Source organism: Momordica charantia, assembly GCF_013281855.1.
Source record: "Momordica charantia cultivar OHB3-1 chromosome 9 unlocalized genomic scaffold, Mcharantia_2.0 BLBB01000009.1, whole genome shotgun sequence".
Lineage (NCBI taxonomy): Eukaryota > Viridiplantae > Streptophyta > Magnoliopsida > Cucurbitales > Cucurbitaceae > Momordica > Momordica charantia.
In genome coordinates, this window is record NW_028275167.1 from 25,195,593 (window position 1) to 25,267,312 (window position 71,720).

Below are 71,720 nucleotides of genomic sequence, written 5' to 3' on the forward strand. Positions count from 1 at the left end.
GCATGCATTAAAAATGTTTCAGTAAACTTCTTATTGTGTAGGATCTTAAATCTGATGTTAGTACCATTTCTCAATGCATGAAAAACTGTTAAAACGGTGTAAGAACCAACATTCAGTTATAAAGAAATTGCTCACACAGTATATCTGCAGGTGTTTGTTTTATTCAGCGATGGTTCAATTTACATCCTCTGCCCTGTTATTCCATTTAAAAGGTACTCAATTTCCCACATCTCTCCCTTCTTTAATTGACTTTTGGGAATCGTGGACTATAAATGAATTATAATTACTAAAGACAGATACTTTATTCCTTTGGTTTTCATTCTTCAAATATTTAGTACTGTGAAAATAAGTGCGAGGTGAGACTCAGAGGACAATTTACCCTCATCATCTATCTATTACGAAGTCATGGAAAATGGGTCGAACATACCCTTTTAAACTCCAAATCTTCCCTGTAGCTTACTAAAAGTAACTGACAAGGACCTTATAGTTTCCTAGTAGTATAAGGCCTACAATTAATGAATAGAAATATATATACTATCTGTAACTGGTGCTTTGTCCTTGACAGCACTTACAAGTGGGAATCTATATTGGAGATTTATAACGATGCTCAGTCTTTTGGGCTAAAATCAGCCAATTCAAAAGCTATCAGTAATTCCAGTCTTCCAATCTCTTGGTTGGAAGAAACTTTTCCAAATTTAGTTCAAGCAACAGATGGAGGAGGCATGCCTGTGATTATGGCCCATCCTTGTGCTTTATTTGATGCGTCACTTGCATTGCAGGTACGAGACATTTTCAATGAATGCATTTGGTAGTTGGCAATGACCTATACATATTAGAATGTGTTAGGCTGAATATATGTTTCAGTTGCTAATGTTTGAGTAATTTTCTTTTTAAGTTCATAATGTTTAAAAATGTTCAATTTAGTCTCTAGTATTTTAACATTTTTCAATTTTACCATTCTTGTTAGTGATGTCAAAATTGACTGATGATAAACTTAAATGACATGATATTTAGTGGGTTGGCAGAAATTTAGAGGGAAAATTAAGCCGCAAGAGGAAAGTTTCAAATTTCTCATCCAAATTTTTAAGTTGACCCAATTTTGATTTTCCATCTCTTAGATGACCCAATTTCTTATCTAAATTTACGCCAACTCACTGTCATGTAAGTTTATCATTAGTCAATTTTGACATTCATCAATGAGAAGAGTATAATTGAAAAATGTTAAAACATAGGGGATTGAATTAGGGCTTTTTAATATTAGGGATTAAGTGAAAAACGCTCGAACATTAGGAACTAAAGCACATATTTAGTCAGTGTGCTGTTATCAAATTTTTAGTGGTGTGGCATATGCATAGGTTGCAATATAAATATACTCTCTGTACTCAGTGTTATAATCCTTAATCTTCGTACCACATGGTCTACCAGGGGCCTTTGAGGAGAGCGTGCAATAATGGAGATGAAGGAGATACATCAATTAAAGGTGCAGAATGTGAAGGCCGTGCAGTAAGTTTACTATATAATCTAATCAGCAAAGACTCAGTTCTAGTGACAGCGTGGAGTGGTGGGCAACTGCAGATAGACGCCCTTGCTGATGAAATTCAGCCTGTCTGGAATCTTGGTAGTCCCCCACGTGTACGTGTTGATGCTGATGACAACATCCTTGGTCTTGCTATGATATGTGAATTGATCACAGGGAAGCTCTCCAAGGTGAAGCTTGATCAACCACTTGATCATACAGTTTGGTCGGGGCACCCTCCCCCTTTGTTGAGGCTGGCTATTGTCGATCTGGCCCTTCCGAAGAAAATGGAGAGAGATTCTCTTGTCACGATGTTCGTCGATAAACTCATGGACGAAAGAATTTATGCTCTTCACAGTGGAGGCATAGACTCGATTATACTGCATTTTCTCCCATTCACAAGTCAAAGCCGAGGACAGGACCAGACCATGAGAACTCCCTCTGTGCACCCTGTACTGAATACCTGCCAGGGAGACACTTCCGACCCATTTCCGCTTTGTGGTTTTGCCTCATTGTCCGATTCATTCGGATATTCCTGGATTGTGGGAGTCACCATTTCTCAAGAATGCGTTGTTCTAGAGATGAAGACTTGGAACCTTCAAGTCCCAATTCAGGTTAACAATTTCCTAAACGGTGGAAAATCAGTCATGACTGAAGAAAAAAATGAAAGTGAGAGATCTAAAATCATAAGCAAAGATCTTCTCAGCGGACCTAAGGTGGTTCTCCTTCCTCAGTCCTCATCAAATATGCGTTCCGTGACTGCTGATTCCATCGAAGGTCGGTCCATGCTTCATCAATACTTCAAGCTCTTCCATGAAAATTATGTGGAGTATGCACATACGGTAATTGAAAACTAGTAGTTAAAAGTTTGGCAGCTAATTTAGACAATTTAGTTAGTCTAAACTCACCCCTCCTTCCTCCCTTCCTCCCTTCCTCTCCCCCCTCTAGGTGTACTACGGGCTAAAGCATCAGGGGCCCAAGTTGAAGAGGTTAATTGACGATCAGCATGCTCATTTAAAAGAGGCACAGAAAAAGCTCTTAAAAGTAGAGGGGAAACAGCAATTATTGGAGGACAGGATAGAACGTGCAATCAAACTGCACAATGATCTGGAAGAGCGCTTACATCGGTTGAAGAACTTGCCAGGAGCTCACAAAAGGCCATTGTCCAAAGCAGAAAGAGAGTTCAAATCTACACTTGGTAATAAATTCTCAGATAAAGTTCTTAAATTTATTTGCTTCATCGACTGCTTGAGTAGTTAAAAGTAAATTTGGCATGACTTTTAGAATGTTGAAAAGTGCTTTTAGCCGATTAAAACTACTTTCCAAAGTTTTCACCGTATTTGGTTACATAGCTAAAAATTTTTCAGGAAACACTTGTTTCCAATAGCAATGTTTCACTCATTTATGCCACTTCTAAAAGTCATACCGGATTTTACAGATTGAGGCTGGGCTAAATATAAAACCAGAATAATTGAATTCTTCATTTAACTTGTATTATCTATAGTATTTTCTTGGTACATGCGATCTCTCGTATGCTGTGTCTTAGAAATCACACCTTCGGAGGCCACCTCTTTGGATATTTTTCAATGTCCACATGGTTGTCTCGTAGGCTTGGTTAATTTGTGCACGAGGGAGTTCACACAGACACATGTTTTTTTGTAGAAGTAGATCCGAGTTAACTGATTTCCATTAATTTTAAAACCAAGTTATTGCTCTTCTTTTAATATTTTGCAACCCTGTCAAATATAACCCTTCATCTTAGTCCTTGTGTACTATGAAGTTAGTTTAGTAAATTGTTATTTTATGTGGATTGTAAATTATGTTCAAGTCATGTAGTCAAAGAAATTCCCAAACGTTAAGTTCAAAAGTTCATATTACAACTGCTCTGTTTAACTATGTGATACTCTGTTGCCATACAGACCACTTTGCGGGTGTTGAGTTGGATGCTTTACATACTTCGATCGACACGCTAACTGCAAGACTAAGGAGGTACCCAAATTCTTCTAAGAACAACAATCTAGTAAACAACCAACAACAGAAAATGTACAGGAGAAACACTTATGTCCAAGGCTCTCAGATCTCTCAACTCAAATCATCGCTCAAGAAACTCTCCCTCCTCAATGCTGAGAACACTAAGAAGGTTAAGCTAGTTGAATCTACGATAAAAAGCAAGGAAAGGAACAGATGCTGAAATCTCTTCTAGTGCTTCTTTTATTTGAATATGTGCAATTGGACTGACATTACTGTTGCCTATTTCTGTAAAGAAGTCTGTCTCAACCACCAAATATTGCTGAATCGACTCTGAATTTTGAAGCCTGGAGAACAACTGACCAGAAGATTTGTAAATGTAGGTAGAGAAGACTGTTTTTGCTTTGGCTAGAACTAGAAAATTGGTGCTCTTGGGGAGGGAGGGGGCTGAGAGAAGTGATAATTTTTGTATTGGTAATTCATTGACTGTACTATTGAGTAGCTGCATATTCTGTGTACTAAAACTCATTAATTTAGCATATAATCTTATTCATACAAGATCAAGAGAAAGATTACAACTCCCCTCTACATATCGAACCCCGATACTTCTCCCTTCATGTGTCACAATGACCGACTGTCTTTACACTGCCTATTCTCGTTCTTACGCTTCACGACGATAGGATAGCGCTTCTGCGTTCTTGTTGTAGGGAAAAATACCAACTTATCATCTTCTGCCGGAACCCAGCTGAAATCCAATCGATCACAGGAACCATCTCAGTCATACAGAGACACAGAAACAGAGAGAGAGATGGGGAGAGAGATGGATACCTGAATTGTGTGACAATGTGGTGAAGGAAAACAGAGAGTTCTACTCTGGCAAGCTCGTAACCAGGACATAACCTTGGACCCCCACCAAACGGTGTAAATGCATTGACCGTTGATCCTGAGCCATTCTATTGAGTTGAAGCAAGGAGTTAGCAACGACATGGAGATAGGATTGAGATAGTTGATTAGATTGAAGATTGTACCTGCTGCCATCTCCATGGGTTAAAGGAACGAGCATCTTTGAAATGGTCATGGTCTAAATGTACTGCACGAAATGATGCAAAAACCTTCCATCCCTTTGGAATTGTATAACCTGCAGACAAATTTCCAATCACTTTCTTTTCTTTTTAGTCAAATTATTTGTAGTAATGAAGAACAAATTTAAGTACCTTTGATGTTAATGTCTGTCATTGCCCTCCTAAAAACCCCACTGATTATGTTGGCAACTCTTAATGTTTCATTCACAACCTAAATCCACCCAAAAAAAAAAGCATTAAAAAAGAAATGATATATATTTTTCTTTTTTGTTATTGGTCTTTGAGTACACTCACACATTGAGTGAAAGGCATGGACTTGTAATCATTCCATTGTAGGTGTTGTTGGTCTGATTCCTTCTTCCTTGCTTTGATTTGCTCATGCTCTTCCTGTCCACCACCAAATCCCAAATATACTTTTAGTCCTATACTTTTAAATGTTTCAATTCCGTCTCTATAATTTTGTCAAACAGACAATGATCCGATCTTCCACCCTACAACCGTTGAACTAAAGAAAAACAAATATTCCCTAAATCATCTTTTACCTACCTATTTTCTCCCTTTTATTTAACCCTGAACTAAGATTTAATATAACTAGCTAACAAAACTAGTCGAATAATATACAAGAATCGATCTGATCATCATTAAAATTCTGACAAGTAAGAGAGAGAAATATAGAAAGAACGTATTTGTTTACTATTGTTTTTGAAAAACAATACCAAAACACTTTTCGAACCGAATTGAATTGAAACTACGCGCAAACTATAGAGACGGGAGAGGAGCACGTGAGGCGCAGAAAGGGGGAATGAGAGGGCAATCCGAGGTATCAAAAGAAATGAAGAAAGTGGTAGGGGCGTGGGGCGTAGGGTAGGGCGTGGGGGACGGTGACCTTTGCAGCAGGGGCAGTACAGCTCATACCATCCCCACACAAAATAAATAATAATAATAAAAAGGGCATTTCCGTAATTTAGGACGACAGCACAGAGTTGTCAAACTTCAAAGCGTGCCCTCACACAAACAACTGCAACCATTATTGTTTTTTTGCTCTCTTCTTTTTTAATAATAATATATAAAACGAAAAAAGGTAAATTAGAATTTAGAACAAGATTTGATGGGCCGGACAGGGCAGTTATGTGTTTCTATTTTTTTATTTTTAATAATAGAAAATAGAATTATATTATCCACCATCAAGGATAACGGTAAACGTTTTGGTATAACCTCAAGACTCTGTTTTTGATTTCACCCAAAAGGTCTCACAGCGATGGAGATAATTGTCCCTCTTATATATCCATGATCATTCCCTTCCATAACTAATGTGGTATTTTGTTTGAAATCACCTTACAAATCCAATAGTCCACCCTCCATGAATTTGATAGAACCATATTTGGAACAAATTAAAAACTAAAACAAAAAAAAAGATATTTTTATTGTTTTTAAAATCTTTATAAATTTTGAGAATGTTTTTTTGACAAATCGAGAAACAAGAAATATAAATAATCAGCGAAATGGTTAGATTTTGTTTTTAATATTAAAATTGAAAAGGAGAAAGGAATTTTACCAAAAAGAAATGATATTGTCCATTGGATAAAGGGGACAGGGTCTGTAATGTTTCTTACTTTTTGACTTTTACCAATGCTTTGCTTATTATGTCTATTCCTCTGCTCTTTTATGTACTTTCTTCCTCCTCTCTCACTTTCACTTTTTTTTTTCTTTTCTTTTGACCCTTTAAAAATTTAAGGAAAAAAAATTAAAACTTTTATCATAATATATTACTATCTCAAATTTCCTATTGTTTGGTAGCATTACTACCACTCCCAAAAAAAAAAAAAAAAATTCTCTCTCGAAATTATCAGTATAAAAGTGCCTTTTTTTATGAATTTAAAAAAAAATGTCAAAAATGTTTTTTTAGTGCTTTTTAAAAGAGTACTTGTAATGTACTTTTTCCTTCTTCTCACATGCTTGGCTAGAAAAATATTAAGTAGGGTCAAATTTTTGAAAAATACTTTTTAATTGGTTAAAATTTCGTTTTGTGTTTTAAACTTGTTTGTATAAAGGGTAAAAACATACACTCTTTACAGACGAGAATGTGAATTTTTTATTGTTTTGGATTTTTGAATTTTCCAAAAATAACAAATGTGGCTTTCTATTTAAAGCATAAAACTTTAAAAAAAAATTGCTTTCTATATTTGAAATATGAGAGATGCAAGATTTTGGAGATAAAAAAAGTAGAAAAAGGGACACAGTAAATTAATTTCGATTTCAGGAAAATAGAAATAAAAAGATATAAAAGTAGAATCCAATCAAGTATGTATGTCGAGGTCTACTTTCTTCCTTCCACAAGGAGAACGAAAAAAGAGTAAAAAAAAAAAAATCAAAAAAGCATATTTAGCCAACATAACCTCTGTTTATCTGCTAAAGCAACTAAAATAAGTATATTTAAATAATATTAATTAAAAAGCTCATTGAAAAAGTAAAAGTTTAAATTATTATAAGAATGGCACGTGTATAGCATTCAAGAAATACTAAAAAACTATGACATGATCCATAAAAAAAATGGCAATATCCAAGTAGGATCTACGGTTTGAGAATTTTAGGGAATTAGGGTGGAATCTAGACTTAAATTTTTGTTTTTTCCCATCCACGTTTAAAGTACAAAATGAATTTCGATCATAAGTAGAGTAAAATGAACGAAAAATTAAAAAAATGCATAGATTAAAATAGATGTTTTAAAAAATACAACCACCAAAATAATTAAAATTGAAAGTACATCATCAAAAAAGTATTTAAATTTAATTTTTAATTATGTTGAAAAACAAATTATTCTTTTTTTCTCTTAAAAAGATGGAATTTGTGATAATGGATATGAGGTTGAGAGGAAGAGGAAAAAAAAATAAGGCCCTTTGATTTTGCAATTTTCAGGCCCACTATTCAAAATCATTACTTTCTCTTAAGAATTAAAAAAAAAAAGAATTAATTAAAGGTGGCCGGAAGTGACCTGTAGTTGGGCGAGAGCGCGCGGCGTCTCCGTCAGAAACTTAACGGCGAGCGTCATCGTCGTCGACGTCGTTTCATATCCGGCCACCAGAAGCGCCAATAAAAAATCCACAATTTGGTCGTCGGAGAGCGCTTCTTCTCCGGCGAGCAGAGCTCCGAGCATGTCCTTTTTTCTCTCTCCGGCGTCGCTCTCTTTCCTCCGCCGCCGCACCACCATCCCCAATTCCTCCGCCACCTTCCTCCGGGCCTAAAATAATTTTTTGTTTTAAAATCGTATCTATTTAGTCTCTACTTAAAAAAATTTAATTAATTAATTACCTGAATGGCCCGACGGTAAGTGGCGGAGAAGAGGGGCAGAGGGACGGTAAAAAAACCTTCAATAACGAGAAGATATTCCTTCATCAGATTCTGAGTCCATTCGCACCGATCAAAACTCATCAGTTGCTTCACGGCTAACTCAAACGTTATCTGAAAATTAAAATAATAATAATAATAATAAATTTATTTTAATATACAACAGAATAATTATTAAACCCACGAGTTATAATTTATTATAAAAAAGAAGAAAAAAGTTTGCATGATCTGTACTGGAAACAGAATTATAGGCTTTTTTTTCATCACTTTTGTGTGTCTAACGTGCGCGTGGGAATCTGGGGGAGGCCCCGGAGGATGAGAAGCCCAGAAGGAGTAGTTGCTAACGTGCGCCGACCTGGTCGGGTATCCGAGTTGCCCGGGTCAACTCGGGTCACTTTAATATTATATTAATTAAGAAAAAAGAAGGAAGGAAGAGAAGATTAGAGAAGAGAGTGGTAGTAAGTAGAGTTACCTTTTTGGCTTCCTCCATGAGGAGGATCCGGCCGGTCCAGGAGTCAAGATTGAGCCGGATCAAGCGGTCCACGTCGACCAGGAGATGATCGCGGATGATCGATGAGTTGGCGAAGCTCATGGTGAGGGAGTGCATTTTCTTATGGAGGGTTCCTTTCATGAGGAGGAGAGAATGTTTGCCGAGCAGATTGGAGATCGAACCGGGGTAGCTGCACTCGAAAAGCTTCTCCTCGTTCTGGAGAATGAACCGGTTCGTGTCCAGATCGGCCGAGAAAACCGTCGGCTCGCCGAAGAGGTGGGTCGTGAAGACCGGGCCGAACCGGCGCACCCGGTCGTCGATGAACGGCTCCGGGTTCTCCGACTTGTAGGCGGAGATCAGCTGGAGGGTCTCGCCGACGAGGGGGAGGCCGAGAGTCCCCGGCGGGAGGCGGAGGCGCCGGAATCTGGCCGGCCGGCGGAGGAGGAGGAGGAGGAAAACGGAGGCCAGGAGGAAGAGGAAGAAGATGGCCATGAGGGATTGGGATTGGGATTGGAATTGGGGAAATGGGTTTCAGAGAAAATTAGATTATGGTTTTGAAATGGATCATTTGGGATATAAATAAAAAAGGAAAAATTAGAAAAATTTGGAAAAATGGGAAAATGGGGGGAGAGAGAGAGAGAGGGAATTGTTGTTTTCAAGGAGAGAGAGTGACGTTAATGAAGCACACGGGTGGTATCTCTGCTCTGCTCTGATAGAGAGAGAAGTAAAAAAAGAAGAAAGAAGAGAGATGAAAGAAAGAAGAGAGAGAAAATAAATGTCGGATATTTTTGTAATCTGACAGCTTTTTCTTTTTTCCTCTTTTTAATTTCTCTTCTTATACAACTTTTCCCAAGATAAAAACTCTTTTTCGAATGGGGAAAGGTTGAACCGATTTTGACTCGTGGATGTATTAATCGTTGAGTTATGTTGGTATCAAAAAAAATTATATCTTTGATGAGACTTTCATAGTTTTGATTGAGGTTAGTTTTAGTTTCGGTATTGTGATTTTAATAGCTTTTATTTAATTTGTGTGATTTGATTAAACTTCATAAATTATACATATTTTTTATTCACCGAGAGATTTACTTGGGGTATGTTAAAGGAATGGTTTTAGAATGAATGATTTTAGCGAAAGAGATTTTATGATAATTTATTTTTATTTCGTGAAAGTGAAGAGAAAATTTGACAAAATTTTTAAAAAGAGAAACAAAAATCCCAAAGAGAGAAATTTAAGAGAGTGATGGACAAAAATTTTAAATAGAAAAATAAATCTAGAGGAAAAAAATAGAGATAGTAAACAAAATTAGAGATAAACAAAGTAAAAAAGTGACAAAAATATTCTAAAAATTTAAGGTGAAAATAAGGCGAATATAAAAACAATTTTGAAAATTAAAAGAATAACCGTTTAAAACTAATTTTCTATTAATTTTTGGTAAAAATTACTTGGAGAATCATCATTGATAAGAAATCACTTATGAATTGATCAATGGAAGTAATTTTGGTACGAGTAAAAATAATTTTAACTATGCCAGAATCACTCTCAAGCTACCTTTACTAGTATTATTGTTTGCTCTGTCATAATTTTCTAGTACAGTCAAAATACTAGAATAAAAAAACATCAACTCGTTGTCACGTTAATTAAATAATGTATCACTTACTCAATATGGTAATTACAATAATAATTTGTTAGGGAGGACTAAGGGTGATCTTGGTGTTATTTTTTGAAATCACTTGTATATTATTGTCAAAAACATAAAAATACGTTTGATAGTGATTTTGACATGACCTATTTCCAATATCACTTTTATTTAAAAATAGTAATGTTTAACGATGATATGAGTGATAGCAAATTACATAGTTGATTTTGTATGTCAAAATTACTCTCAAACGTATTCCAAACCGTAAAATCTAAATTGAAACCTTAAAATCATCCGAACTAAATCGAAACTAAGTTAAAATTATAGGGACCGAAATTCTAATAATTTAACCCATAGTTGTTTCAATTTCAATTTTAGTAATTATAAGGTTAAAGTTACCCATTTGATCTTATAATTTATACTTAGTTTCAATTTTGGTCTCTTTTTAAAAATTTCAATTGAGTCGTTATCATCAAGTAAAACCTCACAAATAATTTATTTGAATACGTGGAACATCTTTTTTTATTTGATGTGACAATGAGTACGGTGAAGTTTGGCTAATTGTGTTAGTCATCTATACTAAGTCTAAGCTGAATAAAAAGTAGGAACAAATTGGTAGGTTCTTGAAATGGGTGACAAATGTCTAAGAACGATAGGTGAGATTTCAAAATCGTATAGATTAAACCGAAACTTTTAAAACTACAGAGATTAAATTAAAACTATGCCCAAACCATGTATTCAGTTGAAAACTAAACCTAGTTTTATATATTCTACTTATATCTCAAAACTTTATATAATTGGTTATTAGCCTAAAAGTTATATAATACATTTAATAAAAGTTTTACCTCAGCTCATATAAGCTTATGTTTTAAGTTAGACGTATCAAATCTTATATCAAATTTTAAAATGAATGGCTCAAATATGAAAGTTTGAAAAAAAATGATTTTTTTATAGGAAACTAGAGTATTAATTTGATTTCCAAATATATATCGATTTTTATTTCCATTTCTAGCTCTTATTTTTTTGGTAATATGATCTTCATCTATCCATTTCCAGACTATGATTTTACACTAATGGGTGTGATGGTAAATATCATCTGATAAGTAGAATTTATTTTTTATTTTTATTTTTTGGGTAGAAAGTTAATTTTAACATCTTTACAAATATATAATTTATCAGCTACATAAAAAAAATATTTTTTTTTCTATTTTTAAAGACAAGAAAACATGTTTGGTAGCATAGTTTTATAAAATAGTTTTTAGGCAAAGAATAGAAACAATATTTCATCATTTTTTAAAAATTTTCTTTTAAGCTATATTTTTTTAGAAAAAAAAATAAGAAAAATTGACTTAAATGTATTACTTTTAAATAATAATAATAATGATGATGATAGGAAATTAATTAAAGCATAAAAAACATCTTCCAAAACAACCTTTTTTTTTCTTTCAAAAGGATTATATAAAAGAATAAATTCCAAGAAACACATTGAAAGAGTCCCTTCAAGTGTATTTTTGTAACATTGCAAATCTAAAACCAAACCCAAACAATAAATTAAAAGAAAATGAAAAGAGTAGTGTGATGCAATGATAGGACTTGATTTTAGGCATAGGGAATTTGATCGTGCCATGTTCAATCACATGGTTTCCCACAATAGGAAATTTTTCATAACTTTCTTAGAACAAAACTTTGGTTGAAATCATTTTGGTCCCAAAAATTTTATGTTGGTTTAGGGTGAGAGTCTGAGCAGAAAATGCGCGAGGCTTAAGTGGTGACAGCGGTTAGTGGGGACCAACCTCTCTGCAAACGTACAATCGATGGAAGCAGTTGCAACACTGGAATCTGCAGAGATACGCACCGAAGATGTGGCGTATCTTGCTGTAGTACCCTCTGCAGCAGGAAAAGGTGACGGATGACGGGGTTGCTACCACGGGCTGAGAATGTCCCCTAATGGCCTGTTAGAATCTCTACGTTGGTGAGTCCCATCACACCATACACCAAGCGTCCTCCTTGGTTGGCTCCAAGTGAAAAGGGATGCAATGCTACGACCACATGGTAAGTGAAAAATTTGTCACTCATATATTAAGGTGTTTTTCGTTCCTCTTCTCTTACAATTACTAATTTGATTGTCGACGAATATTAGGTGGGACACCGTACCAAGACTTGTTGTTGCAAGCTCGTTTATTCGACAGCCACTAGTTTCGAAAGACACGTAGACCTCTCCAAATCTCGACATCAACAATGTTTATTATATATATTTTCGTTCTTGAGTTTTTCAATGTTCTATTTTAGTTTATATGTGTGTTAATCTTCATGATTAAGTTTTCTTAAATTAATTAATCGGTGTGACATATATTTTTACTAAAAAGTGGGTCCATTCATTGACAAGTAGGTAAAGCCCATGTGTAAGAACTAATAGGTTAGGTGTCAAATTTTTAAAAGATTTAGATCTTATCAATATGTTAAATTTCCATATAACATATTGACATGTCTACATTTCCATTCACATATATCTATATATCTATAAATTTGGCATCGACACAATTAAGAAGTAAGAAGGTGAATCAATATTTTCATAGTATAACACAAAATTTGATAAAATATAAAAATATGACTAATATAAATATAATATTAATATTAATAAATTTTAACTTATTTAAAACAAAGAAATATTTATTTGTTATTTTAAATATTAGTTATAATTTTTTTTATATCTTTTAGAAATGTCCGATGTTAACGATATTTCTATCAATAAAACTTTGACTTATATTCCTCCCTCCAAAAACCCACATACTAAACATTCTTAAATACACCAATAATTGAATATAATATATGTTTAATTATGAATCCAACTCCTTCTCTCCCATCTCTCTCTCTCAAAATCAAAAGAATATGTTAGTAGTGGAAGATTCTATATTTTAATGGAGGAAAAAAGGGGTGATTATATTATCCATTCCTCAAAAAGGGAATAATTAATTAAAAAAAATCACATGTTTATGCATGTATCAGTAGTAGGTGATGGTGTATGATCCATCAGGCAGGTCAGTTGTTTTGAGACACTTTTTTTTTTTAATTATCCAATTTTTAATTTTGACACAAATTTTCTACTTTTACTTTTATTATTATTTTTAAATATAGCTTTTTTTTTTCTGTTGGGTTTTATGAGAGAATCTGCAGGCCTAAGTGGGGAAAGCTATGTTATGAAGCTATAAATTTCACTAATGGCAGCCCTATAGCCTTCTGCTGCCCTATTTTGACAGACACTAATCACCATTGGAGGGTTGTTTTGGCATTTTTGGTTTTTACTTCTTCATATGGGTTTCTTCAAAAACCTTCTAAAAAAACTCACTTGTATATTCAATGTATTGAATTGAATTTTACGATAGTATTAGATTTCCATTGACATGTCAGATATTTTTACCTGTCTATGAATTTAACACCGTCATAAGAGGTGAATCGACATTTCATATCATTGCACAAAAATCGACATTAGTTTTCTCGAAATCTTTCTTAAAAAACTTACTTATAAGGCTAGTATTTAAATTTGTTAACCAAACTTTTTAGGTTGTACCTAATAGTTTTTTAGCCTTAAGAAATATCTAATGTCTTTGGATTTTAGAAGTGTTTCTAATAGGTTCATGAACTTTCAATTTTGTTGTTTAATAGGTCTTTAATCTGCTCTACATTTTTTAAAATTTATGGGCCGTTATACATAAAACTGAATTTGGGGTATAATATGACTGAAACTTTTAAATTTGTATCTAACCCAACTCATAAATTTAAGAAAATGTCTAATAGTTGGGAGACCTATTAGACACAATATTGAAAGTTAATAAACTTAACTTTGGATTGTTTCTAAAATTTTTCTATAATTTTGGAAATGTTACTTAAAAACGAGAAATGAGAAATAAGAATCACTGTTATCAAAACGCTTATAACTGAAATTAAATGAGTAACAAGAAACAATAAAATGGAAATGTTATTAAACGAACTCCCGGATCAAGGAGCACGTATAGAAAGAGGTCTTTTATGATGCGGCGACAGAGTCTTTTGATGATGTCATGACCTATAAGAGATTTTTAAAGTTCGGGGACCTGTTAAATACAAATAAAAAATTTACACACTAAACTTGTAATTTAACCTTCTAAAATTTGTACTTATTTTATTTTTTCTAAAATTTTAAAATTATTTTATTGTTTAAAAATTATATATGACATAGTTGAACAAATCTACTGATTTCATGTGTTGATCAGAAGTTGCAAATTCGAAACCACTTTTCTTTTCTTTTAATCTTTTTTTTTTCTAACTTACAAAATTGGGGAAATTTTCCCCAATGCATGGAGAGATCTAGAAAATAAAATTTGGAATTGAATATTATTCTAATTAATGTACCACAAAGGATGAGAATGGAGCTGAGAAGAACACATCTGGCCCTTGCATGCAAAGTAGGGAGGTAATGAAGAGAGGATTTTTCAAAATTACCCCTTTGTTTGTTTGTTTGTTTTTTTTTTCCTTTTGTTTTTTTTAGAATAAAATCTAGAGGGGAGATATGCATTAAAAAAAAGACCAATGAGGTCATTAATGCTCAAAGTCATAGCATCTCCACACATGTAAACATGTAAATAGATGTCATTAATTTGTTTCATCCTAGTTTTTTTCTCTTTTGTGTGTATAGAGTAGTTTTTTTTAATACTTATATTAGACGGAGATTCGAACTAATGATCCTATAGAAGGGTTAGACATATATATTGGTTATATATGTAATATGATTTAGTTAGTTAATTATATGTAATAATAGATAGTCATTAAGATTTTCTTAAGAAAAGAAAAATAGTCATTAACAGGAATATTGTTGAAAATTGAAAGAATAATTAGATAAAAATGATTATTGCACCGTGGAAGAACCATTGCTTTGAAAGCAATTTCGACATGACCATGGTGCTACATCGTATGTTGTCGGTTGCTCCCCAAGATTAACACAATTTCGAACTCAAGCGTGTACTCGTCGGAGCGAGATGAAATTGAAAAATGCGTCCAAAATTTTTACAGAAATTTTTTAACATTTCAAGAACCCCTCAATTTCGTTTAAAGTGAAAGTAAGTAATAACATTTTAACTCAATTAATTAATTAAAACATTACCAAATATAATGAATGAATTAATTAAAATGTTAAATAATTAATTAGTAATGTTTAAATAATTAATTCAAACATAAATAAAATTTTATTAAAACTTTAAAAATATAAGCAATAATAAAAATTATTGCTTACTTTTTTCTATGAATAAATTCATGGTTATTCCCAACAAATATATATAACACTCTTCAGCCACTAACTACTTTACTAACTATATTACAACAATATAATTAACTGACAAACTAATCTAATGTTACATACATAACCAATAATATGTACTTCTTCCCCCTTTTTTTTCAATTTTTTTAATCAGAGTTGGAATAATCACTTCTTCATTTTTTATATAATCATCTTAAAAAAAAAATGTACAATGAATAAAACAAACATCATAGTTTTTTCAGTAAATATGTGGTGGTTGGTCGGGATTCCAACTTACGACTTTTTGATTGAAGTTAAATGTCTTAATTGAACTATGTTCAAGTTGACCTTACAAATATTATAAATTTAAATCCTATTTTGGTTGATGTATTTTTAAATTTTGTTTATTTTGATTCATATATTTTTTTAAAACAGATATTTTAGTCTTTCTATTTTCAAATTTTTGTCGTGCTAATCTTATTTTGCAAATTTTATTAACTAAGATTTCTAATGCGCTCCTATCTTGAACTTATAAATTCTAAGAACATTGGTGAGGAGGGGGGAGAGAGCTCAAGATAAAACCTTCAAATTTCTAGAACTTATTTATCGAAAGAAAAGGATCATATTTCATATTTTTTCAATACAATAAATGAGGAGTTGAAGGATTGAACTTCTAACCTTTAAAAAGGAAAAGCAAGATAACATAACTGCAACAGTTATACTTACGTTGGCTACAACTTTATATTGGCGAACATTTTTAAACTTTTCATTCACTCAAAAGCAATTAATTTTTTCAACTAAAAGTCAATAAAGGCTAGTCGGGTCCTATAAAACCAATCTTAATGTTGAATCATCGATTCGGATATAAACAAATGAATATATATCATTTTACATCAATAATCAAAGAGTGAAATAGATTGATTAGGTCTCTTGAAGTCAATTAGATGTCACCATTGAAATAGAAATTGGTGAAATATCTCAAGTAGTTTAATTTGAGTAAGCATCACATATGAGGAAAAGTCAAGTCTTTTAAATCGAGTCATCAATTTGGATAAGTAAATAAAAGTACTTATTTTTACACCACTGATCGTAGCAAATAAATAGCAAAATAGTTTGATTATATATTTCTCAATATTAGATGTCACCATTAGTATATAGAAAATTACTAAAAATATCTCTAAAAATTTGGCTAAGGATCATCGAATACCAATCAAAATTTTACATCATTGGTTGAAAATAAGCAATCCTAATGTCAAATCATCGATTTGGATATAAGCAAATGGATTTTTTTAAAAATAATTATATCATAAATTGATGTTAATGAAGAGTTAAATTAAGACATTGAAATACGAATTGTTAATAGTAGAAAATTATACTGGTTGAATAAACTTCCGAAAACAGTTTATCTTATTTATTTACTTTCTTTTTAAACACACAAAAATATAGTCGCTACCATTAATATTATTTTCATTATTATATTTTGTAATTTATTCTATTTGAGTCTTCCTACTTTTAATTAATGCTCATCGTCTAAAAGTAGTCTCCATATTAGTTTGTGGTTAATTTTTATTTGATTTGACTAAAGGAAAAATTATAGCTTCTATTAAAAAAGAAATGACACAATGTATATATATGTTTTCCAAATTTTCAAAGGGAATGCCTATAGGACTACTATTTTTTTTTTCTTTTGAAAATTAATTTCAAATTCACGGTGTGACTACTTTTGAGATATATTGACGGTTTAGGGACCAAATTTAAATATTTAAAAGTACATTGACTAAAATAGAATATGCCTCAAAATATAGGGACCAAAATGGTATTTTAAGAAACAGTATATATTCTATATATTTTTTTGCTCAAATGTATAACTATAAAGGTACAATATCAAACTTTAGAAGTAACTAGTAACAAACAGGTGCCTTGCACGTAGAATCTTGTAGTTCTAAATTAAAGTAAAATAAATAGTGTTTTTTAAGTTTATAATATTATCATTTTAAAGAAAGAAAGTGATTATATATAAATATAAATTCAAGGTATGATATTGTTATAATAAAAGAAGATGATGAAAGATTAGCATGGAAAGTAAGTACAAATTTGAAGTGTAAAGAAAGATGAAAAAGCACCAACGTGGTTTTTTTTTTTAATGAATGAACGTTCTTAATTTACCTCTAATTTTCTTGATTATAAATTATTATATTACATTTTATTTTTGTTAAATTGTGTGACGTTGAATCATTAAGTTTGTTCATTCTAGAATGAAAAAGAAAGGTAAGAATGAGAGAAAGAGTAAACCCTAAAAGGTCAAACCTTATGATATTGAGAGGGATAAAAATTGTTTGTTTGCCCTAACTTTGTAAAAATAATTACAACATTTCACATATATAAATCAAAAGCATCATTTTAAAAAAATAAATAAATAAAAATCAAACTCATAAGCATTCTTATTATCCAAATTATGAGAATGATCGAATTTTGCTTGATCTCGATTCCATTGACCACCATCTCGACACATCGTACTCTAGAATTTCTTTCAATCTGAACAATGATAAATTTGGAGAAAGCGAAATAATGTCATCAACTCAGCTTTAATTTGGCTTCTCTTCACTATCAATTATCCTCTCGATCACCCATATGTGCATTGTTGTTATCGTTGCTAAAGCAAGAGAGTAATCTTCATACCTTCACACCACTTAGAAAATTTTCTACTTTGTTCCATCCACCACCTCTTCATTTTTGGTTGGCATGAGAAAGAGAGGACACATATTTATATACGGATTGGAAGGAGGTTAGGAAGATGAAAGGATTGGGAGAGGGTATGTGATAATTGGAAGGGGGTTAGGAAGATGAAAGGATTGAGGGAGGGTATGTGGTAGATGAAAGGAGTTAAAAAAAATAAAGATAAAAATAATGAAAGAATAATTAAGAGAGAGAAGATTAATAAGAGAAAATAGGAGAATTTAGAGGGGTGAGATCCTGACGGAGAGAAGAGATAAATTGAGAGAGTGAAAGTTTGTATTTAAATGACACAATTGTCATCAAAAGAAAAATGAAAAGACTTACAGTGAGAGGGCAAAAATAGTATATAGAGTTAATTATATAGAAGAGGGAGAGGAGAGAAAAACACTATAAAAATTAAATTAAATAGATGATAAAACTTTTCATATTCTAAACCAGATTAAGTGAAATTATAATTTTAAAAGAAAAAAAAAGATAAATGGTTATTTGGGTAGGTTAATTTGAGTAATGCATTTGGATGGTGGAGAAAAAATGAATGGAGAGTAAATGTGAAAAAAATATAATGAGAGAATTAAGATAAATGAATGCAAGAAAAGGAATTTGTATAGGTGGAGATAAAATATTTTCAAAGAAAAAAAAAAGAGATAAATGATGGAGTGGGCGTGGGAATGAGAGAGGAAGAAAGTAGGAGAGGTAAATGACAAATTTGCCATCAAACTTTTATAAAAATGAGTTATTGAAGAAGGGTAAAATTGACCTAAAAAGTTTCTCCTCATCCCACCTTTTATATATACTATAGATAAGAAAGTCGATTATCCTCGTTTATAGGGTATAATTAAGATTTGTGTTAGGTTTAAGTCTTATTTGGTCTATGAAGATAAATATTAGGGATTAAAATAACATTCAAACATTATGCCAAAGCGAACATAGTTCAACGATAATTGACATATATATATCTCCAATCGAAAAGTTGTGAGTTTGATCTCCACACCCCACATGTTGTACTAAAAAAATATAACAAAACATGTTTCTTAGAAATGTTGTGTGGAAAATCACTTTCCAATTTGTCCCACCCTACTGTTGATGGGATAAGGATATATTTTAGTTCAACTATTATAAGGACGAGAGATTGAACTATCAACCTTTAAGATAGTAATAAGTGTCGTTTTATCTATTGAACAATGTGTATATTAACTCAAAACGTAATAGTTACATTGGTACAACAACGTTTGGTTTAGAGACATAATAAAGTTGTCCATTGCAAGTGCACATATCACCTATCATGAGAGCTTGTGTTCAAATCTTTGGTGAGCTTAATTCTAAAAACCCTTGATGTCGTCTTCCGAATCTAACTTTAAACGAGCGCAAGCCCCTCTAGTTAAAGAGTTATGTATTAGACATATATATAAAGTTAAAGGTAAGCGTGCACACACATATATACACCGATAGAGAACCACAACCATATTCAATAATTCATCAAATTGACATGAAATTGAACCATCAAAGGGAAAAAGAAAACATCCCCATCAAAATTGACCCACCAATCCTTTCAAATCCAATATATATTAGTTGGTACGGGTCCGTGCTCTTATGGGAGTCGCATTGTCTTGTAGCTTAGGGTACATGCCCTACCATTTCCCCTTCTCTCTTTCATTTGAAAGATACCCCTATACTATAAATCTTTTTTGCTTACACAAATTCTATTATAATTAACTTTCTCAATGATTGTGAGTTGAATCGTAGTGAGCTATTATACCATCTCGATTTCGTGTGAGTAGATAAAAAGAGTGAAATTTTGATTGACATTATGTCGTTCGACTAGATGTACTGATAATATTTATATCTATATTTTTCTTTTTCACAGGTCTTATTTCATGGGAGAGTTAAATTAGTAAACACTAGTTGAAGCAAAGGAGGATAAAAAGTACATAAATTTTTATTTTTATAATAACTTTTCTTATCATCTTCCTTTTCAATTTTTAGAATTGAAAGTTTATATTTTGACTCCCTCTAACAATGAAGTTTTATACGGTTAAATATGGGGAGGATTTTGTAATTTTGAGATTGGTTATTTGGGAAAATTAATTATAATCGATAAAATGGTCTAAAATTATATTATAAAACTCATGTCCTAATTTATAATATTTTGATTATATATAACCAAGTGGAAAATGAACCTTCTGTTGATCTACCTTTAAAAAAAATTCAAGGTTTTTTTTTTCAAATTATTTATTTGCATATTCATAGATATTCATAATTAGCATCCTCTCCCAACTAAAAAAATTATAACAATAATGATGTAGGGTCTATACCTCGAGAGATTAGCTAAGGTGGTTGAGATTACGATAAATACTTTTTTGTCGATTTTGAGATCCAATCATTTCCGAACGAGTAATCCACCTAAAATGAAACTTATCAATAGGTCTAAATTTTCAAAAAGTTCTTGAAAATTCAAATATGGGATATGGGATAGAAATATAAAAAGACGCCCTACAATGCAAAATCTTTGCTTTTGTTTGTATTATTATTTTAAAATTAATAAAAAAAAATGGTTGTCATCCATTGAAACAAAATGGAACTCAAATATAAGATATTGCTAGGTGAGAAAATATAAAAATGATGAAGTTTTTATTCCTTATATAGGAACTTATTATAAAAATTATAATATAAGGTAGGAGGGCAGTTGGATTGGGTAGCTCTTAGGTGCCCTTCCCTTTAGCTAATGGGACATCGATAATTAAATGTCACATTCATATATATGTTTCATCTTGCCGACACAATATGTCCTCATTTTCATAGGCCTAATAATTATTGCAACTTTTTTTTTCATTTCTAGGCTAAATTTATAATTTAATATCTTTTGATAACTATTTAGTAATTTTTAGTTTTTTTTTTTATTTATAATTATGCTTCCTTGTTTGCTCACAATTTCTTAAAATAGTCGAATTTAAAAAATAAAAACAAGTTTTTCAAAACTATTCTTTTTAGTTTTTAAATTTTGGATTAGATTTTGACACTGTTTTGAAAAAGTAGATCCAAAAATAGTGCTTAAAAACTTCATTTTTAAAAATGGAAGACCAAAAATATAATCGTTATCATGGGCCTCAAGTATATGTTTTTCTTTAGTTTCGTGTTTGACTTCTTAAAAGTTTTGATTTTTTCTCTAATGTAAGTTTTTCTTTTATCGAAGTATTTGTTAAAAGAATGACAATATAATATAAAAGTTGGTGTATGTATATATATATATATGTGTATATGTATATATGTAAAACATATATATATATATATTTTATAACCCATAATTGATACCGTGTAGCTTACACTAAAGGTTTATTGGGATGTCGACGGCTACCCACTATTGTAACGATGTCGCAGGATTCGTCTTCAAATAGAGAGAGAGAAATCTCCACTGTGTGCCTGCAGAACTCGAACCGAGGAGGAATATCTTCATTCGATCAGAAATCCACTACCCACCATCATCTGCTAGTGGTATGTATATAATGTGGTTTTTTTTTTGTTTTTTTTTAATGATAATATGTGGTGCCTCATTTAACTGATCCAGTTTCTTTGACAAGAATTCATTGTCCTCTTTTATAGGTAAAGAATTGTCCTCTTTTATAGGTAAGGCAGAGCGAAAAAAGGAGGCCCCTTCTTAGGTGTCTTATTAAAAAAAAAGTTATGTAAGGAAAGTTTGAAACTATTTGAAGGGCCATTACAATAGGCAGTAAAAATGTTTTATGTATTTCACAATATGTTATCCGTATTTTAAAATTTCTAAATATAGTAGAAATTTTTATTTATATTAGTAGTATATTAAATATACATATCAATAGTATATCGGACATTCATATCAATAGTATATCAAATGTATATCACATATTTTATATATATATATATCAATCAATAGTTAGATATGTTACAGATATATATCATTTGGGTAAAGTTGTTATTTTAAAATTAGACCTCCCATTTTGCTAATTTTACTAAATGTTTTTGTCATATTTGCAACTCTTCCTATTTTAAATATTTCTCGTTAATTTGTCCCTCTAACTTGCCGCTTTATTTTTCTAGCAATGTAGTTACATATATAAAAAAAAGTTAGTGGACCTAAAATTTTAACCTCCTTTAATTTATATCAATATTTTTTTTTTTTACTCAACTTCTAAGTAACGAACTCACAACCTATTAGTTGGAGATATATGTGAATTACTACTAAGCTATGTTTGCTTTGACAAATCTTCACCCAAATTTTAATATCATATTCTACTTAAAAAAACCACACAATGAGTTATAAATGAGTTGAGTGATTGAGGAGTGAATATAATATATATATTTTTTTATTTTATGGAGGGTTTGGTGTTTCCTTAATAAATTTTGGGTAAATTGCATAAACCACCCATAAACTATGGTAGTTATTGTAATTACACCCTTAAACTTTCAATTGTAAAAATTAAACCCTTGAGATTTGATAAGTGAAAAAATTGGACCCCCAAATATTTAGTAGTAAATAATAAACCCTCAAACTTTCATAAATGATAAAATTGCATCCCTAACCTTAAAAAAATTACATATGTTTACTCTTTTCCTTGGGATCTCTACTTCTTCTCACGCTCTCCCAAAATTCACTGATTTTGGTCATTTAATTCCGGTCGAAATGGAAATTGTAGAAAACTGATTTTCAGGTGCAGGAATTCGACGTTTTCTCTTTATTTTTGGAAAACCATTACGAAGAAAATCATTTATAAGAGAAATAGCCAAAACAGAGATTGATTCAATGGCTACAATTTTTCTTCAATATCGCAGAACTCGGAAGTGAAATAAAATTCCAAGAAAACAAGATCACAAGCCCTCAAACGATTTTCAGTTACACAAGTAGAAATTAAGAAAGAAAGGAATTTATGGGGTTTGAGATTGTTACAATTTGTAGTGTGTGCTGTAAAGGTGGAATAAATAAAAAAGAAAAAAAGGACCACAAAATCTTGCATAAAATCTTAGGGCAAAAACATTAATTCCCTCTGTAAATGGGACCAAAATTATTAATTCTTACCCATTTAATTTATTATGACACAGGTCTTGATTGGTCTATATATATATATATAGAATCTAATTTCCACCAATTTCTCAAAGATTAAATCTAGCCCACAAAAATTACTTTTTGGTTCTTAGAATATATATGTAATCGTTGTTTAAAAGTTGCCTTAAAAAAAAAATTATGCTTTTGGAGATAACTTGTATTTTAGGTCCTTTACCTATTAAAAAATTATAGGTTCCAGTGCGCAAAAAAATTTACCATCCTCCTGAATATGTCTATGGTAACGTGGGATGGGGGATCGAACTCACAATCTCTTAGTTGGAGATAATGACAATTACCTCTGAGCTATGCTCGCTTTGGCGTCTATAATAACTTCGTTGGTTTAATATTTACATATATGTTATGTTGTAGCTAATTAACAAAAGTAATAAATGTAGACACGAACTAAACAAAAAACCAATTGGAGAAGTTCATAATTTATTATACCAACTTTTTAAAATATGTAGACCAAATAAATACAACTATGAAATTTTAATGAGTGGCAGTATTTACAAATATAGTAATAGAATTATATTTTGCAAATATGAAATTAAAAGAGAGAAAAAAAAAGTTATTATTTAGACATTTTTACGTAATTCATTTTTTACCTTTAGTCTACCAATTTATCAACAATAGACTATATCGTGGATTGAGGTTTATTGGGGATAGACTATATATCAATACTATAGTGACTGATAGACATTGCAAGACTATTTTCATCTTTTCTGTAAGTAGATTTTTGGTTCGAACTTTTTTTTTGGCACTATTTTTTAAAATCCAAAACATTGAGTCGTTATATTTACAATTAATATGGTAAAATAGGCGCGTTTTGCCATGCACACCATAATTTATCCTATTGAAAAGAAGTAATAAGAGAAAGCAAGTGAAAAAATTTTGAACACTACAAGACTATAAATACCATTAAAGATAAATAAACCACCACTCAACCCAAAATTTAAATTGATGGATTGGGTAAGTTGAATTCATTTATGAGTATTTCAACACTCCCCTCACTTATGGGTTTGGAAAATTGCAATAAAACCTAACAGGTGGAAACAGTGATGCAAGGGTTCGAACATTGAATCTCCTGCTCTGATATCATATCAATATTCATGGACTTCTCTTCACTTGTGGGCTTAAAAAATTGCAACAAGACCTAATAAGTAGAAATTATAATAAAATGGAGAGGAAACAACAATGTAGAGGTTTGAACACAGAAACTCTCGCTTTGATACAATGTCAATATTTATGGAGTTCTACCTCAAAATCAATTAACAATGAGATGAGTAGTTAATGTTTATTCTCTTTTATAAAATCGAATAATACTTTCATTTACCACCAAAGTTATATAATCATTTATAACAAAAAAAAAAACAAAAAAAACAAAAAAACTACCACATAAACAAATAAAACTTTAAATTTATTGGAGAAAAGTGAGAGGAGTCAAACCTGAAATGGTCAGCCACGAAACACGAGGTCTGAGGCACACGTGTGTACCATCAAATTTCAGCTTCCCAAACCCCACCACACACAAGGTCTAAGTTTAGTGTAACACTTTCCAATGCTCTTTCTCTCCTGCACGTGTGCCCTGCCATATACTTTTGTTTGTTACCGATCAATAATCAATTCTCCATTGAATTACAAGTTTAGTCCGAATCTTCAAAAATCATATCAAATTTTGGTGTGTCCAACGAATCTTTAAATTTAAATTTAAAAATACTAGATTAAAATAGACATTTTAAAAATATAATAACTAAAATAAACAAAAGTTTAAGATATAAAAATCAAAATGAATACTTTAAAAATACAGACATCAAAATGGTATTTAAACCATATTTTTAATTAGAAAAAAAAAAGCACTTACAATGCATCATATGTATTCCAGCTTCTCTCCAGCAACTTTTCTTGCTCTACTTTAGTACAAGTACTATTTTGACACGATCGCAGATTCACAAGTAGCTTTATCAAACCATTCAAAAAAGTAGTGCAAAGATTCTGAGCTTCCCTTGGAATTGAAGCAATTTTAACTCAGTGTACATGCACATTCTGAGGGAAATCACAACATAGTTTAAGCTTTACGCAATATATAGTATATTATATGCACAATCATAAAGTAAAAGCTTCCAAGCTATTGAGTAGGTTGGTTGCTCCTGCACAAGTCAACCCTAGTTACACGTTAGTATTAACAACGCTCTCACCTCCTTGTAGCGTAACAACCAAGTATCTATTGAGTCTGTAAGGTGATTGCAAACAAAGTCCTACATTGACTAGAGAAAGGAATGATCATGAGTATATAAGAGAGGACAATTATTTCCATTGGTATGAGGTCTTTTGGGTGGAACCAAAACCAAATTCGTGAGGATTATGCCAAAAGCGGACAATATCATACAATTGTGGAGATACTCGAGCAAAGTCCAAATTGAAGGAGAGTCGTCATACAGAACTGTCTGGATCGTGACAATAATATCTTTATTTTTAGCGCTTTTTTTTTTTAAAGAAAAGTTATTGATGAGAGGGAAGAAACAGTGTTTTAAAAGAATTGTCAATCCCATGTCCAAACGCGGAATCAAACAAAGGGTGTGTTTTAAATTTGGAGAGAAACCACACTGATTTTTTGTGCTCTATAATGATCAAGTTTAAAAGCTTGTTTGGCACATGTTAATTTTTGGTGGCAAAGTCAAGGAGAAAAGAAGAGGATCTTCTTTAATTTGTCAATCCAAAACATGTCATTATTAATTAATTGAATAAGATGTTACCAAAAAAATAAAAAATGCATGTTTCCTAGTTTGACTCTGCTTCCTCCCAATATTGTAGACAAAATTATAACCCTAATGTCTTAAAGTAATGCCTTTACTATTGATATAATAATAATGTGTATGAACTCAAACAAATTAAACCCTATAGTGTATTATTGTCAATTTGAACACACAATGTGTGACAAGATGGAAAGATCCTTAAAAGACGTTAATTCAACGTGTTGAAAAAAGAAGAAAAAAAACTTGTCTGAAACATGGAAATTTTCTTTGTAACATGTTTAAATGAATGTAAAATGATGAGCTTTATAGGTTTGTCGACGAACAACAACTTGGAAAAGTGATGGATCTTTCTTTGATTTTCTTCTATTGGATATATAATGGTCAAGGAGAAATTAAAGCTGTTTCCTTTTATAAAATATTCAAGAGGTATTTTTCTACGTAAATGTATAGATTTTGTTAGCTCAAGAAGGAAAAATATAAGAATCAAATTGATGGAATTTCAAGATTAAAAGTCCATATATGTGACACTTAAACAACTCTTTTTTATTTGAAATGAATATACTAATTATTAATAATACTTTTAGATAGACTATTCATATATTAATAGATTTTCGAGAGGTTCGAGGGGTGAGAGTGTGTATATGGGACCGCCACGTTATATGATAGCACATAATTTGGTCCAAATGTTCAAGTGTCTAATATATATAGCATGTGCAAAAGATTAATTAAGACTTTTTAGTTCAACGTATATAAAGGGTGGGATAAGATCGAGCATTTCAACCTCAGTAAAGGTAATAGACTAATTCAGATTAAAGTCAACTAATTATTACTCTAAATTATTGAATTAATATTTTTAAAATTATATCATCGAATTCCGAATCAAGAGTACTTGAAACTTTATTTGAATTTTCATAAATTTCTAGGACTTTTCTTTATAAATAAAAAGAAAATGAAAACATGCATATTAAGAGAGAGAATATAGTGAAAGACAAGTGTATAAAATAAAATAAATAAAAGATAGCGAAGGACAAGAAAATTAGTGATAGAAAAATAAAAAATTATATATATGTGAGATGAGAAACGACTATATATTAAAAAGGTTATTTAAAGATTATGTGTATAGAATGATTAATGGAAAAAAAAAACTTTTATACAAATCTCTCTCATATTTTTAAGTAAATTATTTATATATAATCATTAAATTTGACTGTGGTTAAGAGCACAAAATAGTTTGAAATATGGTGGTCCATGCTCTAAATTATTAAATGCATGATTTTTCTTTTGGGTCCATGCTCTCTATTAAAAGGAAAATTATCTTTCATATATCTAACCATTAAAAAATAAATAGTTACAATATATCAATTATTATATTAAATAGGAATGTCTGAAAAAATAATAATAATATATATATATATATTAAATAGGATTAAATAGTAGCTGAGTGATTTTGTTCTGCTTCTTTTATTTTAGTTGTTTAAATATTTTCTTTTTACCCCCAAATTTCACATACATAATCATTTAATTTATTTTTTTTTTAAACAACACTTCATCAAATAAATAGTAGAACAATCTTGAGAGGCCAAGATAGTCCGCCACTCCGAGATATCGAACTCCCAACAATTACTTTCCTCAACCTCAAGAGCTCTACACACGAGAGAGTGGGCACAAAAAATACCATCTCTATCCAAACAGTAAACACCACAAGGATTCTTCAAGCCTAAGATTTCATTGATAACCCATACATTTTCAATGAGATCATCTTCTTCCCTTCGGAGCAATTTCACCACTTCAACTGAATCAGACTCTACTTGGATTGAGTAAGCCACCCACCCAAGCAAATTTCGCATTCCCTCCAATATGGCCAAGACCTCCAGCATCTTCACACTTTGTCGGGCGCTGTAGAGACTAAGGTTGGAGAGAAAACAAGCGCCAACGAACTGATTGCCCTCAAGGATAACAACATCCCAATTTCGCACCACTCAACCCAAACCCCCTTTCTGATGGATCTCCGACCAAGCCACATCAGCACTCAAAGTCCATGTATGACGAGGTGGGGGGTTCCACCTTATCCTTGGACCTGGAGCTAAGCTGAATATTGCGTCCTGTGTCTGTGCTACTCGTTTGTGCTACTTGTTTGCAACTCCATTCTTGTATTATTTTCTAAAAGAATTTTCCTTCCATTGTTAAGCATAACTTGCGAACTCGGAAGCTCCCGCATTGTTCCTATGCGTCCAAATCACCTAGGAGCATAACATAAGCTAGCACCTCCAGCTCTTCTATGGTTGCATTGTATAGCAGCTTTGTTACCTTGCACTCTCGGAACAAATGAACTGTAGTACAAACATTTTAATCATCTGTCATTAATTTTTTTAATGGATCATTTTATTGAAATGTAGTACAAACATATCTTTTATTCATTTACTTGATCGATATTCTCTCCAGAGAAGTGTTTGGAGACACATAAAGTAGCTAGATTAGGAATTCGAAATGAAAAATTAAATATACATGCAATAATAAGATAAAATATTTAAAATATTACATACTTTTTATAGGAATGTTACAATACGAATAAGTAAAGGTAAGATCCATCCAAAACCAACGAATTTAAAGAAATATTACTAACATTTCAACCTTTAGTTATGCTCCCATAGCAAAGTTAAATGAAATAAATATAACATTTTAGAACATTTTTAAAAAATCTAATAATGATATAACATATGCTTAAGAAAATTGTTAGTAGCTTGATGAATCGCTGGGCGTAGCGCACCCCATGTTAATCTCTCGTACGGTCGGCCTATATTTGAACGAGAATGTCGTATCGTCCCTTAGAGTACACCCTCACGTCTGTACCTTTTAGAATCAAAGTGTGAATGGCACTGCGAAGTGCCTCATGTTTGGGGTCGGCGTGGGGAACTTCCACCGGTTCTGGAGCCAGCGGGTTCTGGAAATGACTTGTCATGGACTTATGCGATGAAGAATGATTTGCTCGGGAAAAAATTTTGTGCTTATGTGGATGGGTCGCTTCAATTTCCGTCGGACCGCCGACGAATAATAGGCACCCCTACCCCAGGCAGAGTTAGTGAGCCGTGTAATAGGCGACCATTTCGCGCGGTTCGGGGGGCCTATTTCATTCGACGTTCCGAGGCGGGAGCCCGCCCGATTCGACCGACTTTTGGATAACAAGAAGGCGAGCTGATCTGCTTTGTATGGAACCAGATGCATTCTTAAAAGAAAGCGCTTAAGTCCCGGATTTCTTGACAAAGTTCATGCGACGACGATCTATATGGAAGGGCAGTTTTGTTGATGCATTCTTGTTGAGAAAGTTTTTTCTTTTCATTCTCCAACTCCGGATGAGGTAGCTCACCAGGCTCTTCTGTTAGCCTCTCGAGAGCCTTCTCTTTATGCCTCCTTTTCTTGTTGCTACAGGCCTCTAAAAAAGATCAGATAGGAACTAGGTCACCTCTAACAACTATCGAAAAAGGCTTTCGGGCGCTTCTTTCACTTGGTCTAACATGAGGAAAGGGAAGGAAATGGAAATCCGATGCAGACTGGATCTTTTCCTAATCGACTCGGATTGGGAAGACCATCTGCAGGACACTATTCAAAAAGTGGGGACCACATTCGCTTCCGATCATGACCTCATTCTTCTTTTCTATTTCGAACAACTTCCCTCCACGGTACCCTTCTCTTTCGAACTGATGTGTGCCAGGTTACCGGCCATCTCGATACTCAAAAGATTACGAGACTTTTGCCCCCACTCTAATTTCCCCGTCTCCACCAGAGACTGTGCAAGGGAAGTGTCCGGGATCCCTTGACGAGGCAGACGAAGTGTGTGTGAAGTCGTTTGTAAAAAAACTTGTGCGCATGTATATGTGAGGTTTCTATATCTTATTTATAGCCTTGGTATTTCTTTGAGAGAGTGGAGATCAGATTTCTCTTCCAATCTCCCTTAGGGCCCATGGCTTCGTGCCAAGTATCATAGGGGACCCGGATTCGAATACTCTTCTTTCTTTTGAGATCTTATCACAGTTTTTTTGGCGAATGGCCTCTTGCCACGTGGCAAGTAGGTCTCTCGAGCCTTTCTTAAATGAAAGGATAAGTACCAAGAGGTATTGTTCAAACGCACTTCTAAAATGGGGCTGCAGGGTTAAACAACCCGAACCGCTGTCTCGTCAAATCCCTTCACTGTTGGGTTTATAAAGAAGCCCTTTGATTATTATTAATTGATAGGTGGCTTTGTTTTTTCGGGTACTTATTTTATATAACAAAATCAAATTTCCTGCTTTATGCAACCCGGCTTGTAAATTCTTAGGTATTTTTTGAATACCCACTCATTTTCAACGCCAACACTCTTCCATAACTTTATGAGATCCACTTCTAACAAAACCTGAATAAACCCTAAAGAAAAACCATCGTATTTCTTTTTTTATTATTAGTAAGATCCCCTATTGAACACCACTTCTTGATTCTTGCCGAATCCGAGTTTGCCGCTCCAACCATTACCAAACTAATACCTATTCTGTTTAGTACTTCAGGTGCTTCTGTTGCGTATAATGTAAATCCCGTAGTGGATTAATTCCAACGAGTCACCAGCAATAGTCGACGATGGCAATCAGTAATTAATATGTACTGCTTTATGAAACGCTTCGGCCCATAGGTACTGAGGAACTTTGCTTGCATCAGTTTTTAGCAGTATAAGTGATGTGCCTTTGTTTAGTACCCTCAAGATTGTCACTTGCGGAGATAAGATTAGCCCTTTAACATGTTTACGAAGACCTCCGACTTATTAGAGAAAGGGGGTTCGATCGAAACAGAATTGTTGGTGAAGGGGCATCAGCGACCGTCGAGGAAAGAGCTGCTTCCCCTGCTGATATGATAGGTGACTCAACAGATACTACTAAAAAATTTCTCATAGTTTCTCATGGAAGGAAATGGGATTTTTGAGAAAAGGACGTAGGACTGGTCAAGCGATACTATGCACTCCCACTTTGGTATACCCTCCTAGGAGGAGTACTTGGCAGCAGGTGGTGGGTTTTGGGGATGGTCTGACTCGGCTCCTTGGACCGGACTGGACAAGTACATAGAGATCTTCGTGGGACCGGGGAGGGAGTCTCAATCGATCTTTTCTAGGATTCCTTATCACGCCACGCGCGGAGATCGAAGGCCTTGATCCATCGGTGCCTTAGGGCAATCATCCGCGCCAGTGTATAAAAAGACATTTGAAATTATTACAGTAGCGAGGAGAGCTTATGGACAAAAAATGAGGATTCCGGCGGCTTTTGCCACTTATGATCAGTGTTCACAAGAGCGGTTCAATGTCTTACAATGTTCAAGCAGCATTCTTGTCGGATGGATTTTTTAGGAGGCCCGGACACCTACCGAACATCCCCCCCGAGATTTTCGTAAAAGAAAAGAGGAACGAGTGCCAAGGGACTTGAATGACTCGCCCTAATCAATAAGCGGGAGAGGGACGAAGAAACTCGATCGGCTACGTTAGACGAGCAAGAGCCAGGGACGCACTCGACGAGCAGACGAGGGACTGCGTTTTTCGGAAACTCAAGTAGCTCGTCAAGCTAAGAACAGAGGAGTTCCCTCACTACGAAAGATATGTAGCGGATGGCCTTCTTCCCAGCCAGAAGCAAGCATAGCTTAGGCATAGGATTCCACATCCGTATCAGAAGTGCAAAAAAAATTATTCGCACACCCCCCTGAATTAAAAAAAAAAAAGAAGATGAGGCTTTGCTATCCCGGGTCGGTCGGTCCTCCATTCATCCGACCAGAGGTGTGGATAACGAGGCCACCTTCACAACTCTTTCTTCGTGCTTGTTTCAGGAAGCACTTCGACCACTCCTGGTTGTATATGGATTTTTTTGACAGACGACAAAGAGTGATGATTTACCGACGAAAAGAGGTCAAGCCGATAGGACCTACTCGAACAATCGCCCTACTTGATCAAGCTGATTAGCAAGTTGCCGTTGTTAACCGGGAAAAGAATGGGACTTGAAAAGAGGATGGGAGAGAGGGGAACTCAAACAAGTACAAGTAATAGAAGAGAGGAGAGAGCCTTCTAAAAGCCGTACTGCTGCTGTTGTTTCTATACGAAAATTGTGTGAATTTTGTTAGCGGCAGCTATCCTGCATGAGACTTTTTCTTCACTGTAATTCCGCCTCCGTTTTTTACAGCGACCAGGAATTGATGGGCCAAGCAAGCCCTAAATGAGTAAAGCCAAAGACCCCAAGAGAGAGTCCCCACGTCAAGGGTTGCCCTCACCAGAGGCTTGCCTTAAGGTTTCTGCCCGAGACGAGTAGCTAGTTTGTCAAAGAAAGGCGAAGCAGATTCTATATCTCTCGTTTCATCGGGAGACTTTGGATAACGCTGGCATTTATGGTGCTGTCCGAGTCGCGCAAGAGTCTTACCATAGGGATGCAAACATTTATTGTTAGGGGGGCTGCCCGGGAACTCTTCGCGAAGTACCAACGCTTGGCGCTTCGTAATCAATATACAAAAGTTAACCATCTCGTATGGGTTCAATTGAGAGACATGCCCCACAGCCTCGCAAGAAGCTTCATAGTCAGGGGTGACACAGCTTGTTTGCCTTTCTTCTTTCTTTTCCGTACATTAGGGTCGTTCGGGCGGAAAACCGAGTTGCATACTTGCACCCGGAAACATAGGCCGACTGCTGAGCCCACTCTGGCTCAGCCGCACCACCCGGGGTGCGAGCCACCTGAGAAGCAAGCTATTACAGCGAGCTCGGGTAGGCTCAAGATCAGTATACTTAAAAAAAGAAATTTTCTGTTGGGTGCTTTCTTTCTTTTCACTTTTCTATTCGCTTGTTTGGTTCCTCGCCTGCGGGATGCTCGTTGGTTCTACGGTTGCCCGTGACTGGTAAATCCTCCGACCCCGGAACTGGTAATCCCCGAAAGACTTTCAAGGAGCCTTGTTCAGCAGGTGCGCTGCAAGTAGGATTTGAACCTACGACCAGTCAGTTAACAGCCGACCACTCTACCACTGAGCTACTGAGGAACAATGGACTTAAGAAAGCCCATGACTGTCCGAAGTGCAAGGGTAAACTCGGACTCAGATAGGATAGGATTGTGCGCGCCGGGCACTTCGGGTGTCATATTTTGGCCGAGGCTCGGAGTGTTATCCGCAATGACTACGACCGATTCATCTGTTCTTTTAGAATCAATTTCAAACCATCTGCTAGAGGTTGTAACAATCCGAACGATCCCACTACATCAGGACCCTTTCGACGTTGCACCCTGAGTAATAAAATCAAGATCGACCCCCTGCACCCAACCTAGTTTTGGGGCTCAAGTCGAGTCTCCTCGGATCTCACATCAGAAACTGCTCTCTCAATGTCTGGTGGAGTAACTCGATGTTGAATTGAGGATCTAACATTCTCGAACTCAGGCCTCAAGCCCAGTCGAGCTGTGATTCACTAACAGACACGCGTCAAAACCAAATGACTCAGGGCATCCAATCGCGAAAGGTTGCTTGCTTTACTAAATAATAGTTGGCGCGTTAGCGCTTTTGTTTTCAATAAGGGGCGGAGCTTGAAGAAGCGAAGCGAGCCTAGAGTAGCAGCCTATTAGTTACTACATTTTGAAGGCCCCTTGACTGTTGCTCCCCAAAAGCTCATCTGACCCCAAGGTAGTACGTATCCTGTAAAAGGTGTCACAATCATTAATAGGAAGATTACAGCTTTCGGGAAGATGGATAGTCTTGTGTGTAAGCATAGCATTTCTGGTCGAACCCGCCCAACCCAACTAAGAAGAACCGAACCTGACAGACACATCTTTTTCCTTTTGGGAGGGTACTCCGAGTAGTGGTTACCTCGTAAGACCTCGACCCGCCTACTCGAGTCTTGTATGAATATGCAGGAAGGTGCTCCTAGGTGTGTGTAGGGGTTGTGGGAAGTGCAGCTTGATTGTCGGGCGGAATCAACAGGAAGAAAAAATCTGGTAGATTATTCGATTCTATTTCCTCGGATTGGCCTTTAAAATGGGGTCGCAGAAAGGAAAGGAAGCATAGACACATATCAGAGATACGGCTCTTGCTCTGATGTTTGACAGCCGTGTCCCCCCCTATCTAGTAAGGTAAGTGGCCCTTTTCCACCAGATTATGCTTTCTCATCAACCAGTGGGTGATCTCTATCTTATTTATCGAGCTAACTTTTTTTTCCATAATATTCAAAACATTTTTTGAAAACTCAAATAACTTGTCAAGTTCAAATTAGAGGAGTCTCTCCGCACCTCAACCAAAGTGTAAAGCCTCTACAAACGATTCGAGCTAAAATTGATTATTGTTGCTACTTTCGGGAAGGGAGGATTAAGAAAATCCTATTGATTGTAGCTTTCTCCAGACCTCCGGGAAAAGCATGAAAAAAAAGGCTCACAGGTCGGGCCGGGGCTCTGCACTCTTTCTTTCTGTGTGGGACGATGCCGGGGAGAGAAGGGAATGCGTCGAGGCGGCGAACAACAAGACTACAACTCAATTTTGGCTTTTCCCTCCACGAGATTGACAATAAGTTCTTTCAAAATTGACTCTTTCTAGTTGCTCTGGAACAATTAGGGAAGTTTAACTCCTAAAGAAGCACTTCATGAAGCCTCTCAGAATTTGATTGGGGAAAAAGGGATTTGCAGTCCCCCGCCTTACCGCTCGGCTCGTGAATCCATTTTATGAAGAAATTTAAAAATGGAGATTCTTAATTATTCGTAATTAATTATTTCTTAATTTCAGTGTTTGTGATTGTTCCAGAAGAAATGAAACAAAAGATACGGTAGAGCTAGGACCACGCCCCTTCGAGACCCCGAAAACTGACGACAAGGAATTCCATTAATAACTGGCCGTTTTGATTCTTTGGAACAACTCGATGAATTTAGTAGATCTTTTTAGGAGGAAAGAGAAGTTGATGATGAATTCATAAAAGAACCCCACTTATTCACTTTTGCATATCCACCAACCATTTTGCATTACACCAAAGTTGGATTCCTCCAAGCTCAATTAATTAGACAATCAAAGTGGCATTAATTCATTTTTCCCTTCTCTCCCTCTACAAAAACTTGCAAATTAAAAAAATAAAAAATAAAAAGGTGAAACACACAACATAGTTATTTCTTTTGAATTATACTCATCAACTTTATTGCTTGCTGTGAAGCAAATGGGAGACAGACATGGCCACTCAATTCTTCACAAGACAAGAGAGTAATAATAATAATAATAATAGTAATAATAGTAATAATAATAAATAGAAGTAAGCAATTTTTTTTAAATTTTTTATTTTCAAAACACAAATCTCAACTATACTATTATTATTATTTATTTGATTTTGTCAATTTCCCCTTTTTCCACTTTTTGGCAAACTATTCAAAACAGATCATGTTATTCCATTCTTTTTAACAGTTCCCATCCCTACTTCTAGAAAGAAAAAGCTTCTTTCTTTTAGGGTTTTCCCTTTTACCTTCCCTCTCCAACTCGAAATCGGAAACTCTGACGATATTTTCAAAAGACGAAAACAAAATCATTATCAAACCAAATCGAGAATTAGAAAGGGAATTATGCTGGGATTAAGGGAAACTTGGAGGAAATGGAAAATAAATAAATATATATAATAATGTGTTGGAGGAGGAGAAAATGGAAATGTGGGGAGGAAGGCACATGACCATCACTTTCTGTCTTTTAAGAGGACAAATTAAAGGGATTGACATGGAAACGTGTGGGCATGATCATGGGGGTTTTTTATCAGTTTTCCCAATCACCCATTTCCATTTCCATCTTCAATCCCACACCTCTTCTTCTTTTCCCTCCTCATTATTCCCTTTATTTACTTACCCATATTAGGGACATCTTCGTACTGGTATGACATTATCTCTTTTAGGTACGAATTCTCGTATTTGTCCTTTTGGTTTCATCTAAAAAAAGGCTCATGCCAATGGAAGGAATTTCGGTCGGATTCCTAGATGTATATCTTTATGGGTGTATTAGAGAGGGGAGGGAGAGAGAGATGAGCTTCATGCATGTGGTAGTTGGGTTAATTAATTATGTGATTTTTGTTGAAAGGAAAAATGGGGAGATTGTTTGTTGGTAAATTTTGTGGACTAAGTTTTATCCACCCTTAATTACGACTTAAATGTTGTTTGTTTTGATGATATTTAGACTCGAAGTATGTACATGTTTTGGACGTAGGGATAAAGCATAAATTAAGAAATTTTCCGAGGAATTCTAATGCTTTGACCACTAGAGAATTAAAAAATTTGCCGCTCGGTCAAGTAGTGGTACTCAACACTTTCAAATCCTCGCAACACTAGCCGAGAGTAAGTAGTATCAATAGCAATGCTATTGACGTTGTTAGATGTGTGGAGCCTAATCATATGGGTATTTATTTTTCTTTTTCCTTCTTCTTCTTGTTGTTTGGTGTGTGGAGCCTAAGCATAAAGAGTTGGAAAAGAGGACTCTGTCTTCAATTCTATAAAGGAAAAGCCATGAAATTTGGTTAAGATGCAGAAGATTGGCTCACATCCACAAAAGGAATATCGATCAATTATGAAAATGAGATTTAGATATAAAATGGGTATAGCTTTCTCTCTCCCGTTAGAACCAAAACTTCAAAAGTAGAACCAAACTCAAATCTAATAGTTCAAGAATTTTGATTAAGATATGGGAAATTGAGGATGAAATATCAAATGGGTACAACTTTTTCTTTTCTCCGAGAAGAACAATGAATGTTTGATTTGGTTCTCGTTGATGTAAGGCTTTAGACGAGGTTGACAGGTCTATCTATTGGACGTGAATGTCTAGTTAAGTTGAAGTGATAACTTGAAAATAAAACTTTGTACTGTTGAGGTATGCACCACGTATATACTACGAAACTTTATTATACTTAATCACCTGTTGAGCAAAGTTTAGTTATGTTACATAGATATACACCGTAGTGCATACCCCGTTTTATAAGAGAGCTTGCCATTGATGCAATGCTCCGTACTTGGTGTTCAACGAATTTTACGTTGGTGGCATCCATGTACGTAGGTTGATGCTTGAAGCTTTTTTAGGGTCAACCAAAGGTGACTATGCCTGATCCGTCTCGTCCTTGACCTAATTGAGTTATGGCTAGTACACAAGTTTTGAGGTAAGAAGTCCAAGTGGCACGCTCTGATTCCAGCTCTAACAATTTTTACAAAAGTTTGATTTTATAATGTAAAATTAAAATGTAGTGTGACGCGAATATGAGTGGTAAAAGTACTTTTGAGGTCGGAAGTTCAAACACAGCCTTTTACATGGCAGATGCAGTTGTTGTGGGGGCTTGGAGCCTTGGGCTAGAACTCCTACTTGAATCCTGTCAAAATATGTGGCAGTCTTCCTCTTTGCAGTGGCAGAAATGATGAGTATGGGCCCCGAGCAGCCCAATCAAATTGTGGCCCAATTAAATCTAAAAGAAAAGTAGGAACTTAAAACCTTTCTGATATGCAGTACTTTTTGTTTGTTCCTTTTTTTTTATTTGTTTTCTAATATTCAACAATTTATTTCATTACAAAACTAAACATGATTATTATTTTACTTTTTTTTCTAATTCTTTTCCAATTTATTATAAATAAAATAAAAACATTACAGTAGTATTATATTTTCTATTTCTTAGCAACTCTTCTTTCTTCTGATGGCCAAACTTGTAATGAAAATTGCCAATCTTTTTTTTAGGGTGGTTTTGACTTTTGAGTGTAGTATTTAACATTCACAGAGCTTTGTATTTGTGAGACAAAATTTTCATGGGGGAGGGCTTCTGAAAATTATTTATTTCATACTCAATAATTTTTATTCTAAAATTCGTATAAATTGTTTGAATTTAGATATCCAAGGTGTACATATTTTAGTTTAGGACCCATGCAAACAAAAGTAAAAAATGAGAAAAATAAAGATTTATAGCTTAGGTAGGAAGCATTAAATACTTAATTAATAGCCAAAGCCAACAAAGCACATTAATTGACATGTAGGTTGTGAGTTCGATTTCTACCTCATATATTATACTAAAAAAACACTCAATTAATGATTATTGTTGATGTAGAATTTAGGCTCCTTACGACTCTGTCAAATTCGCACTAATTATTAATAATAAAGTCGAGAACGGACATCGAGTTACAAAATAAATAGCACTGAACACTGGTGTCATGTGTCGAATATTGAGAATCAGGTTTTTCAACGTACATTTGATTGTGATATTCCTCTATTTATTTATAGATGTCAAAACTCTAGAGTTGATAGGATAAAACGACTGGGATCTAGATCTAGTCACGCTCTAAATCTGGTCAAGATTTGGGTCATAAACTGTTTGCCTGTGCGGTCTAATTTACCACAGGTTGGGCAATGTAGAATTTTAAAAGACAGTTTTACTTTTGCACGTGTATTAGAGAGATTCTCTCTGTAATTTCATTTTTCGCATTATTTAAAAAAAAAATTATTATGAGCCTCTTGATTTTTTTTTTCGGAATATCTTTGATAATTTGATAAAATCTATTGACAACAATATTTTATTGAAAACATACTCCAAGATTTCTATCAATAATCTAAGTAGATTTTTTCTTTTCATTATAAAAGTTCTCTTTATTGATTTATCCACACGTTTCATGTTGCGTTATTTTGGTTTTTGTATTTTTTAACTTTTTATTTATTTTAGTTCCTAATTTTTTTACTTTCAACGTTTGTTTATTTTAATTATTATATTTTCAAAAGGTTGATTTTGATTCTATACTTTTAAAAAACGACAAATATTATCCCTATTTGTAAAAGTATAATATAAAATTGATATATAATGGAAATGCTTTAATACAAATTTACGGTTACCGTTGATGCAACACCAAATTTGCACCAATCTTCAAGAATAAAAGGTTTCGACAAACCTACAAAATATAAGGATCACACATCGATATGGTGCTAGCCACAAACACTCCAATATTTTAGTCAAAATTCGAGTTTAATGTGAAGTGTAGCAATAGGTAAGATTTTTGTCGCATATCTTCCCTTTGGGCTTTGGAGGGATCACCATTGTGGGCCGAATGGTACAAGAGAATGGGAGTCAGCCCATCATTGGGTTTATCAGCTGAGCAAGAAAATCAGGCATGTGAACTAATCGGTCGAAACCTGGTTAGGCCTTGGACCTGTGATATTGTTCGCTTGTCGGGTCTAGCTTTGTCTTCCCATAATAACTACATTTCAAGAATTTTAGTTAGTGAAGAACAATACTAAAACTATAATCCAAAGAAATGAGATAATGTAAGTTTTGAAATTATATAGATTAAAGAAAAAGAAAATTGAACCTACACTATCAAAATGAACTCAAGCCATAAAATCAAAAGTGAAAAGAGTATAGATAGATACTAAAATAGTATTTAAACAAAAAAAACAAAAAAACAAAAAACCATTTACCTAAATTTCTCGCTATCTATATCTCTACAAAAATATGATAGCATATCCGCATCATCCCTTGGAGGGGGACAAGGAAATTACATGAAAAATCTAGCGAACCATTTTGATTTTGACCCAACTCCTCATCCTCACAATTGATTTGAAAAACTTTCTTCACAATTGATTTTGAGGAAAAAAAAGACCTCCAATTTCAAATCTTGTCAAATCCGAAGAAAAAAGAGGTGGGCTTCTTCACAAAATGTTATTTGATTTGATTGGATAGGCCTAGAACAGAAACCCAGAAAGAAGATCCAGAAGATACCATTCAAGTTTCGTCTATCTTCTCTGTATCAATCTCCAATTTCAAAAGGCCCCCAGATTCTTCTTCTTCTTCTTTTTCTTCTTCGGAGCTCTGATAAATCCCGGTCCTTCTCCGTTTCACTTTCTGGGTTCTGTTTGCAGATAATTTGTGGGAAGTTTAAGCTATAAAGCTATGGGAAGATTGTTCGTGGTGAATCTGGAGGGGCAGATCTATAGTTGCAAGTACTGCGGAACCCATCTTGCTCTTTACGACGATATCATCTCCAAGGTTTCTCTTCTTTTACCTGTTTTTGTTTTCTCTGGTTCCATGTCACTTTATCATACTTTTCTTTGAATTTCTTGTATGGGTCCCTTTTCTTCCGCCATTGGAGAACTGTTTTTGTGGTCTGTTTCAAAATTTCAATGTTCTTTTTTTACTGCTTGAATTTTGTTTGCTGCTCAATTTTATAAGTTGGGAACTTGAAACTAAGGAGGTCTAGCTAGAAAGTTTTTAGCTGAGGAAATTTTGGTGGTCTAAGAACCAAGACTGGATGCACTCAAAGTCATTGAGTTGTTTTTTTATTCTTGCACATGATGCTGTCTGAGTGTCCACCAATATGCTGAAACCCACATTCTGACTCCATGTACTGTTTGTGTTGTTCTGTTCAGTCCTTTCACTGCAAGCATGGGAAAGCTTACCTCTTCAATAAGGTGTAAGTTCTTGATTTTGGAGACACTGGTTGAATAATGCAACTCATTTGGAGTTTGAACATATTAACACACACATCCCCTCCCTCAATCCTTAAGAGAATGTTTGGCTTGTGGTTTTTGTTTCAGTTTATCAAGTATGGAGTTGGGAACTTTGAAATTGTGTGATATTACTCTGAATTCTACAAAGAAAATAGATTATAAAAATTTGAGTCTGTGGAACTTGGTGTGTGATTCTTAGATTTATGATTTGTAAATGTCAGCATGTAATATAAAATATGAGTTTCATAGGCTTGGGTTTATGCAATGGGATTAACAATTTTATAGTATGGATAAACACGATAATGGATGAGGCGTGTTGTCCCCCCTTTTGTGATAGGGGAAAGTTTTTGTGGCAAGCCTGTTTCTTTGTTACTGTGTGGGGTATTTAGCTTGAGAGAACAATAGAATCTTTAGTGGTGGATAGATCCAGGGAGTATGTTTGGGAGCTTATTTGATGTAATACTTCCACGTGGGGTCGGTTTCTAAGGATTTTTGTAATTATCAGTTAGGTGTTATTCTTGAAGCCTCTTTCTCTAGAGGTGTTTTTGTATGCTCTTATATATTTTTTCACATCTCTCGATGAAAGCTTGATTTCTTATTAAAAAAAAAGTATGGGATAAACAAATTCATATGCTGAATATATGCTGAGTTTCTCAACATTGAGCTATACAAGCCAAATACACTCTCTGGGTTTGAATTCTGCAAAGGTCTGTTTCAAAGATACTTTGCCAAAAGGGAAAAAAATACATTGTCAGCAGCAAATACTGCTTCTGTCATTAATGATCATATGTTTTGTATTTGTTGCATACTATAACTGAGGTCTTCTTTCTTGGTGGATATGGTTCCCCTTTGAATACACTAATTAGTAGTTTGTTGTTATGTTTCATGACAGAACTCATGAGGTTCATGTAAATTACTTAGAAAAGTGATTTTACTGAAAATTCCTTTTCAAAGAATCCAAAGCTCCACAACCTAGACTAATCCCTTAACCCGCTCATATAGTGAATCGGCGATGTACATTCTCTCTCTGATAACGACACAATGAGTTTGAGTTTCTGTAGAACTGTTTGTTTTAACTTCTAGAAGTGCTTCATGTCGTAGACTCGGTTCTCATGGTCGGGTTTTTTCTTTTCAGGGTAAACGTCTCCTCCGGTAAGATAGAAGATAGATTGATGATGACGGGGATGCATACGGTTGCTGATATCTTCTGTGTGGGGTGTGGATCAATAGTGGGGTGGAAATATGTAAGAACAGGAGCAAACATTTGAAAGTTGAGCTATTCTATGCATCTTACATCTTAGTTATTCCCATGGTTTCTTCCTTTCAGGAGACTGCCCATGAAAAGAACCAAAAATACAAGGAGGGAAAATCTGTACTTGAGAGGTCAGTAGAGAGAGAGTAGATAGAGAAAATATATGGAAGTTAGAAAATTTGAAGTCAGAGTAAAGTAGTGAGAAAATTGTTGAAAGAAAGTTTTGTTGTTTGAGCAGATTCAAGGTTTCAGTTCCTGATGAAAGCAGTTACTTGGCCAGTCAGGAAGCAGATGGTGGTGGAAGTGATGAAGATGATGTTTGATCTTTGTATTATCCAATTGTAAATTCTGTAACCCAAAAAATCTTCTAATTTGGACTGCAACTCTGAAGATGGTGATGCTGTCTCATTTCACCACCTAAAATCCTTGATGTTTGATGTTGGGATGAGAAGTGAATAATTGTTTCTTCTGAATTAAGTGATTTCAACCGGTTTGTGGCCAAATGGGGATACTCCTTTCCAGTTTGAGCCCATGGGGCAGGATTTTCCCCCTCTTGGAGTCAAGTCCCGCAACGTCGATTACAGTGTTGGGTGGTGGCCGTCAATACCTCTTAATTATAGGAATTCTACTGGAGAATTCATACGGTATTGATTTTGTATTATGTTTTAATTTGGTTCCTATAGTTTTAAAAGCTTCAATTTGATTTTGTCAAGCTTTACAAATCGCCATTATTGTTATTATATTGACACACTTTTACATGACAATGAGTTAATGGTTTTTATTTGATTCTATCCAGGTTTAAATAGGTCAACTTGTCAAGTTAATAAAAGATCGTGTATGGAGAGGTGTGAAGTTCAACAAAATTATATTATATAGGGACCAAATTAAAATTTTCAAAACTACAGAGATTAAATTGAAATTTTATCTAATATTATTTTCAACTTTGCTGTTTCAAGTATTTTTATGTATAAAAGAAGATAGATATATACTTAAGTTTTATAATATACTTTAATTGGTACGTACTAAACTATTAAGTTATATAATATATTCAACCATCATGTGATAGCTCAAGTGATCAATAAGGACCTTTGTATATAGTAAAGGATTTAGAGGGAATGAGTTCAAATCATGGTGGCCACCTACCTAGGATTTAATATCCTACCTGTTACCTTAATCTGGTCCGGACACACGGATTTCAAAAAAAAAAAGTTATAGCATCATATACCTAAAATATACTCCATATTAGTAACTTCATGTCTGATAGGATTGGTCCCAAGTAGTTAGGGAGAGTCTTATAAATAGAGTGTGAGTACAAGAATGAAGGTATCCAATGAGTGAATATGGTTTTGGCTATCTCAAGAGGGGAGGGTCCAAGTACTTCTAATACTTGATAGCTATGTAGTTCGTTTATCTTTTATCTTTCAATATATTTCGGATTCTAACAACGTCATTCTTCATAACATTATAAGCTATCTACAAAATAATACCATATGGTATATCATTATAAAGTTTATGCAACATATATAAAAACTTACTAAAATGCACCGTAGAGAATAAAACAGCAAAGTCAAGAAAAGAAAATTTCCTCTTTCAAAAGAGGAAAAGAAAGTGCGTGATGAAAAGATGTTGGAAAATTTCCTCTTTTTATCCTTTATTATTCTCTTTCATATATATAATAAAAGAGGATAATATTTTAACGATAAAGCTGGGTACTTTAGACTAATTTGAACATAATTAAAGGCGGTAGGTTCAAATCGCCTTCCCATATTTATGATGTAACATTCTAAAAAGCGCTGGAAAATTTACCAACATCTTCTAGGATTACTTAATTGAAAGATTATGCAACAAAAAATTTACAGTTTACAGTGTGTGAGATGAAAAGATACAAATTAGATTTACAAACTTGAAAAGATACAATAGATTTGTTTGTAGTTGTACTATTTGTGGCCTAGTTTAGAACACCACTTCTAAAATTCAACATCCAAACCAACATGAGCCAAGCAAGCAAGCAAAATAATAATAATAATAATAATAAATAAATAAATAAATAAATAAAATTACAAAAATTGGCTACCATTCTCAACATGTCATTCTCAAATAGCATCATGGTATTCAAAAGTCTTTGTTTAAAACTCCCGGTTAAAATTTCAATAACATTTCCAAGTGTATGTATAATGCAAACAAACGTAGTCACACGAATTTCTTGAAAAAAAATATAAACAAAAACATTAATAATCAGTTAACACCCGATAAACACAACAAATTAAGATGCGTTTGATTAGTGATTTGAAAACGGAGTTGTATTCCATGTTGTCAGATATGTATTTGGTATCAGATATAAAAATTGAATCTCAATTTTAAAAAAATAATGATCAATCATGTCAAACATATATTCATTGAATCTATTTGCTCCAGTAAATTTGAAAACAAGAAATATGATCTAAATTCTCTATCAAACATGCCCTTAGATATCCATGGAATGATAAAATAATGCATTCCCGTTTGGTCGCAAGGGTTAGGTTGCCTTTTTGACTTTAGCATCATCACTTTGACATATATGAATAAATTATAATTATAGTTTTCTTAGTTGACTGAAAAGAAGGATGATGTCCAAAACATAAGAAATGCATTCACATCTGCATATCTATTTATTCTTCATTTCATGATCATACCAAGAGATATTATCTACTATATAATGGAGTGATCAATTTCAAACAAAATGGCAATCGGGTATCTACTAACTTAATTAGTTCCATATTCTGAACTTATGGTCTCTATGGAGAATCCACCCCAATTGCCTTTGTTCATTTTAGCTTATTTTCTACTACTACTTACTGCAAGTTGCTCAGTTTTAAGACGAAACGAGACCGATAGGCTGGCATTGCTAGCTTTCAGAGCGGAAATAACTCGTGATCCCGAATGGGTTGTCGCCTCGTGGAATGATTCTCTACACTTTTGTCAATGGTGGGGTGTCACATGTGGAAGGAAGCATGAGAGAGTCACTAGATTAGAGCTCCAATCTCTTCAATTGTCTGGCAGCATATCGCCCTACATTGGAAACTTGAGTTTTCTCAAGGTCTTAGACCTCAGATTCAACAGTTTCAGTGGTCATATCCCATTAGAAGTTGGCCACTTGTTTCGGCTTGAAATTCTAAACCTCCAATCCAACTCTTTCAGTGGCAAAATACCAAGAAACATATCAGGTTGTTCCAATCTATCACGTCTTAGTTTAGGTTCCAACACCCTGGTTGGTAAACTTCCTACTGAACTTGGTTTGTTATCCAAGCTTATGATCCTTTCTTTATCAAACAATAGTCTAGTGGGGGAAATTTTACCTTCTCTTGGCAATCTATCTTCTCTTGAAGTATTCACAATTACAATCAATAATTTTCAGGGGAGCATTCCTGAATCCTTTGGACAGTTGAGAAGACTGAATACTCTTTACCTTGGTGCAAACAAGTTGAGTGGTCAGGTCCCTGTTTCCATATACAATATCACCTCACTTAAAAACCTTTCTTTTCCAGTAAACCAGCTTCAAGGGAGTCTTCCCCAAAACTTGGCACATCTACTTCCAAACGTCGAGATGTTGAGACTCCATACGAACCAATTGCATGGACCGATACCAATCTCGATCTCCAATGCCTCGAAGCTCTCGATTTTTTCGGTTTCCAACAATCAGTTTACGGGAAAAGTCCCTGTCCTAGCAAACCTATACTCTCTCCAAGATTTAGGCTTATCTAATAATGTTTTTACAAACGATGACTTGAGTTTTCTATCCCCACTAGTTAACTACACCAATTTGGAAACTTTGCAGATAAGTGACAACAACTTTGGAGGAATCTTGCCGGAGTACATAAGCAACTTCTCCACAAAGCTCGCTAAAATGACAATCGCTAGGAATCAAATACGAGGGAAGATCCCCAGGGAGATTGGAAATCTTATCAACTTGGAAGCCTTGGGAATGGAGACAAATCAGTTAACTGGTACAATACCAGGATCAATAGGTAAACTGCAAAAACTTCAATCTCTATTTCTTAATGGAAATAGACTTGTAGGGGCTATCCCACCTTCTATAGGCAATTTAACCATGTTGATAAGATTAAATCTAAGGGAAAATAATTTGGAGGGAAGCATACCACCAAGTATTGGGCAATGCCAACAATTGCTAGAGATGTCTCTTGCCCTTAATAATCTTAATGGTTCCATACCAAAGGAGGTCTTTGTTACATCATTGTTTGCTTTTGATTGGTATGAAAATCATTTGATTGGTCCCATTCCCATGGAAGTGAGCAAGTTGGTAAACCTTAATTATATGAATATTTCCAAGAACAAGTTATCTGGAGAGCTTCCAAATAGTTTAGGTAGTTGCATACGCCTAGAGACTCTAGCCTTAAGTGGCAACATGATTCGAGGAACCACTCCCCAGTCTTTGAGCTCCTTGAGAGGAATTCAGATTCTTGACCTGTCTCAAAATAACTTGTCTGGCGAAATTCCAGAATATTTTGAGAGCTTCCAGGTTTTGGAGTACTTGAATCTCTCATTCAACAACTTTGACGGTGAGTTACCTATGCAAGGGGTCTTTAAGAATGCAAGTAAGTTTTCAGTCACAGGGAACTTAAGACTTTGTGGAGGAATACCTGAACTAAAGCTATCCAGCTGCAAATCCAACCAGCCCAAGAAATTGTCTCCTAAGCTAAAACTATTCGTCATAATTGCTGGTGCAATTATTGGTCTAATCTCAATGTTGGCTTTTGCTGCTCTATTTTGGCTGAGGAAAAAAAGAAGCATGCTTCCACCAAGCTTGTTGCAACCTTCTAGTTTGCAACTATCATATAATGATCTCTTCAAAGCAACTAATGGATTTGCTCCTTCTAATTTGATCGGCAAAGGTGGTTTTGGTTCAGTGTATAGAGGAATTCTTGATCCAGATGAGATGGTCGTTGCAGTGAAAGTGTTCAACCTTCAATACCGAGGATCCTTCAAGAGCTTCATGGCTGAATGTGAAGCCTTGAGAAATATTAGGCATCGAAATCTTGTGAAGTCGCTAACCGTGTGTTCAAGTATAGATTTTCAAGGTAATGACTTTATGGCATTGGTCTATGAGTTCATGGTGAATGGGAGCTTAGAAGATTGGTTGTATCCTGTTGATGGAAGTCATCAAGGTTTGAATCTTATGCAAAGGTTAAATATTGCCATAGAGGTGGCCAGTGCTTTGGAGTATTTGCATAATCAATGCCACATAAAAATTGTCCATTGTGATCTAAAGCCAAGCAACATTCTTCTTGATGGTGACATGACTGCCCACATAGGAGATTTTGGATTAGCAAGAATTATTCATGAAGCTTCTGAGCATTTATCTTTGGAGCAGACAAGTTCAATTGGACTAAGAGGTTCTATAGGCTATACCGCCCCAGGTACCGTAGTCACAAACTTTTTCCCTCAAGAATATAAATGTTTTGGCATCAACTAAACAAAGCATTTGATGATCCTCTTTTCTGAAACACTTTTTTGAATCTAAATCAAATATCGTATTAATTTACTTGCATAGCTAATTTTGAAAGTGTTACATTCAAGCATCATCAACCACAGTTTCTCAAATGACATGCAGAATATGGGATGGGTGGTAAAGCATCAACTGATGGTGATATGTATAGCTATGGAATCTTGCTACTGGAGATGTAAACGGGGAAAAAACCAACTGATGACATATTCAAAGAAGGGTTAGACCTGCACAACTTTGCATTGATGAGTTTGTCAGAAGGAATATGGAATGTTGTAGAAACTAGAAACAATGACACTCAAAATACCCACAGGTTTCTAGTCTCCATTATTCAACTAGGACTCAAATGTTCTGTCACACACCCCAAAGAGAGAAAGGATATTAGCCAAGTTGTAGCTGAATTATCTTCAATTCAGAGGATTCTCCTTGGAAATGGGGCTCGAGGTGCACTCAAAAATCAAAATGGTTTGGATTTCGTATAATCGTCTTCAGCAATGGAACTTATGTGGAATTTATGATTTGAAAGATTAATAAAAATGCTTCGATTAGACCATTTTCTTTCCATTATCAATTAGATTATTGTACTCTACAACTCCATGAAGAGTAATTCAATGAGAAAACACACATTTATTTGAAGAAACGCAGGAAAATTGTTTCTTGCATACCTGTATTTCGATGATATCTGAATAAATCCCGTCTCCATGCTTGCGCTGCTGCTGAATGGAAGTACATTTATTTAGACAGCGATTTATATCAATCTCTCTTATTCTTCTCTTGGGATTTTAGAATAGTCAAGCAACTTTCTAGGGTTTCTCTCTTTTCAATTTATTTATAATGTAATCTTATATTTTTTTCACTTTTTCCATCTTAAGACATGAATTTGGCGTAGGTGGATGGAAGAACTGTAGAATCAGCAGTGCAAAACTTGCCTTCCAAAGTCTTTCCCTTTTCTACTGATTATCGCTTAACTAAGTTTATATCCGTAATATACTTTAAGTTTTAATAATATCTATAAACTCTCAAAATTATTTTTTCTAACAACTTTTACACTAAAAAAAAGGAAAAAGTATTGTTCTGGTAGCTAACTTGTAAAATAGTAGTAATACATGTAGCGTTAGTGGCAAGTTTCAATTATGTCCATGAACTTTAAGATAGATTTTAATTATGCTCTCATCATTTCAAAAGTTTCATTATAATCCTTAACTTTTGAAGTTGTTCTAAAACATCCTCATTGACTTCCCCATCAAAATGAAAGACGAAAATTGAATGTGGCGATTAGTTGAAAAACAAAGGGTATATGTGGGCTTATTTGATGGCGAGCTGCAAAATAATTAAAGGATTTTAATCCCATTCAAAATTATCTCAGTTAGAAAAGAGAAGAAATTAGGAGACAGAATTTTGGTTAAGATAGGAAAAATAACATATTGTGAGTAAAGTCATGTATTGGTAAAAATAACAATCACTGTGACTCAAATATTTGGAAAAATCTAAAGAGAAATGAGTCCATGATTCATGAGAGAGAATTTGTGGAAGAGTGGGGCAATTGAAAGCGTGGGTCTATGGAAGCCAGGAAAATAAATGCAATAAATCTATAAAGAAAGTAAGAAACAATGGTCTTTGCATTAAATTTCTTTGATTTTTTTGTTCGTCTCTTCCTCTCATCCATTCATGCCTTGACATCAATTTTTGCGATGAAGGCTCCAAATTTTGCATGTCCTTCGTGGTCTATTTATTCCCTCCAAAAATTTTGTTTCCCTATTTTTTGATCGCGAAAGGAAAAAAAAAATTACCATAATCCTCAAATTCGTTCTCTACCCGAAATTATATAACATTATTTTGAATGTGGCTAAAAGTTTTTTTTTTTCTTTGTATAGATCACTATCACGTCACATTTTTATCTTCATTTTAAGCAAGGAAATGAAAGGATTGATTCTTAAACAATAATTTTAATGGCTAGGGATAAAAATGAAACCTTTTAGATGATGAACATATCATAAAATTAAGGGACATAAATGAAAGGTAGAACCTTTATCACATGCAACACGACTTTACAAGTTATCCATGCTACATCACTTTTCATTTCAGTTAATAAAAGGGTAGTTTTGAAATTAGTTTTAAAAAGTTTTAAGGGTAAAAATAGATCTTTTTAAAATTTAGGGATATTATTGAAACAAAGTTTAGGGATATTTTTTTCTTAATTTAACCTTTTAAGAAAATTATTAATTGAATTTAGGTTGATTTTAGAAGTAAAATTATTATTAAAAAAAAAATTGTTTCCCATTGAAATTACTACGATTTGAAGATAAGTATAAGAAACACAGTTCAGAATTTTTTTTATTCAACTTTAGTAAGTAATATATTTAGGAAAATTATTAATTGAATTTAGGTTGATTTTAGAAGTAAAATTATTATTAAAAAAAAATTTCCCTTTGAAATTACTACGATTTAAAGATAAGTATAAGAAACACAATTCAGAATTTTTTTTATTCAACTTTAGTAAGTAATATATTTAAGAAAATTATTAATTTAATTTAGGTTGATTTTAGAAGTAAAATCATTCTTAAAAAAAAATTGTTTCCCATTGAAATTACTACGATTTAAAGATAAGTATAAACAAATACTAGAAAAGGGTTAGAAATGGTTCATAGCTCAATGGTAGAGCATCAGATCAAGAGGTCACTAGTTTGAACTTGGTTGGACCCTCTTCTTTCTTTTTTTATATTATTTTTATTATTGAGTATTTTCAGAAATAATTTGCCCTTTAGCGTGCCGATGCAATATTTCGGCACGACCTTGATGCTACATCCTAAAACATTTTAAGAAATTAATTTATGGAGTTAACGTATAACATTAAAACATTATCAATAATAAAACGTAATTAATTTCATAAATTAATTTAAAACGTAATTAATAATTTAATGTAGGTAAAAGCCGTAGAAGTGGCCATTGCTTTAGAGTATTTGCATAATCAATGTCACATCAAAATTCTGCCTATACGAATTTAGAGGACCATGATTTTGGAATTGGCGGAAAAACACAGATTTTTCTTTTTTTTTCTGTAAGAAGTTTGAATTATTACTCGACAGATGTTAATAATATTTAAAAAATCTCAAACGTTTGATTTTCACTTTCAAACTTTGAATTTGTTTCAAAAGTATCCTGTCATCAACCTTTTTTTTTCTTCCTAAAATAAGGACGAAAAAGCAATATAAGCGGTAAAATAGTGGTACACGTATCATTGATAATCTTTATTGTTTTAAAAGTTTTATCTTTAACCTTTAACTATTAAAATTGTTCCAAAATAGTCTCATTAGCTTCCCCATAAAAATGAAGACTAAAATATAATGGAGCGGTTTAGTTGTGATGTGAACCAAGGAAGCACCATTGTTATGCCTCAAGGACCCATAACGAGATCAAGAACCAAGAAGCTACAACAAGCTTTACTTTCTCATGTTCAATACTTGGTGAGCTCGGCTAGGGATGATCAAGAGAGAGATGGAACTTTTCAAGTGAATATCTTCCAAGTAGAGCTTAAGGGAGGCGTTGCATTAAATGAACTTTAAGTTCATTTAAAGGAGCTGAAGTTGAAGTGGAGTTTAACTCATGACCAAGATTTCAATTCTCGGATTTAAACCTCTTTTTATTATATTTTCAGTTTTAAACATTTCATTTATGTGTTTTAAGTTACATTTTTAGCTAGTGGATGTTATGGCCATAATGTAATTGGGAGTTACAACCTTTCAAATGCGTTTAGGTTACTTTTAGGGTTGTTTTGGAGGCTATAAATAGCCTAGTTTGTTTCGTTTGAAATACAAATTTTGATGATTGAATGAAAGTTCCTATTTTGCTTCAAAAAGCCTAGAGCTTGTTTTTCTTTGCAATTCTTGAGTATTAGATTTGCATGTTAGAATCATTCAAGTAGCCTTGATCAAGCTATTTTGTGGAGTGGTTCGAATCTTGAGTTTAGAAACAAGTTTTCTCCACTCTTGATATTGATAATCAAGGTAAATCCGTTCTAACTTCTTCCTTGGGTTGACATCATCTCGATTTGGGGGTTTTAGCATTTGTAATCTAGGGGTCTGCGTAACCATAAGGGTTCTTAGATCCAATTGGCTATTGTTTTCTTATCAAGTTGAAAAATAAAGGTTACATGTTGACACACTTTAAGCGATGAGATATAAAAGAGTTGAAGTGTTTTTACCACATCAAAATTGCCTCTGCGAAAATAGATTTATGAGATAGAAATCTGGTTGAAATGATGTGATCGGAAGTCAAATATGGTAAGAAAAGTCATGCATTGGTAAAAACCATAACCACTTTAACTCAAACACTCAAAAAGTCGAAAGAGATCGTCATGCCATTTTTCCATAATCATTTTAATTTTTTTTTTTTGACAAACTTCATAATAAGATTATTAATCAAAATTTTTAATGATTAAGTTCTCTTTTTTCTTTTCAAATATTACATGAGGAAGTAGAGATGATTGAGTCTGTTTAATTCTATATTCCTCAATTTTTTTTATTATAATACCCCTTTTAGTTAATGTTATTACTTCAATTCTTACTGCTACATTGATTGAACTAAATAGTGATTTGATTATATGGTAGAATGTGGTAATAAAGGACATAAATAGGAAGGTTATCAATTATATAAAATAAGTATAAATTGACAAAAAGAAAAAGGACGTTTTTTATCGATAGTGAAGAATTCAAACTCTACCCACACATAAAGAGAGAGATACGGATGTTATATATATGACAATTTGGTTAAGATATAAAGTAACATCATGTAAAATTAGAGGTTCAAATCTTCATGTCACTCATTGTTGATGAACTAAAAAAATTATCCACTAAGTTATGTCTACGACAATTTAGTCGAGCTATGTTCAGGTTGACCAATTTGTATAAAACTTAATAATTAAGATATTAGTTACGTTTCTTGTATATGATAAAAATTTGAGTATCTGTCCCATTTATCCTGGGTAAATGAACTATATTTATTACTATTTTTTTTTCTGAAAAATTATATTTACTAACTTTATTTAGTGTTGGAATTTTTACATGATTTCAGGAAAAAAAAAACAATTTTAAAAAATTTATTAGAAAGTTAAAATGAGTATGATCAAACCAACCCTGCAAATAGATTCAAACTGGAAAAATTGATCCATCTTAGTATTAATATATATATACAATATGTATGTATATAGTTTATGGAGATGTATTTTTAATTTAGTATAAAGTAAGTTTATGAGATGATTTTAGAAGTAAAATTACTATTTTTAAAAAATATTTTTTCAATTGAAATTACTTTAACGATATAAAAAATATAAGTATAAGAAGCACAATTCAGAATTTTATTTTATTCAGCTTAGTTAATAAGTACAATGGATTTTGCAAAGCAGTTGGACGTAAATGGGTCTATAGCTCAATGGTAGTGGTAGAGCATTTGACTGCAGATCAAGAGGTCACCGATTGGAACCCGGTTGGGCCCTTTTTTCCTTTTTTTTTTTGTTATCAATTTTTTTTATTTTATTTTATTATTATTATTTTTTAATGTAGTGTTTTCAGAAATGGTTGCTTAAACTTATAACAAATCATTTTCTAATAAATAATTTATTAAATTTCACCACCATAAAAAATAGATGAATCAACCGATTGTGTCTGCACATAAAAATCAAGACGCATTTATTTAAAGTGTATTTTTCATAATATTTTCACTCTTAATCTTCTTTTCTTTTTTTTTTCTCTTTTTTTTTTGGCTTAAAAAAACTCTCGCCTAATCAAATTTACTATACAACCATTTTATGACCCATAGTATTAATTAGTTCAATATATGAAGCAAAAGAGATAAGGAATCATATGTTAAAAAAATTATACATATATACCTTTGCTCTTACAATAATTTCAGGTAAAATAGTCTATCCTGTGTAAGTTTGAGAAATGGGTCATTTTTATTTTTCCGCAGTGGACTTATTATTATTTTTTGTTCGACCGACAAAAAGATACATTTTATGATATTATAGTCATCTGAAGAAAAAGCAACTATAACAAATAAAACAATAAATAAAAGAAAATTAAATAGTAAAATCATAAAATGTACGATACAGGAACGAGATTCAAGAATGGAATTAGTTGGTGGAAGGAGATGAATATATGTTTGGGGATCCACTGGTAGGGAGAAAAGAGATCACTTGTTTCTTGACCTCTTATTTTATATATTAATTACGGTTGAACTATGTTCGTGTTGGTGGCGTAGTGTACTTAATTTTAAATGTTTTGTTGATTGAATTGTGAGAAAGTATTAATCTTACCACATTGTTCTCAAAATTCAAGTGTTAATTGTATCACCTTGTTCTCAAAATTCATTTAATTTAAGATCGATAATTGATAAAAATTTCAAGATGATTAAAGTCGGACTCACAATTAATTTAATATGAACTTTGACTTAACTAATAAACACATTACCAAAAATAAATCTTTACCAAATGTTATTCTAATGTGAGTCCATTATTCTAACAATACATAGATATATACTTGAAAGAGAAACCCAAAGATAGAAGAATTTCATAAGATCTATAGCAACCTATAAATATGGTATATGTATATATAACCCTAAAATGTAGAGTTTGCTTATATTGATCAGGCAAACATATAAGATTTCCAGAACCAATGTGCCATTCATCACAAAGGGACTGAAGAAGGTAAAAATAACAAAAGATTATGGTAAGAAAAAACATAACAAACTTAGGAACTGATCAGCGATGAGGCGCTTTGGGAGGGCACTGGTAGCACTTGGCAAAAAGTCCAAAGTTATCGACTTGGTTGATGAAATTGGCCATGCTGGCCCACCCGCCAAACCCGAAGCCAACCACGAGAATCCACGTCACTATGAATGTGTTCACCACGTACATAGCCGTCCAGCTCCCTGCCACCACCATTGGAGGTTTCTCCGACGCATTCTAAAACACACAAAATATACGCGTTTATCTACTCATAAAGATGTTGCTATTTTTGTCAGGGAAATTGTAATGGAAATAGTAACTATATGAATTTAGTTGAGAAGACAAATAATGTTGCAGGATGGAAAAGAAAATCATGAGTATATAAATAAAGACAACACTTTATTGATAGAGTTTTTTAAATGAGATATAAAATAAACCCATGCGAGCTTGGATTCAAAACGAACATTATCATACTACCGTAGGAATAGAGTAAAAGATCTATCGTAATATTAAGTTTCTTGTGTTGCGTTGAAGAGTTTCTATGTTGGGTTAAAAGTTTGGTTCTTTTAGCACTTTGAAACTGTATCTGGCTAGAATTAAAGCTCTCTTGAGTTTGATAGAGATTGAAACTGTTTCCATGGGCTAAATTACTGAATTTAGTCTCGATCATCTAGTTTAATTTTGATTTCATGGTGCAGTTTAAGAAAATAAAATTGCATTTAGTATGTTTGCTAAATATCTACTGTTTATCAAATGTTTATATTTCTAAATAATTGAAAAGGAGAAACAAGAAATAAAAACAAAAACGTTATCAAATGAGCCTTGAAATATTGTTACCTGTCGAGCGGAAGCAGATCGATAAGTGAGGATATGAGCCAATGCAGGAATAATATAAACAGTGAAGCTGACGAGAAGGGCTCCAACGGCAGAGTTGATAGGACCAAAGAAAGGGAATATAATGGCTAAAAACCATATCGGAATCACCACCGGCAACCGGACCAATGCCCTTAAACATAAGCTCTTTGTGTCGTGCATTCCGATCACTTTCTCCCACACGAAGTACAACGGCGTACATGCAAACCCAAATGTTATGAACTGCCAATAACATAACTTATCAAACATTGACCATATTTAATACTAATCGATTACCATATATCTTTTGTTGCCCATCATTCAAAATTTTTACATGTACATTTTTTTTTATTTTGAAAAAATGATCAACCGTGAAATTTATTTATCACAGTTAAGTATTTCCATCAAATATAGCTTCAACCTTCCATGTATCATTCCAAATTAAAAATAAAAAATAAAAAATATAGATTTCTAGAGAAAGGTAAGAAATATACGGTTAAATTATAAAGCCCAACTTTTAATACTTACCTACTGACTAGAGTTTTGATCATTGTTATTTTTAAATAAGAAGGAAAAAAAAAAACTCACTTCTCTCTATTTTAAAATAAATATTTGAAGTATTTGAAATTTTAGAGTTATTTTATTTAGGTTAGGTTGAATAATCATTTTATTTTTGTTTTATGTTTTTAAAAATTAAGCATAAAAACTCTATCTTCTATACTATTTTGTTTCTTTATCCTGTTATAACTTTTTAAAAACATTTCTAAAATATAAGCTAAATTTTGAAAACTAAAAAAATAGTTTTGAAAAACTTATTTTTATTTTTGAAATTGGGTTAAAAATTCAAATATGTTTTTAAATAAAATAAAAAACATGCTAAAAAAATAATGAGTGATTTTAAAAACAGAAAACGAAAAACAAAATGTTAGCAAAGCCTTAATTTCTATATTTAAAAAGCTTCTAAACGGGGTATCTATTTAATTCTTGTTCAGGTAGCTTTATAAACTTTTGGAGTTTTTGTCTGGATACATATGTTCATATCCTATTCTAGTCTTAAAAAGTTCTAATCAATAGGCTGTCCTATAGTTTCATTAGTTTAACATTTACATCACTTATATAAATGTAATGCCTAAACCTCTAGAATGTATCTAAATTTTTTTAAGTATACATGAACTAGATAAATACAACTTCCAATTAACAATATAGACCTATTAAACATTTTAAAATACACAAAATAGATAGCCGTAACTTTAAAAGTTTAGCGACACGTAACAAAGTTTGCTATCTAGGCTTATAATAATTTACCTGATGAATGAGCATGAGAATGACGCCTGCATCGCGCCACCGAGAGCGGGGAAGGAGGGAGAAGGCATTAGAATGGGTGAGAAGTTGGTCGCCGAACGCCCAGTAGACGGCGGCGGCCGACGGTAGGGTTAGAGTAAATACATAAATGGTGGCTAGAAGATATATGTACTTAAACTTCTGAGGCTTCCACATGGCATGCATGATTTCCCTTTAAAACAAAAACAAACTCAACTAACAAATAGAGGAAGATGACAACATAATTTGACAAATAGACAACAACATTGACAGCATTGACAGCAATGACAACAATGACGACGACGACAACGAAACTTACACAGTGACGGCATGGCCTCCAAATGTGTAAAGAATATTGGTGGCGCCAGTGAAATACAAAACCAACTCGCTCGGGGCAGAATGTTTGACACCCTCAACCTAAAAGAAGAAAACGCCGTGTTAAGAATATGAATAAGTCTATTGAGTTAAGCTTCTGCATTTAAGATTGTTTTTTCAACTAGTTTATGGACTTGCACTGATTTTTATATTCGTAGTTAAGAATATGAATAAATGATTAAATTCGGAGAGTTTTGTTTGAATAACCTGGCCGTGAGCAACTGCTGCGACTGTCAAATACCAGGCAGTGTAGGTGGTCATTCCGAGGCCAAGAAATGACCAAATTCTGTAGTTGTGAAAAGAAGGGATGAAGACAGTAGTGGCACAACAAGCCCCAAATATGTAAGTCCATGTCCTCTTGTCTAATTTGTCATTTATGTAATATATATTACTGCAACAAACCCACATAATACAGAATTAGGCCGACGTCATACCTTCATTTTCTTAAAATTGGAAGTTCAAATTTTCATACCCCATCTACAATACTAAGAACAGAGAGCAATAATCTATCAAATTAGTATAAGAGTAAAATGTTTGTACTCGAACAACTTTGTATCGAGTACAATACTTGATTAAGCACTAGATAATATAAGTTTATACTGACAATGAAGGGATCTCACTAAAAATTTTTAGCTATTAAAAATACGTCCAGTTTTCTCTATGTTAATTTTTGAGTTAGAAACTCCTACCAACTTAGATTTCTTTTATTGGTCTGTTTCTATCGCAGAACTTCTGCAACAGATCTAAGATTGGAGAAGAAGAAGAAAAAAGGAGGACCTTGCACAGGCAATAAGCTGGATGACAGAGCCAAAGAGGAGGAAAGTACAATTAAAAGCCAATCCAGCCGCTTTCCAATAAGGCCCAAGAAGACCATCCAGCACTTCAAACCACTGTAACCAAAACATTTCCATCAAATGAATCAAGAATTTGGGTCCTCATAAAAACAAAACACAAAAAAGAACACAAAATTGCTCTGTTTTTTTGACCTGGATGACATGGTTCTTGAAGCTAACATTCTCCTTCTCCTTCCTGCCTCTATACTCAACATACAAAACACTGATCAAATAGGCCGTCCAGCTCCCAAGAATCCCATAGAAAATCTGCAGAATAATCCCTGAAAGCATCCCCAGTTGAGAGAAAGAGTAGGGCAGAGTAAGCAGAACTTGGGCAACCTGCAAAAAAAAAAAGTTCTGATGTTGTAACTAAAATCCCCAATAGACCCATTAAAATTGAAGTTGTGGGTTTGTTTAATCAGTGCCTGATTTGAGGCGCAGCTGAACCAGGCATCATAAACAGAGCCGCCATGCCAGAGCAAGCTCTTGAACCCCACCAAGGATCTGTCGTCTTCTTCACTCTGTTCCTCTCTGTTTTCGTGGTCCAAGGCTATGGCTTCCTCTGTTTGCTTCACAGGCGCCATTTCGATCTGAGAGAGAGAGAGAAAAAGAAATTATAGAGAATCTGGAAATTGGGTTTTAGTTGGCGTCTGGGATTAAACTTGCAAAGAGGGACATTTTCGAGTGGGGGGGTTTCAGTTACGAGTTACAGCTTTGCTTGAGAAGGTAGGTTACAGAAGAATGTTTATAAATTAAATTAAAAAGAGAGCATGAAAATCCGAGGCTTTGGCAGTGCTTTTTTTGGGTTTTAACTGTCGTCCAGTGCAGCCCACTTTCTTCTCGAATGGAAGTGAAATGAACCAAATTTTTGGCAGTTTCGAGAAAAGTAGAACAAAAAGTAGATAGAAATGAATCCCTACAAGAAAACCCAAGACAAGAACACCTCTGTTTCTGTATAGATTTGGGAAACTTGGGGATGAATTGAGTTGAAAGCGCAAGAAAATGGGGAGTGTCAGATATTTGGATGTTCTTGAGGAGGGGGAGTGAGAGAGAAATGGAGATATTTGTGTGTGGAGAGAGAGAGAGAGAGAGAGAGAGAGAGAGAGAGAGAGAGAGAGATTTGAGGTTGGATGAGAGAGTGTACTTGTGAATTGTTATCTGTGTTTCGGTTTCTTTTTTTTCTGTTTTCTAAAGTCCCCATTCATTCGTTCATTCAAAGTTTGTGTGTTGGTATGCTAAATATATAAAATTGAGGAAAACAATTCCCCTCCATGTTGGGAGGGAGCGTTTGACGCGTGGGTTCGATATTTTAAGCTTGGAGTTTGAGGGGAGAGTTTAAGAAGTGTTTTAAGAAGATTGTGTTCGGAGTAAGGAATGTCTATTTCTTTCACGGAAACTTACCTAAACAGAGCAGCGAATCCTCATTTAGATTTACCACGGAGCAAGGATAGGGGAATCTTTTTTTCCGTCACCTAAATGGGGACGGGAAATTTCCTATTCTCCCCCACCTCACTATTTTTTTTAATATATATACATACACGTATGTACTAAAACAATCCTATTATTCTTGTACATACATATACTAAAATGTGAGGATGGGGAATTAAATGGGAGGTAGAGACTGGGACGGGAAAGCCTTCTCCATCCATACCTCGTCCCGTGACTATCTCTATTCATGGTGCATGTTTTAAAAATTCGAATTTTGAAAAACCATGTGTTGACGTTTTGAACAGTGGACTTAGGAAGCATGTTTGGTGTGGGTTGAGCTTAGGCCTATTCAAATACATTAGTTTCTAGTTTATTAACTTCCCATCAAATATGAGTTGGAGAAGTCAAATTCGTGCCCTAAACGCCCCATTGGTAGATAGGTGTGAATATTCTTGTGGTGAGATAAGATTATTTTGGTAGGTACCCATTCTTCTCATTGTTAATTTTGTATGTTTTATAGGTGGGTCATAGGAGGCTTTTTACCTACTCAATTTTATGACTAGATCTAGGTATTCTTTTGTAACTTAATTTTGGATGGTTGTTTTATGAATAGTTTATAATTTAGTTTTACTCTAATTTAAGTTTTAATCTAAGATTAAATTTGATAACCTTTTTTCTTTCATAATTTTTTGAGAATCCTTTGTAGAAGTATTTTATGTATCTTCTTACTGTTAAAAAGAACGAACAAACTCGATTATTGTTTATCATTTTCGATCTTTCTAAAACGATATATCAAACACGAATTAGGAAAGAAAAAATAGGTTCATGAACTTTTTAATTTATAAAAACAAAATTAAGTTAAAATATAAGTTTAGTCCTCAAATTTTCGAGTTATATCTAATCCAGAAGACTGAATTGAAAATTATTAATCTCACAAGACAACCAACTGGTCCTAACTAGTTCGATATTAAATCGTTGGTAGGTGGTCATCATGGTTTGAAATCATTTCTCTCTAAACACCTAATTATTTTATTAACCACTAAACCAACTATGATAGTTACACAACCGCTTTTTGTAGGTACAAAAACAGAGCTGAAAGTACAACGATCGAAATGAACTTTTTGAAAATACTAAATTAAAATGAGCCAAAGCTAAAAATAGAGCGATCAAAATAATATTTAAGCCTTTAAATCATTACTGGATGGCAAAATTTTTATAAAAATGAACATTGTTGTAATTTATATTCTAAATTATTATAAGCTTTAGTTTAGTCATAGAAATTTCTGAATTCATAACTAATGGTTGAAAAACAAAGTGGTATAGAAATGCAACTTTTAGATGGATCTTTTTTTTTCTCTCTTCTTTTTTGCTTAGTTTATACACAGTTTCATCTCAAAAGTATAAATATATATATATATATATTCCAATTGGATATTGATACCACCAAAAGAATACAAAGTGTTTAATACATATCTTTGTTTAAAAGCCCTTGTCACAATCAAGTCAAAGCAAAGGGGGGTTTTAGTTTTAGATTAAAATGGAAGTCATCTTCTTACTTAGATTACTCATTTCTACTCAATGCCCAATTTGCAAGTGGGCACATATAATTTTAGACAATGACTTCAATTTAGAATCTTCTTAAAGAAAATTAGGCACAATTCCATGATGCCCAAATCTTTGAACCTATATTTTATAAAGTGTGATTGGCAAGATTATGGTTTTTTTTTTTACTAATTTGATAATCATTTTATAATTTGTGGTTGTTATAGAACTAATCTAGAATTAAAAGGGAGTAAATCTTTTCTTCGCATCAATAATATGACTTTTTTTTTTGTTAAAATTGGTGATAGGAATTGCGTTAAACATAAATTTTAACAATGCCATCATTTAACCAATTCCAAAATATTACGTAAGACGACAAAAGAAAATAGAAATGAAAAAAAAAAACAGTTCAACATATCTTAAGCGGATCCTATACCTTTAGATGCACTTTCATGTTCACTACCTTTAGGTGAACTTTTTGAAACTGATACCACATTCGAATGAGATAAATCCTGAGATCACAGTTAAGAAATTGTTAAAGAAATTGATATCACTACTTATACCTTTAGGTGCACTTTCATGTTCAATGATTCAATCATAAGAACTTTAAAGTTAAGCGTGCTTGGTTTAGAGCAATCTTAATTGGATGACCTCCAAGTTGATCTACTAGGAAGCATGTGAGTGAGGACTAAGCGCATCCTAAAAAAACTCGCATTGGCCTGTAGGGAGATAGTCTTCGCTCGTAGCTCAGATAAACGATGGTGCAGCCAGGTTGCCGGGGATGCAGGAAATATAGGGACAATGAGAGCAAATTCTGAATCTTAGGCTTAGGCTTAGGATGTCACAAATTATATGATTAAATATTTGTTAGATAGGATATAGATGTAATCATAAACATAAATTTTAACAAGCTTCTTATTGACACTCTCATTCTTGCCCACCAAACATTCCCTGCAATTTAAAAGGCTTAAAAGAAAAAAAAAAAAATTGATGTGAAAGTTCATGAGCATTTTCCCCAATATTCCTTGATTTGTGTATCAAATAAAGATAGTAAATGAAATTAAATTAAAAAGGAGGAATTGTTAGATGGGACATTGGTGACCAAATTTAATTCTTCCTTTTGCAGTCAAAAAAGGGCATTCAGTAGAATCAAAGTCTTAATTTAGTTGAGTGATTTTTCATCTTGATATATGAGTAAGTTTGATCAAATAATGTACAAATATTGGCTTATTCTTTTAGTTTTAAAATGTGCAAAAATGAACATGGGTTTAGTGGAAGAGGGGCCCCAAAAACTTGTGAAGCTTAATTTTAATGATCTTTTGTTTATAAACTTTTCCCTAATATGCTCCCTGTCTCTCTTTTTCATTTTGGGATCTTGACCAATAATTCATTCTAATCTGCATGGCATGGCTGACCCATTTTGGGGATTTTACACCACCTTCTCTTTTCTTCTTCTTCATCATCATCCCAATTCTCTCATTTTTGCCATTTATAACCTATACTTTTATTCTTAAGTATAGTGTCACTTTAAATTTAATTTGATTTTCATTTACAATTTTAATTCTTAAACTTTGATTGTTGTGTTTATATAAATATAAATTAATTTAAAAGAGTTTCTGATTGCATCACTATATTTTTTATGCTTTGATTATATTCTCTCATAAATTATTACCGTTAACACTATTGATTAAACGTTAAAGTAGTGCGCCCTTTAAACTTAAGAGTGATAGTAAATGTGACTTGATGAGTAAGTTAGAAAGTAGGTGGATGGATCAAATATTTAAAAGGGACGGATTGATAGGAATATATTTGAAATTTTAGTTTTCTGTCGTTTTTTTTTCTCTCTTTCTTTCTTTAATAGGTTAATTTACTCTCGTGTGTCATGTCTTATTAAATTATCACTTGTTACTCTAATCAGTATATTAAGTCAACATATTAACAAAAACATGTTTTATTTGAATCAATATCAAAAATTCAAAAATATGATTAAAGCTTTCTCAAGAGACTTAGTTAGTGCAGAAAAGGATAATAATGTTTTATGGTTTAAATTTTTTACCCTCAATCAATTGCCTTTATTTTATTTTATTTATTTTTTAAAAGTAGTGTACTCCTTTTTCAATTTTTCTCTTTTGTGGTAAAATATACCTTTGGAATTAGAAAGAAATAAAAGAATAAAAAATGTTGAGATTAGTGAGAATACCAATCATTTGAGTAATACTTCAAAAAGAAGTTCAAAATGATGATGATGTTTATCATTTCTTCCTTGCTTTATTATAAATCATGCAATTCCACCTTTTTTTAACCCCATATATAATTTACATAATTCTATTCCCTCTCTCTTTTAATTAATATTTCTTTTAATAAAGTAAGCCTAATGGAATTTAAACTCTAATTGAAATCTTATATCAACCAACTTTACTAATAATTCAATCATCACCATAAATTAATTAATATTTAGTTTCTTTCACTCTTCCTCATTTATAAATATTTTAAATTACTCTTATTGCTCTAGTGGGTTGAGATTAAAGAGTGGGAAAAAGTTACCTCATTCTAAAGATGAATAAATTGAAATCTTTGATAAGAAAATTCACCCGCACAAAATTCACATAACCCGTTAAAAATGTAAAAAGATTTGATATCCATCATTCTTTGAAATTGTTCCTACTATAGTATGGGAGGGAAATATCGAAGTCCTAATTTTATTAAATGTTGATGTTGATGAATATATCTAAAAATGTTATAATAATAAAAAATTCATAACAAATATTCAAATTAACAAACAAACAATATTTCACTTTTTTCAATAGATTGAAAACTATTAATATTATGTTCAGTAATATTTTTTATATTTTGTTTTCTTTTTTCTTTTTTGTGATATACTATAAAAATGTCAATGTAAATGTAATAGCGTAACTATTGCACTAATAATAAATTCTTCTGTACTAAGAGAAGAGTAAATATAGGATATTAATAATCATACAAAATGTAAGGATAATATGGGGAAAAGATCTTTTTCTTTTCCTTAATAAGATAAAAGGTAATAATATGATTATTACCGAGGATGCCTACGTAGTCTCACGTGGATTAGAATTGAAGAAGATCTTAAACATATAAATGAAGGAGAAAACGAAATAAACATGGTATGAGACTTTTCGAATAGAGTAAAAAATTAAATATATAAAACCATGTACGCTAAGATTCAAAGTAAAAAACATCATGCCATTAGGTAGGAGGTGTTCACGGGTTGGGTTTGATCGGGTTAGGAGGGGTTTTAGGACCAACCAGAATTTTCGGGTTGGTCATATATAGGAACCATCGGGTTTGAATTGGATGACCAATCCAATATTTTTGGGTTGGGTCGGGTTGTGTTTTTTATTTTATTTTTAACTTTTAATTATAACGCAGCGACGGAGAGTTATGATTAAAACTAAATGGACGATTGAGATTAAGATAAAAATGGAAAGAGATAATATGAAAACCTTAAATGAAGGGTTATCCTAAGATTAAAACTAAATGAACGATTGACATTGAAGATAAACATTATTTTATATATGTAATTAAAAACATACACATATACATAAATTCAAGTTGGATCGGATTGACCCGATTTTTTAAAGGTTGAACCCGAGATCCAACCCGAGGTTTCATCTAGGCCGGATTCGGGGTTTTCTGAACAACCCAAAGGGAGATATACTTGTTCTAAAAAAAAATCATTGTTTACAAGTGAGAAATTCCTTCTAAAAAATGATAAAAAAATTTTGTAATTTTGTAGGTTTTTTTTTTAATTTAGTTTTCCATCTCTACACGTTACTATAGTCATGAAACACAACGTTATCATAAAAATGGAATCAAGCAAAATACAATATACAAAAGAATTAAAATAAAATAATACACTTTTTTTTTCTTTTGTATTCAAAATAAATAAATAAAATAATACACCAATATAGAATAAAGAAGACAAGAGAGATGGACCTTGTTTGGCATTACTTTTATTTCCTATTATTGGAAAGTCTTAGCTTAATTTAGTACTTAATTATGTCATAGTAATATTTGTGAGCTTCAATAAATGCCTAATTCCTTCTAATTAGTGGACTTTAATTTAATATCTTGTGGTATTTTCTGTCACTTCTCTTTATTTATTATTATTATTTTTAGTACTCTGTCACTTCTCTTTAGATTCGGATTTTTCAATAAAATAATTAATTAATTAAAAAATCATATAGTAACATTTAAACATCCTAGAATATGCCGATGCTTATTATCTTTCACTCTTCCAATTAAATCTTCGGAAAATTTTAAATTGGAGTGAACATTGGTTAGTCGAGATTTTGGCGTAAAACCAACACCGTAAATATAAATTGACCTTTCAATTTCAGTGAGTGAGAAACTAAAATAAGTTTGAATAAAAAAAAATCTCACATAAATAACATAAAAATACAAAATTGATGGATGAATTTCACGATCAAACCTCAAAACTTGATGGAAAAAAAAAATTCAATCAACTTTTTGTTGATGTAACTATTGAAAAGTTTACAAAGAAAATGTAGGTATTTGAAATTTGAAAGAGAAAAATATTGAATTTCAAACCTTATACTTAAATGAAATCTCAATAATTATAAGTAGTGTACTATTTTTATTACTTATTATTATCTCAAACATTTTAACTATTTTTCAGATCAACTTTTCAACTTAATATAATCTTAGTTTGTGTTTTGATTCTCTACGCGTGTTCGAGTGAACAATATTAAATATATTAAAACTCAATTATTGTGTTACAAATTTACAATACAAAAGAGTAAAAGTATCTTTATTTGCATTAAAAAGTAAGTTTTTTTTTTCTTACCTTAAAAAATTGATTGATGTTTTCGTGTACCAAACAATTTAATGGTAAGACTTCACATGGCACCTCAACTAATTCATGAGGCCACATCATCAAGATAGAAAAAGATAAAAATACCCTACTTAATATGTTCAAAAAATAGTAAAATTGAAAAATAATAAAATTACATAAAAACTTTATCATAATATTTGAAGTTAGCCATTCCATTCATAAAAAAATTTGTGTTTTTTACACTAAGACTTTGTCAAATTAAACTGTTCTTATAGAGTTTTTTTTTTTTTTTTTAATAAGAATCTTTTAACTCATTTCATCCCAAAATATTACTAATATTAATATTTATGGATTCCATCTTAATTATTACAAAATTTAAACTATAGAGATTAAATTGTTACATAGTAAAGTTAAAGAGACTAAATTATTACCAATTTAAAAGTAAAAAGACTAAATCGTTACAAACTGTAGTTTAGGAACTAAATTGTAATTTGAGCAAAATAGAATCTAAGTTCGTTTTTTAATCTATTTTAATTTGACAACCATCATGGTTTAGCGCCTAATTTTGAATAATTAATCATGCATAGGGAAGGTCTTGCGAGATATACATATATTTATTTTTAATACAACACAACTGAAGAGGAGACCGCTGCTACTGGAATGAACCAAACTTCTCAACAACAGATCTTCCGAGAGCTAGAGGCAATTACGTGTTTCGCATTGAATCAAATGAGGAAAGAAACAGAATAATCACTAGTTGGAGTCCTCTGCCATTGAATTGTTGGAAAATCAACATTGATGCTGCCTGGAATGAACATCGTTGTGTTGGAGGTTTGGGTTGGATCGTGTGAAATTGGAGAGGTGAAGCCATTATTGCGGGATGCTGGATTTGCAAAGATTTTCTTTCAATTGACATGAACACTTGTTGACCTCTATATTTGGAATCTGATTCTTTGGAAGCACTTCCACTGATCAAGAAAGAAGATACTGACCTAACTGAGATTTGCTGGCTGGTGGAAGAAGTGTCCAAGTTGGTGGAAGAGAAAAATGTCGTCCACATCTGTAGGAAGAAGAACAATGTAACCCACATCTTGGCGAAAATGACGATGTAAATCAGAGGAGAAAGGAGGTGGACGGACACGTTCCCAAATTGGCTTTCTGTTGCAATGGAATTTGATTCCTTGTTTTAATTTTCTTATTTTATTTCTAGGAAAACAAAAAAAAATTACACGATATATATCAAGTCGTTACAGACTAAAGTTTCAGGAACTACATTCTCATTGTCATTGCTTCAATAGGAGAAATACTAAAAAAGTATTTTTTTAATCATTAAAATAGGCCCACATAATACTAATTTAATGAAATATCCATTTCTTTTCCTTTTTTTTTCCATTTTTTTCTTTTTCTTTTGTGCAGAAAGCTGTGGAGTGTGGATTCTATCGTCTAATGTACATTTAAGAGGACGCTATTCAAATTCTTATTCCTCCTGTCTTTACTCCCTATTCACTTATATTTTTATTCATAAAATATTTAGATTCTTCTTTCAATTTACTGATTTAGCCTTTTCATTTTCATGTGTATTTTTAACTTAGTTTTATTTTCAAATAATTATTGTATTAAACCTCGAAACTTTAAATTTTTAAATATTGTGATGGGTGATGACATGACAATAAAATTGAATGAGAAGCCAGGAGTGGTTTTTATCTAAATTATATTTTTATCATAAACGCTTTAATAAAAAGCAATATGCTAATACTTCAAAAAAGATTCTTTTCTAATTATAAGCACTTTTTGAATGACTAATGTTATCTAACAAAATTTTCCTCTTTTTTTTTTCCGTAAAGATACATATATTTTTTAATACAATAAGTGGGGGTGAGAGATTCGAACTCATGATTCTTCTGTTAGAGAAGAGGTGTCAATTATTGCTAAATTAAACTCATGTGGGCTAAAACTATAAATAGTCAATATTTCCAAATTTAAACTGTTGATGCAGAAATTTGGTCTCCGCCAAATTCGCATCAATCTTCTAGAATAAAAGAAATCGACAAGACCTACAAAACAGAATAGCAATAAAAACCGGTGTGATTCCTGTCACACGGGCTCCGATACTTAAGTTAGTATCGAAGTAGTTGAGAGTAGAGAGTACGGTATTTAGACGTACCTTTAGGGTTTGGCTTACTTCTTTATTTATAGAAATTGAATCACGATCTCTCTAATTGTGTAATTCGAATCTTGATACATCTAGGAAATTTGGGACAGTGTATCTTGTTATGGACCTGTCGTCGGATTAAGAGTCGGGACGCGGTGGACTCGGGCCGACATGCATCGCAGTCAAGTTGGGTCTTCTGGAGTTCTCGATCGGGGGCCAAGAACTACTCGACGTGAGAAAGTCACGACGCTGAGCCCTGGTCGGCGCCAAGCAGTCACTAGTCGGTTGGGGGCTTGGGTTGTCGAGCACCGGCCTCCTTTCTGGTTCATGCCTTCTCTTGGCTCTTCCCCGATCTTCTCTCGCTTTGTTGAATCTTCTCTTTGGACGTATGACATAAACATTTTCTTAAATAAATAATTAAGTTATTAAAAAATTAAGAAATTAAGAAAATAAAAGTAATTGTAATAAAAAAAAATAGAGAGAGACTAGGAGATGAGAGTGCATGTAAAGATAAAAGATTAGCGAGAGAAAGTATATATGTGGAGAGAAGATAACAGTAAAAGAGTGTAATTAATTAATTGTTAAGCGTGAGTGAAATTAGGCGTCTTGATGTACTTAAAGTTCAACAATTGTAGAAGTGGGAATTAACCGACGGAAAAAACTATTTGATGCGAGAGATGAAAGATAAATTGCTTATTGAAAGACATTTTTAAATACTTTAAATTGGGGCACGAATACACAAAAATGTAACCCAATAGAAACACTTTTTTAGATAAATAATTTCCAAACATGCCCTCTCTTTCTAGTAAAATTCAAACTAATTAAAATCATTTCCATACCATCTTTTTCTATCAATGAATTTTCTATTTATTTTTGCAATTTAATATACCATTCATTATAGTTCTAAACTTTTATTGAAATATACAACCCTTATTATAGTAAGATGCCCTAGGGCTTAGGACTTAGGGGCATGACTTGCCATAGTGAGCTATAATGGGGCAAATTTTACAATTATCTTTATAAATGTTTTACAAAATATGAAAAACTTATGTCTTTTCTTTAAGATATATGTAATTTGGTTTGCATCTTAAAAAGGACCGAAAGTTTATGATATTATGATAAGCTAAAATTAAAGTTTAATCCATGGAGAACTTTTCTTTATCGGCATCATAATTTAATTTAAAAGATGTGCACGACATAATCTATTAGTTTAAACCTTGGATGACAATTTAGATACATTCTAGAGTGAGAAATCTAATATTCAAAATTTTGCAAATTTCGTTCCTGTTTGGTGAGCATCAATATATGCTCGTGTAGTTCAAAATCTTGAATCAATTGTTTTACATGAATATTGAAAATCGAGTTTTCTATTAGCAAAAAATGTAGTAATTGATACCTATTTGTTGGGTATTACTTTATATTAATTAGGGATCAAAGTGCTAATTGTTTACTTTTTCTTTAAAATATAACAATATGTCTCGAATCATTGTGTGACAGACTCGTGATAGGATTTGACGAAAATGCCCTCCCATCTCTAATAGCGACTTTAATTCTAATTTTCTATGCGGAAATTAAGAGCAGCTTTACCATTAATCATATCATTTATTAAAGCAGAAAGATCCAACATTCATGTCCATAAAAGGAAAAGTAATTATTCTATATACATTATTCGTCTCCTTTTAATGAATCTTTTGTGCGTACAAAAATCATTTTGCATTTTTTATTTTTCTTAAATTATGTTTTAGATCACTAATTATTTTTGTGGTTTTTTAGAAGAAAATTTGAGAGAAGAATAATGAATAAAATTCTTTATTTTTCTAAATAAAAGTACATATCTAAAAATATAGATACTATTCTAGGAGAGGATAGAGGAGAGTATGTATGTAAGTCCTACTTTACATAAATACATAGGTTTTCTTTTTTGGTTCAATGTTTGGAAATTTGAACAACCGATCGATTATAATACATAGTTAATTATTAAATTTGAAATGATTTCTTGTGATGCCTAAGCGAAGGACACATGAATGAACCAACATTGCATCAAAACATGAAATACATAAGGAACTGATAGAAATTCTAAGTATCACGGCAAGTGTAGGAAAATGTCGAGACCAAATTCAAATCCCAACCTTAGTCCAAAATTTAGGCTTAAAAGGTGTTACATTTTTTGTATGGTTCCAAAAAAATAATAATAAAATAAAAAGTTGATTATCTTCAACCTCGCTCGAGGTCCATCCTACTTCGTCTGAAATACTTCTTCGTCTTCAACCTCCCACCACACCACCTCAAACATTTCCAATCAAACTCCCACAGCCACAGACTTCAATTCCAATATAAACGAAAAATCGAAGAAAAAACAGGGAATGAAACAAAGAAGATGGAAAACAAAATCAATGGAAAAAAAACTAAATCGATGCAATATTATACATGTATTCGTTCATCTAAACATCAGAAAACTGAATCGACGCAAATAAACAACCCTTCAACTCCTCGACACACATAAAATCGAAGCCAATCGTCAAGAGAAATGAAAATGAAGAAGAAATTCTAAGGAACTGCAAAGAAAAATCGAGAAGACGAATTGAGGCTGAAAACGACGAGGAAGGAGAAAGGTAGTACGAACGGTTTGATTTTTTAAACAAAGGTAATACTGTAATTTCGTTACCTTTTAAAATTAATTAAATATTTAAGTGGGTAATTTGGGTACATTTTGAAGGGTGGGTCGTTTTAACATCAATTTCCCTTATTATTTTTGGATTTTTTGGTTTCTATAATTGGCGTGCAACGCATTCACATATTCGCAATCCAAAATTAAAAAAAAAAAAAAGAAAAAAAAAACATCGACAAATCTCTGATCAAACTGAATCGAATCAATTCAATTACATAATCTTCAAAATAACAAATTTAAAAAAAAAAAAAACGTTGTTGATTGATATTCAATTTTTGTTAATTTAGTCGGGAAAATAAAATATGAAACTAAAAAATTACAAGTCTTTTTTTTTTTTTTTGACAGAATTATGCCAAGACTTAGAACTGAAGTGGAAAATAAAGTGCAAGCTGATGCTGAAAATCAATATCGTAGAATAACGATACGAGTCTCGATGTCAAACAAAAATTTATTTTTGCGACGAAATGTTGTGTGAAATTTGAGGGGAAAAAAAAAGACAGAAAATTATGAGAAAACCAAATGGAACAAAGACATCATTCTCCAACTCCATTACGAACAGAGGACACCCTTCCTTCACCAAACTTTTGAGTTTGTGTGTTGTACTGTGTAGCAATCGCAATTCGTTATTTCAATTTAATTCCTTGTGTTGCAACCTTTTACATCCACTCAGCGAAAAGAAATTACACGTCATATATGTTGGAATTAATTAAACTAATTCCTTAAACAGCTAATAATTTCTCTAGTAAATTGTATGTACTTCTATTCATGGCCCATAAACACTTCCAATTAGTGGTGTGGTCTGCTGAGGATCGCCTATTGCCACATAGTTGAGGAAGACTCAAATCAAGCAGATTCTAATACAAAAAATTTGGAATAGAATCTGATGCGGGTAATTCAAAATAACATAGTTATTTGACCTACTCTCATGCTTAAATCCCATAATAAAGTTTTGTTTTCTAATCAATGATATCAGAACTTAGTTTTGTATGGTTATTTGCTAAATCTGTAATTGTTGTTTATGAATAAAATTTGTAGGTTTGTTCAACCACGTGAAATCTAAATTATTAAAATTATTTGGATCGAGCAGTTATTGGGCAATTTTTGAATGATTTAATTTGAAAATTATTTGAATTCATGATTGATTTTTAATAAAATTTATATACATCTTTTACTTTCTTCTTATTATCGATAATGATCTTAATAATGTTCTGTTTAAAAATTAAAATTAAAAAATAAAAAATAAAGTTGCGGCACTCCACTAGAATATATGTCGCTTGAGGATGCGGTGCTAGGGTTGCACCATAAAATCAAATGTCTCGTTGTGAAAGACCGACTACTAGTTAATTCATGGGTAGAGCCAAAGAGGGTGAACTGTACAAGTTAACAATAACATTGATGAAATAAAAGGAGCTCTGGTGGATAGAGAGGACCTCACCTTTAAGAAGTAACCACCAACTTATATGTCAATATTCAATTCGATGAGATCGAATATAAATCAAATAGAAATTATTTTTCGGAGAGATGACTGAGTAGTTGACAGCTCCGGTCTTGAAAACCGGTATAGTTCAAAACAAAGAACTATCAAGGGTTCAAATTCCTCTCTCTCTTTTTGCTCGACGAATAGATTTGTTTATTTATTTTATTGGTTTTGTCCGCTCAGTATCATAAAAGGGAATGAAATATCTATAGGGATACAACAAAGAATTGGACCTTAATATGTTGGTCCTTTGGGAGTTCTTCAAGCTTTAACAAATGGTACAAAACTACTTTTTAAAGAAATTCTGCTCACTGCAACTTAAAAGTTGATATTATGCAGTTAGAGGTGAGGCGGCAAAGATCGATAGGGTAGCAGAGACTTACCTGCAAGACTAGTGCTAGAATTGTGATGCTTAAGTTAGTTGAAGTCTATAATTTGACAAAATTTAGTAAAT

At 33.0% G+C, this 71,720-nt stretch overlaps 5 protein-coding genes and 1 long non-coding RNA gene across 10 annotated transcripts in view; 3 read left to right on the forward strand and 3 right to left on the reverse strand.

Moving 5' to 3' along the window:
* MOS7 (nuclear pore complex protein-like protein) overlaps positions 1–4,072 on the forward strand; it is a 6,487-nt gene extending 2,415 nt beyond the window's left edge. Inside the window, exons 5-9 of the mRNA XM_022301199.2 lie at positions 151–212; positions 566–779; positions 1,426–2,358; positions 2,465–2,714; positions 3,436–4,072. Of these exons, the coding sequence (XP_022156891.1) occupies positions 151–212; positions 566–779; positions 1,426–2,358; positions 2,465–2,714; positions 3,436–3,707 (1,731 nt within the window). The 3' untranslated portion in view covers positions 3,708–4,072. The remainder of the gene's footprint in view (positions 1–150; positions 213–565; positions 780–1,425; positions 2,359–2,464; positions 2,715–3,435) is intronic.
* Positions 3,940–9,114, reverse strand: CPD (Cytochrome P450 superfamily protein). The gene is made up of 8 exons (XM_022301200.2): positions 8,384–9,114; positions 7,876–8,025; positions 7,559–7,804; positions 4,861–4,953; positions 4,699–4,777; positions 4,513–4,622; positions 4,313–4,437; positions 3,940–4,229 (listed from the first exon to the last, which is right to left on the reverse strand). The coding sequence occupies exons 1-8, from the start codon at positions 8,891–8,893 to the stop codon at positions 4,106–4,108; spliced, it is 1,437 nt and encodes a 478-aa protein (XP_022156892.1). The 5' UTR covers positions 8,894–9,114; the 3' UTR covers positions 3,940–4,105.
* A 29,526-nt stretch (positions 9,115–38,640) lies between these two features.
* LOC111023737 (uncharacterized) lies at positions 38,641–47,991 on the reverse strand. Its single transcript, XR_002603190.2, has 2 exons — positions 47,733–47,991; positions 38,641–39,066 (listed from the first exon to the last, which is right to left on the reverse strand). It is a non-coding gene; the product is annotated as an uncharacterized LOC111023737 (long non-coding RNA).
* Positions 39,276–42,356, forward strand: LOC111023736 (protein yippee-like). 3 transcript variants are annotated; one of them, XM_022301210.2, is made up of 6 exons: positions 39,276–39,594; positions 39,728–39,854; positions 40,235–40,278; positions 41,451–41,559; positions 41,643–41,698; positions 41,806–42,356. In XM_022301210.2, exons 2-6 carry the CDS (start codon positions 39,759–39,761, stop codon positions 41,888–41,890), a joined length of 390 nt encoding a protein of 129 aa, XP_022156902.1. In that variant the 5' UTR covers positions 39,276–39,594; positions 39,728–39,758; the 3' UTR covers positions 41,891–42,356. The 3 variants fall into 3 exon arrangements, with proteins under 3 accessions (XP_022156902.1, XP_022156903.1, XP_087973442.1); XM_022301211.2 differs by having other exon boundaries at positions 39,276–39,507; XM_088117316.1 differs by having other exon boundaries at positions 39,278–39,854.
* LOC111023735 (putative LRR receptor-like serine/threonine-protein kinase At3g47570) lies at positions 44,230–47,726 on the forward strand. Its single transcript, XM_022301209.2, has 2 exons — positions 44,230–46,981; positions 47,176–47,726. The coding sequence occupies exons 1-2, from the start codon at positions 44,335–44,337 to the stop codon at positions 47,247–47,249; spliced, it is 2,721 nt and encodes a 906-aa protein (XP_022156901.1). The 5' UTR covers positions 44,230–44,334; the 3' UTR covers positions 47,250–47,726.
* Positions 47,992–53,527: 5,536 nt separating the features above from the next.
* Positions 53,528–58,417, reverse strand: LOC111023746 (auxin transporter-like protein 1). 3 transcript variants are annotated; one of them, XM_022301225.2, is made up of 9 exons: positions 58,313–58,417; positions 57,594–57,758; positions 57,322–57,507; positions 57,113–57,225; positions 56,543–56,726; positions 56,280–56,377; positions 55,946–56,153; positions 54,626–54,883; positions 53,528–54,025 (listed from the first exon to the last, which is right to left on the reverse strand). In XM_022301225.2, the coding sequence occupies exons 1-9, from the start codon at positions 58,367–58,369 to the stop codon at positions 53,822–53,824; spliced, it is 1,473 nt and encodes a 490-aa protein (XP_022156917.2). In that variant the 5' UTR covers positions 58,370–58,417; the 3' UTR covers positions 53,528–53,821. The 3 variants fall into 3 exon arrangements, with proteins under 3 accessions (XP_022156917.2, XP_022156915.1, XP_022156914.1); XM_022301223.2 differs by lacking the exon at positions 58,313–58,417 and adding an exon at positions 58,112–58,290; XM_022301222.2 differs by lacking the exon at positions 58,313–58,417 and adding an exon at positions 58,089–58,290.
* Positions 58,418–71,720: the final 13,303 nt, after the last annotated feature.

What these genes read in the sequence shown, in the direction of transcription:
- CPD (XM_022301200.2), bottom strand. Translation starts at nt 8,893, where the DNA reads ATGGCCATCTTCTTCCTCTTCCTCCTGGCCTCCGTTTTCCTCCTCCTC. An exon ending in GCGCTCTCGCCCAACTACAG is followed by an intron (nt 4,954 to 7,558) that starts GTCACTTCCGGC and finishes GGTGGTGGACAG; the next exon opens with GAAGAGCATGAGCAAATCAA. An exon ending in CACATTGTCACACAATTCAG is followed by an intron (nt 4,230 to 4,312) that starts GTATCCATCTCT and finishes ATTGGATTTCAG; the next exon opens with CTGGGTTCCGGCAGAAGATG.
- LOC111023736 (XM_022301210.2), top strand. Translation starts at nt 39,759, where the DNA reads ATGGGAAGATTGTTCGTGGTGAATCTGGAGGGGCAGATCTATAGTTGC. An exon ending in GCTTACCTCTTCAATAAGGT is followed by an intron (nt 40,279 to 41,450) that starts GTAAGTTCTTGA and finishes TTTTCTTTTCAG; the next exon opens with GGTAAACGTCTCCTCCGGTA. An exon ending in CAATAGTGGGGTGGAAATAT is followed by an intron (nt 41,560 to 41,642) that starts GTAAGAACAGGA and finishes TCTTCCTTTCAG; the next exon opens with GAGACTGCCCATGAAAAGAA.
- LOC111023735 (XM_022301209.2), top strand. Translation starts at nt 44,335, where the DNA reads ATGGTCTCTATGGAGAATCCACCCCAATTGCCTTTGTTCATTTTAGCT. An exon ending in TATAGGCTATACCGCCCCAG is followed by an intron (nt 46,982 to 47,175) that starts GTACCGTAGTCA and finishes AATGACATGCAG; the next exon opens with AATATGGGATGGGTGGTAAA.
- LOC111023746 (XM_022301225.2), bottom strand. Translation starts at nt 58,369, where the DNA reads ATGGGGACTTTAGAAAACAGAAAAAAAAGAAACCGAAACACAGATAAC. An exon ending in ACACAGATAACAATTCACAA is followed by an intron (nt 57,759 to 58,312) that starts GTACACTCTCTC and finishes TCTCTCTCTCAG; the next exon opens with ATCGAAATGGCGCCTGTGAA. An exon ending in CAGCAGTTGCTCACGGCCAG is followed by an intron (nt 56,378 to 56,542) that starts GTTATTCAAACA and finishes TTCTTCTTTTAG; the next exon opens with GTTGAGGGTGTCAAACATTC.